Raw genomic sequence first — 72,089 nt, 5'->3', positions numbered from 1 at the left:
AGATGCAAACCATTCATCAATTCCAAAAATAGACAGGCCAGAGTTAAATTTGCTGAAAAACACCTCATGAAGCCAGCTCAGTTCTGGAAAAGTATTCTATGGACAGATGAGACAAAGATCAACCTGTACCAGAATGATGGGAAGAAAAAAGTTTGGAGAAGAAAGGGAATGGCACATGATCCAAGGCACACCACATCCTCTGTAAAACATGGTGGAGGCAACGTGATGGCATGGGCATGCATGGCTTTCAATGGCACTGGGTCACTTGTGTTTATTGATGACATAACAGCAGACAAGAGTAGCCGTATGAATTCTGAAGTGTACCGGGATATACTTTCAGCCCAGATTCAGCCAAATGCCGCAAAGTTGATTGGACGGCGCTTCATAGTACAGATGGACAATGACCCCAAGCATACAGCCAAAGCAACCCAGGAGTTCATGAGTGCAAAAAAGTGGAACATTCTGCAATGGCCAAGTCAATCACCAGATCTTAACCCAATTGAGCATGCATTTCACTTGCTCAAATCCAGACTTAAGACGGAAAGACCCACAAACAAGCAAGACCTGAAGGCTGCGGCTGTATAGGCCTGGCAAAGCATTAAGAAGGAGGAAACCCAGCGTTTGGTGATGTCCATGGGTTCCAGACTTAAGGCAGTGATTGCCTTCAAAGGATTCGCAACAAAATATTGAAAATAAAAATATTTTGTTTGGGTTTGGTTTATTTGTCCAATTACTTTTGACCTCCTAAACTGTGGAGTGTTTGTAAAGAAATGTGTACAATTCCTACAATTTCTATCAGATATTTTTGTTCAAACCTTCAAATTAAACGTTACAATCTGCACTTGAATTCTGTTGTAGAGGTTTCATTTCAAATCCAATGTGGTGGCATGCAGAGCCCAACTCGCGAAAATCGTGTCACAGTCCAAATATTTCTGGACCTAACTGTATGTCGTCAGGGTCAGGGTTTTCGTGACGCACATCCGGCATCGTTTACGTCGTCCCATGTGACACCTACGAGTGACGCAGAACGTTCGCAAATCGTGTATTGTTGACACGTCGCTCATTTTTAAAAAGTCGTTTATTTTTCTTTGCGCCGGTTGTTTATCGTACCCGGGGCAGCACACATCGATCCATGTGACACCGCGGGAATGATGAACACAGCTTACCTGCGTCCCATGGCTCCCGCCGGCTATGCGGAAGGAAGGAGGTGGGCGGGATGTTTATGTCCCACTCATCTCCGCCCCTCTGCTTCGATTGGACGGCTACTGTGTGACGTCGCTGTGAAGCCGAACGTCCCACCCCCTTCAGGAAGTGGATGTTCGCCGCCCACAGCGACGTCACTCAGCAGGTAAGTACGTGTGACGGCGGTTTAATGACTGTGCGCCACGGACAACTAATTGCCTGTGACGCACAAACAACGGCGGCAGGTGCGATCGCACAATAGATCGTATCGTGTGACGCCTACATAAAGGCTGCTTTACATGCATCGAAATCGCTAGCGGTCGCTAGCGATAGCACCCGCCCCGTCGTTTGTGCGTCACGGGCAAATTGCTGCCCGTGGCGAACAATATCGCCGATACGCGTCACACATACTTACCTTCCTAACGATGTCGCTGTGGCCGCCGAACAACCTCTTTTTTAAGGGGGCGGTTCGTTCGGCGTCACATCTACGTCACTCAGCGGGCCACCAATAGAAGCAGAGGAACGGAGATCAGCCGCATGAACGACACTCCCACCTCGTTGCCGGAGGATGCAGGAACGCTGTTGTTCGTCACACGTAGCGATGTGTGCTGCCTCAGGAACAACGAACAACCTGTGTCCTGAACGAGCAACGATATTTTGAAAATGAACGACATGTCAAAAATCAATGATTTGGTGAGTATTTCTGAACGCTAACAGTCGCTCGTAGGTGTCACACGCAACGACGTCGCTAATGAGGCCGGATGTGCATCATGAATTTCGTGACCCCAGCGATATCTCGTTAGCGATGTCGCTGCGTGTAACGGGGCATTAAAGGTGCGAGAAAAAAAAATGGACAGCACATGGCCTATCCATATGTCATCGGATTTTGATTCACAGTTTACAGCCACAACCCTCCTAGCAACCAATAAGAAAGTATTATATCTATCTATCTATCTATCTATCTATCTATATATATATATATATATATATATATATCTATATCAATAGGTGATCGAAAGAGAGGAAGATAACCAGCAAAGACAAAGCAGACAACTGTGGGCTGATATTATCAGGGTGGGAATAAAAATACCATATCAGCCTATCCATTTTGATCATGACGTAGATCAAAGGCAATGATGTTTCACAACGAGGCGCCATAGGCTTTGAGCAGCAACCACTGCAGCAACTGTGACGAGCATGGATAACATTAGTAACAATAAGGATATCACTTCTGTCACCGGGTTACACAAAGGGTAGTGCACGACCCGGCGACTGTGAGGCATGATGATTTTACTGAGTCATTGATCTTCCAACTCATCACCAGACATTCCGGGTCTCGTGCTGCACTCTGTGTGACCCGGTGACAGCAGTGATGTCAGGGACATTACTGATGCCATCACCACTCATCACAGTTAACGGGTCTCCTTACTAGGAGTGGCTGCTGCTCAAAGCCTATGGAACGTCGTTGTGAGGCTCTATAGCTTTTGATCTATATAATCAAGGAATGTCATCGGAACCACTGGACTATGTACAACCTGGGAATTATGCGCTTTAATAAATTGGTGAACAAGGTACAGACTCTTGTTTTCATTTCACTCTTTTTATGTCGTTCAGGTTTCCATTTCTGAGATGTGTAGGAATCCCTGGACTATGTTGAATAGCATGGACTACGTTGGACCTGCATGGCTTTTTTTATAAATTGATGAACAAGGGAAAGTTATGGAGTGTTTTTTACTATAATTTTTTTTGTGTCTGTGTTTTTGTCTTTTTATTTACTCGGTTAGTAATGGGGGTATCTGATAGATCCATTACTAACAACAGAGCTTGATGGAAGCTGATACAACACAGCTGATATCAACCCCAAAATCCATTACTCTGGTTGCCACTGCACCAGGGCAATTAAGAAAAGGCAAGGCAAAGCGCAAGAATTGGCACTTATGTGATGCACCACTTCTGAGGTGGCTGATAGCTTGTATTTTTAGGCTGGGAAGGACCCAATAACCATGGATCTTCCCAGACTGATAATATCTGACTGCTTTACCTTTGCTGGTGATCAAAAATAGGGGGGACCATACCGCGTTTCGACACACAGCCTTCAGCAGGGAGTGGAGTCTATACAGTGTGTTAAAAAGAGCGTCTTGTCTAATCATGTCAGCAGACAACCTGATGTGATGCATGCGTCACTCTAGCAACCCAGAAATCCATCAGCTTCCACGTTACGTCAGAGCCACGTAGGTGGTCATGTAGTCCGATCTCACCGGCCTATATATTGATGCAGAGAGCAGACAGGGAACCAGGGACATGGAGTACACATGTGTGCAAGTCAGCTGAACCATTAAAACAAAAATTATCATGGAAGCTGCAGAATGCATGCGCACGTGATGAAAACAATGACTGTCATCCATATTGTGCAACAAGCAGAAATCAATAGTTAGTTTACATACATAAAGGACCATCAATAAAAAAAAGATATACAGTCACATAATAATGAGTTTGCCATACAATAGAAAAGTGCAAATGATATATTGTAAAGTGTATAAATAAAGTGATTATGTGCTAAACAAACTTTATATGCATTTAGATGCACATACAAATACATACATTTCATTACAAAAATAATGAAAAAAAGGAAAAAGAAAAGTGTTGTGCCATGAAAACTGGTACATATTTCTAAAAAATGTCCTCATTAACAATGTGAATAAACACCATAGACCATATATAGATGAACAAAATGCGACAACAGTATACCATGACATATCATAATATAATCATCCTAGAGTCATATAAAAATGTAGTATACACAGAAAATAATCTATACATAGGATGTGCCAAGGCACATATCAATATCCCCTGTAAAGGTGTGTAAATTATTACTTTTGCGTCATATAATAATCAACAATGGTAGAACATGCAGTATATGTGTGGTATATTTAATAAAATAAATATACAGTATATATATAAATATGTATAAAAAAATATATAAATACAGCAATACTTAGATGTAATAATAGCATAGTACACATGTACAGATATATAACTGCATACAGCAGTTCATACATTGGATATCAAACATCAGGGTACCAAAACGGTGATCAGAATTACTTGTAGTAAGATGGTGCATACATGCCATTTTGCAGACATATATGCAATAATTGCAAAGGTCAGGACTCAGGAACACTACAAAAGAATAAATATTAAACACAAACAATATAGAGTTATGCACTTAAGGCAAACAATGATCACAGAAAGGGGACAAAACTAGACTTCTAGTTGTCTCATAGGATGAACCGTGTCAAGGGTCCACATCCATTTAGTCTCTAATTGAGCTATGCGTTCGCTAATATTACCATTATTGTAATATATTTACATTAAGTTGGTCAATACCTCTGACCAAAAGCATTCCACTGTTACACTTATGGTACTGTTTAAAATGATTTGATATAGTTTTTAATGTACAGTAAATTTGTCTGCGTGATTATCATCCACTACGATCATGTTGACATGCTCATGCATGCGCACCTTCAGCTGTCTAAAGGTTAGCCCATTGTAAATCTTTGGACATGTAGCATAATAAATTACTGCTTTCCATGTTCAGGATATCTGCTGTTTGTCTTAGGGGTACTTTGCACACTACGACATCGCAGCTGCGATGTCGGTGGGGTCAAATTAAAAGTGACGCACTTCCGGCATCGCATGCGACATCGTAGTGTGTAAAGGCTCGATGATACGATTAACGAGCGCAAAAGCGTCGTAATCGTATCATCGGTGCAGCGTCGGCGTAATCCATAATTACGCTGACGCGACAGTCCGATGTTGTTCCTCGCTCCTGCGGCAGCACAAACTGTGTGTGAAGCCGCAGGAGCGAGGAACATCTCCTACCGGCGTCACTGCGGCTTCCGTAGAATATGCGGAAGGAAGGAGATGGGCGGGATGTTTACATCCCACTCATCTCCGCCCCTCCGCTCCAATTGGCCGCCTGGCGTGTGACGTCGCTATGACGCCGCACGACCCGTCCCCTTAAGAAGGAGGCGGGTCGCCGGCCAGAGCGACGGTCGCAGGACAGGTGAGTCCATGTGAAGCTGCCGTAGCGATAATGTTCGCTACGGCAGCTATCACAAGGATATCGCTGCTGCGACGGGGGCGGGTACTATCGCGCTCGGCATCGCAGCATCGGCCTGCGATGTCGCAGCGTGCAAAGTACCCCTTAGAACGACTAGAGTTGCTGAAGGTGTCACAACGCAGTACATTGTGGCACGCAACACAGTGATCACATGGACCACATAAATGGCAAGGAATAAAACTATCCAGAAAATTAGACAGAGGAGTACTAATAAACTGACTCCTGACCAATTGGTCACATAAACTTCTCGACCTTAGTATGGTAATATTAGGGCATTCAAAAACAAATGTTACATAAGAATCTGCTTTAAAAATAGGCCACACTCTAAGCATTTTCCTTATGCACTTTACAATATCTCGTTTGCACTTTTCTACTGTATGTTAAATTCATTATTATGTGATCTTATGTCTTTTCACAGCTGACATCAACCCCAAAAATATTACGCTGATTGCCACTGGACCAAGGCAAATCAGGAAGAGCTGGGCAAAGTGCCAGAATTAGCACATCTTATGGATGTGCCACTTCTGGAGTGACGGCGGTCTGCTATTTTTAGGCTGGGAAAGATCAAATAATGGGCCTTGACAGCCTGATAATACCAACCCCAGAGGTGTCTGCTTTATCTTGGCTGGTTATCAAAAATAGGGCATTTTTTATAACCAGCCAAGGTAAAGAAGACAGTTGAGGGTTGCAGCCCACAGTTCTCTGCTTTACCTGCTCTGGTTATCAAAAATAAGGGGGGACCCCACATAATTTTATTCTTTTTTACTTCTTCCCTATCAGCATTTGCTTGCATGACAATTGTCCTGCTCTTACCCCCATATTGCTTCCTTTTCAGCCCCCTAGCCCGTACTAAGACCATTTTACAGCCATTTTACAGCACAAAAGTTCAGGTCTCCATTCACTTATATGTGGATCGGGGTCTGGTGTCAAGTTTGGGTCAAGTCTAGGTCCTGAACTGAACTTTTAAGTAAAGTCTGGCTGAACCTGGCGAACCCGAACTTCCACTCATCTCTGCTTACAATGATTATTATTTGCAAATTTCTGAGTGATCATATACCTGTTCAAGGGTGAATAAGTCTGCACTCGATGCAAGCATGTTGCATATTTGGAAGCCCAGGTAACTGATCTAAATATGCAGCTTGCAACACTCAGGAACATTGCAAACCTGGAGAGGAGTTTAGAGATCACTGAGCTTTTTCTGGCTGAGGCCAGTGCTATGGAGGAGGGTGGAGGTGGGAAAGGTCAGGACCCAGAGGTAGGTAGCTGGGTAAAAGTTAGAAGAGGTAGGGGGAAAAGTGTCAGAGAGCCTAGTCCTGATCTTGCACAACCTAGTAAATATGCCTGTTTGGCTATTAGGAATGAAGGGCCAGGACTAGGATCACTACAGCAGGACGTTGCTCCTAGCAACCAGGAAAATGAATAATGTAGGAAGGAGGGAAATAGGAGTGCAGCAAAGGCCAGACAGATGTTGGTGGTAGTGGACTCTATAATTAGGTGGACAGACAGGGTCATCTATCACCGAGACCGTGAATGCTGAACAGTATGTTGTCTGCCGGGTGCTCGGGTTCGGCATATTGCGGATCGGATAGACAGATTGCTGGGTGGGGCTGGGCAAAACCCAGTGGTCATGGTGCACATTGGTACTAATGACAAAGTTAGAGGCAGGTGGAAGGTCCTTAAAAATGATTGCAGGGAACTAGGAGAGAAGCTCAAGTCCAGGACCTCCAAGGTGGTGTTTTCATACATACTACCGGTGCTACGTGCTACGAACATCACTAGAAAGACAGAGGGAGCTTAGGGAGTTAAATACGTGGCTTACAAATTGGTGCAGGAAGGAAGGGTTCAGGTTCATGGAGAACTTTGCCGACTTGTCAGTCGGCTACAGGCTCTACAGGGGGAGGCTGGGATATGCAAGGAACATAGGGAGGGTAGGAGTAATAAATGTGTTAATAGTATTAAATGTCTGCTGGCAAATGCAAGAAGTCTTGCAAACAACATGAATGAATTAGAGACTCTTATGTCAACCATGGATTATGAGCAGGGGCGGATTAAGGTTAACCAGGGCCCCGGGCTGTTCTGGATCTATGGTCCCCCTGCCCCATCCCTACACATGGGTCATGTGACAGGTCATGTGACGGGTCCATCATCTTACACCTGAAACAGATCATTTCTGAAAAATAGTTGTCGAAACTATAACCTAAAAAGCTAATAAATATTCCCTTCAATTTAAAAAAAACAAAAACACTAAGGCCTGGTACTGAACAGTCCAACTTTAATCTGTAAACAAGACTACTGCAAAAAAAAAAAATTAAAAATGAAAAAATGAAAAACTGAGCAAAAACACCCTGTGTACATGTGAACATAGTTTAACAAATACTGAAGTAAAATACTCATCAAATTCTCAGCGTGTGCATGAGGCCTTACGAATACTGAGGTAAAAAAAAAAAAACCTCACCAATATTGAACATGGCCCATGACCCTAGGCTATGTTCACACAAGGTGTTTTTTTCTGTAGCAAAATCTGAGTAAAAGCTGCAACTTGTTCTTAGCATGTATTTACATTAATCCAATGAAAAAAAAATGAAAAAAACTGCAAAACCGCCCTATGTGAACATAGCTTAACAAATACTAAGGTAACAAAAACTAAGGGGTACTTTGCACGCTGCGACATCGCTAGCCGATTCTAGCGATGCCAAGCGCGATAGTTCCCGTCCCCGTCGCAGATGTGATCTCTTGTGATAGCTGTCGTAGCGAACATTATCGCTACGGCAGCTTCACACATACTTACCTGCCCTGCGACGTCGCTCTGGCCAGCGACCCGCCTCCTTCCCAAGGGGGCGGGTCGTGCGGCATCACACGGCAGGCGGCCAATAGAAGCGGAGGGGCGGAGATGAGCGGGACATAAACACCTCTTTCCTTCCTCATTGCAGGCGGGACGCAGGTAAGGAGATGTTCCTCGCTCCTGCGGCTTCATACACAGCGATGTATGCTGCCGCAGAAACGTGGAACAACATCATACCTGTCGCTGCAGCAAAATTATGGAAATGACCGACACTACACAGATCACCGATTTGCGACGCTTTTGCGATCGTTTATCGGTTCTTCTAGGATTTACATGTTGTGACGTCGTTACCGGCGCCAGATGAGCATCACTTTCGATTTGACCCAGACGATATCGCAGTAGCGATGTCGCAAAGTGCAAAGTACCCCTAATATTAAACGTGTGCACGAGGCCTTGGGCCATGTGCACATTGAGTATTTGGTGACTTTTTTACCTCCGTATTTGTAAAAAATACTGAGGTAAAAACACTGAAATACTCAATGTGTGCACACGGCCTTATTGTAGTAGGGAAAATATATATGGGGTGTGGTATTGGTGTGGACAGATGTCCCCGGCCTGTACACTGTGTGTGCCCCTCCATTCTGCTTGTATCATGTGTTTATATCCACTATATACTTCATGATACATGATGGAGGGGCACACACAGTATGTGGAGGCAGACATTGGAAATATACAAGATGGAGGGAGGGCCAGTGGTGCACAGTGTGCTGGAGTGTGTCACCCATGCAGTTTCAATCCTCCATTCCCAATCTATACATACACAGTGTATGGATTGGGAATGGAGGATTGAAACTACATAGATCAGATGCCCCAGAACACTTTGATACAAGACACCCTCATCACCCCCACCTTACAGAAAGTTTTATTCCCGCCCTTCACATAGTGTGCCGCCATTGCCCCCCCCTTTCACATAGTGTGCCGCTGTTGCTTGCTGCTAGTGAACAGGTCGGCAGGCACCTCCACAGAACAGGTCACCACTCAACGGTCCGTCTTCACAGGGGCGGACACTGACCGTTTGGGGCTCCTGTGCAAGAAATTGTGCCTGCCCCCTCCCCTCCGTTTATGGAGACAAAGCTACAAATACAGATATAGATACAATATATTGCATAGTTCCCTCTCTTGTTATGTACATTAGCATACCTTACATATAATGAATTGTGGGTTAGGGAGGACACTGAAGACCACATAATGAATTGTGGGGTGGGGAGTACAGTACCAGGGCCATATTATGAATTGTTGTGGGATGGGGAGGACACTGAGGACTATTTAATGAATTGTGGGGTAGGGAGGACTACATCACATACGTAATATCACCCCCTTCTCTACACATGTAACATCACCCCCTTCTCCACATATAAAACATTACCCACTTCCCCACATAAGTAACCATGTCCTTCCCCATTCAGCCCCACCAGCACGGAGCCCCCCACGTATAATATAATCCCCTTCCCTATACAGCCCCATGCATATAACATTACTCCCTTCATCACACAGCCCCCTAGCAAGCAGCCTCACCCTGTTCTCCATGCAGCCCCCTAGATTGCAGCCCCAAGCAAGTAAATCTAACCCTAACCCTTCCCCACTCAGTCCGTTAGCAGGTAGTACCCCAGCATGAAGCCCCAAAGTACGCAGCCCCCTAACAACTGTAACATCACCCCCTGCTTTCCCAAGAGTGTAACATCACCCCCTTTCCTGCACAGCATCCCAGTACGTAGCCCCACACATACAAGATCACCCCTTTTCCCATCCAGCCCCATTTTATATATATATATTATAGCGGGGTGGGGGGTCCCCCAGGACAACAAAGAGGCAGTGACCCAAATAGTCCGATCCAAACAGCTTTATTGTCCTCGTTGTACAGGTAAAGTCATCCGGAACACAGCCAGGTTATGCACAGTCCATACGCGTCCCCGTCACACAGGTACCCCTTGCCGTAGGAGACGGTCTTACGATACCTCGTTCGGCTGTTCCAGGAGGGTCCACAGACTTATAATCGGTCCACGCAGACCTGGAGCTTTCCCAGGCTTCCTGCTCTGCAGCTTACAGAACAGACTCTGCCCCACCCAGGCCTTTACAAAGAGCTTTTAAACGAGAACTGTGGCCATGAGCCACCTGCATAACTCGGCCTGGAGGTTACTGGACTGACCACTATGTAGGGCTCTAATATGGTTCTGTACGCCTTCTGGGAGATACGTACCATCCGTCACATATCAATGGCCCCGCTATCTCACAAATTATATATATATACAGACCAAACAGACCAAACGTTTGGACACCTTCTCAAAGAGTTTTCTTTATTTTCAGAACTCTAAAAATTGTAGATTCACATTGAAGACATCAAAACTATGAATGAAAAGATGTGGAATGAAATACTTAAAAAAGTGTGGAACAACTGAAAATATGTCTTATATTCTAGGTTCTTCAAAGTAGCCACCTTTTGCTTTGATTACTGCTTTGCACACTCTTGGCATGCTCTTGATGAGCTTCAAGAGGTAGTCACCGGAAATTGTTTTCCAACAGTCTTGAAGGAGTTCCCAGAAATGATTAGCACTTGTTGGCCCTTTTGCCTTCACTCTGCAGTCCAGCTCACCCCAAACCATCTCGATTGGGTTCAGGTCTGGTGACTGTGGAGGCCAAGTCATCTGACGTAACACCCCATCACTCTCCTGCTTAGGGGTACTTTGCACATTGCGACATCGCTAGCATCGGCTAGCGATGCAGAGCGCGATAGTACCCGCCCCCGTCGCACATGCGATATCTTGTGATAGCTGCCGTAGTGAACATTATCACTACGGCAGCTTCACACACACTTACCTGCCCTGCGACATCGCTCAGGCCGGTGACCCACCTCCTTCCTAAGGGGGCGGGTTGTGCGGCATCACAGCGATGTCACACGGAAGGCGGCCAATAGAAGCGGAGGTGCGGAATTGAGCGAGACGTAAACATCCTGCCCACCTCCTTCCTTCTGCATAGCTGGTAGAGGCAGGTAAGGAGATGTTCCTCGCTCCTGCGGCTTCACACACAGCGATGTGTGCTGCCGCAGGAACGAGGAACATCATCGTATCTCCTATTGGTGCGACATTATGAAAATGACCGACGCTACACAGATCGCTTATCGGCGCATCTAGGCTTTACACGTTGCGACGTCGTTACCGGCGCCGGATGTGCGTCACTTTCGATTTGACCCCGACGATATTGCAGTAGCGATGTCGCAGCATGCAAAGTACCCCTTAGTCAAATAGCCCTTACACAGCCTGGAGATGTGTTTGGGGTCATTGTCCTGTTGAGAAATAAATTATGGTCTAACTAAATGCAAACCAGATGGACTAGCGTGCCGCTGCAAGATGCTGTAGTAGCCATGCTGGTTTAGTATGCCTTCAATTTTGAATAAATCCCCAACAGTGTCCTCAGCAAAGCACCCCCACACCATCACACCTCCTCCTCCATGCTTTACAATGGGAACCAGGCATGTAGAGTCCATCCGTTCACCTTTTCTATAAAGACACGGTGGTTGAATCCAAAGATCTCAAATTTGGACTCATCAGACCAAAGCACAGATTTCCACTGGTCTAATGTCCATTCCTTATGTTCTTTAGCCTAAAAAAGTCTCTTCTGCTTGTTGCCTGTCCTTAGCAGTGGTTTCCTAGCAGCTATTTTACCATGAAGGCCTGCTGCACAAAGTCTCCTCTTAATAGTTGTTCTAGAGATGAGAAGGTGTGTCCAAACTTTTGGTCTGTACTGTGTGTATATTATATATATATATATATCACCCTTTCCAATATACAGCACTTTCACTGTACAATCCCCCGTTACACAGATCCATACTGTACAATCCCCCAATATGAATGCCCATACTGTTCTATCCTTAATATGTAGGCTCATACTGTACAATCCTTAATATGTAGGCTCATACTGTACAATCCTTCAATAAGCAGGCCCATACTGTGCAATCCCTCAATATGCAGGCTCATATTGTACAATTCCCAATATGCAGGCCCATACTGTGTAATCCTCCATGATGCAGGCTCATACTGTACAATCCTTAATATGCAGGCTCATACTGTACAATCCCCCATTATACAGGCCCATACTGTACAATCCTTAAAGGGATCATGTCAGGTCAAAAAAGCATTAGAACAGACAAGCAGGAGCCTGTGTGAGCTATTAACCCCTTCCTACCCATTTCTTTCTTGTAATATTGTATAATCTGAAAGTAATAAAATATGTTTTATTACTTACATATTCCCTATGTACAGTAAATAGCATAGGGCTCTAGCCCCATGGGCGTTGCATCGCCCTGTGGGTGTCTACATGCTTTCCATGATATCTGTCACGGCCAGGTGGACGGGCAGACCCAGGAGGTGGATCCACTGGGCCGAACTCCTAGATGGTAGTAAAGAGTCCGGTAGCTGGAACACTATAAACAGCAGAACAGTCCGTGCACACGAGTATAGCGAGAAGTCCCTGGGACCACGGAGTCAAGGGTGGTAGTCCGGGTGACGCAGCTCAGGTTCGGAAGCCGAGATGATGTCAGGCGGGGTCCGGAACCTTTGGAGCGAGATGACGGGTCACCGCAGGGATCCGAGATGGTGCGGACTGTCAGGATGGCAGATGGACAGCATTCGGGGTTCAGGATACGGCAGGACTGGATGGCGAGGCAGGCACGGCTCTACAAGAGAGATAGGTGAGTATATGCACAGAGACACCAGGAGACCTGACTCCTAGCTTAGGAAACACGAAGATCAGGCCCCGCCCCCTTGGACAATAAACCCCTTTATACCCTGTACCTGTTTAGCCTCATTTCCTGTTAATGGACGCTGGCCCTTTAAGAAAGGGTCAGTGACCGCGCGCGCGCCCTAATGCGCATGCGCGCGGCCCGGGTGCCAGAAGCCAGGGAAGGAAGCTGAGAGGAGGACGCAGGGGAGCCGGCCAGGGCCTGGGAAGCCGTCGGGCGCCGGGATCGGAGACCAGGGGGCCTGGGAAGGACGGGCACCGGAGGCTGGAGAGCGGGGAGCGTGGCAGGTGAGCCGGGGAGCGGGGCTGAGGACCCGGGGAGCGGAACAGAGAACCCGGGAAGGGGAGCCGAGGACCCGGGGAGCGTGACAATATCACGCTCCTGTGGGCATGATACCATGGATTTACATGAGCGACGTCACATCTGCTCCTTCAGAATCTCGCGTGTGTGCTTACCATTCTCGCCGCCGCCTCATCCTAGTGTTTGCTGGTCGGTTTCTGACGCGCACTGCGCATGACAGGAACCACAGGAGTCTTCTGAGCTTGTGCAGTGCGCGTTAGAAGCTGACACGCAAACACCAGGATAAGTCGGCAAGAATAGTAAGTGGGCACGCGAGATTCTAAAGGAGCTGACAGTGACGTCGCTGATGTAATTCCATGGTATCACGCCCACAGGAGCGTGATATCATGGTAAGCATGCAAACGCCCACAGGACGATGAGACGCCCATGGGGCCACAGACCCTGCTCATTTACATAGGGAGTATGTTAGTATTAAAAAGTTATTTTATTACTTTCATATTACACAATATAACACAGGGATGGGTAGGAAGGGGTTAATATTTCACACAGGCTGCTGCTTGTAGGTCAGAATGCTTTTTTGCCCTGACAGGTTCCCTTTAATATGCAGGTCCATGTTGGAAAATCCAGTTATACTGCGACCCCCCAAAAAACAAACATCTCTTCACATTACGCACCCTTACTCCGGTGTGTGAAGCCCTTCGCTCCACGGTGCAGCCCCTTAGTCCTCTCAGTTCTTCCAGAAACCTTAGCCTCTTCAGCAGCCACAATAGACGCCGATCAGTGATCATAGCTCCCAGGCTGGAGGAGGAAGCCCCGCCCCTTCCGGTGACATCATCACCTCACAGAAGCAAATACATTCTAGCCACAGGGGGATTCCTGCGGCTCCGCTGCTTATACTCTGCAACAGGATCGCTCCCTGCACGGCGCACCGCTGATAATAGATAAGGGCAATCTGGGCATAGATGTAACGCCTGCCTAGATCCACAGACTCAGACGGGCTGTAATGGACAGGATCGAGGGAAGCCACTCACCAAGCAGGACCCCCAGAACCCTGAAACCCTTTAACTTCTATACAGGGATTTGGAATTAAACAGGGCCCTGGATTTCACTACCTGTGGAAGTAGCAGTCCAAGAGAGTAGTTGACAGGCAGGGTCAAACCAGGAATTGCAGAACAGGGACAGAATCGGTAGGCAAGGACGTAATTAGAAACAAGCAGAGGTCAAAACCAGATCGGGCAGCGAGGTACAAAAACAGCAGGCAGGAGAGGTAGTCAGCACACAAGCAAAAGTCAGAATACCAGAATCACAAAACAGACCAGGAGCCAGAATATCAGAACTATCTCTGGTAGAGGTCAGCAGACAGGAGGGGGATTAAGAAGGGTGTAATGTCTTCCCATTGGCTGTAGCTGAATGATGGCAACTTCCGCTGGAAGACACACGCCACCTATAGTCAGCCAGTGGTACTGCAGATCCCAAGATAACCCAGCCCAGGGAATGATCGGAGCCTGCGCCCACCGGTGCCGCTGGCATCGACTCCTCTCCCATCACCAGCACCATCCATGGCAGGAACACGGCGTCACCTGGCGATTGGAGTAGAAGTCGCTGGAGCGGACTCCGGTGGTGACGTAACAGTGGGCCCCCGGAGCCATAGGCCCTGAACAACTGGCCAAATTGCCCTCATTACTAACTGCCCTGAATTGTCCCCCTGGTGCCTCGGGCCCCAGGTGGTAGCCCAGATTGCCCGCATTATAATCCGCCTATGATTATGATGTGGTGGGTATTACGGAAACCTGGCTGGATGAAAGCCATGACTGGGTGACAAACATGGAGGGTTATACTATATTCAGGAAGGACAGGAAAGACTAAAAAGGTGGTGGGGTGTGTATATTTATCAAATCTAACCTAAAACCTGTGTTGAGTGATTACATTGGGGGGAACTGCAACAATGTAGAGTCAGTATGGGTAAATGTACATAGGGTGGGGAATAATGGAAAAATGCGAACTGGAGTTTGCTATAGGCCTCCTAACATATAAAAAAAAAGAACGATCCAAAGTACTATAGCAGGGCATATCATATTGTAAAACAAATAGGTAAATAACCCACCACAGGCATAATTCAACAAAAAACGGAGAATTGTGCTTTAAGGGATAACAATAAATATTTTATTAGCTGGCAAATACCATATTGTAACACTCATAAATTGCATATGGAGAGCAGGGGTCAAAAAGGGTATCCAGGTATTCAGTATATAGTTAATTAAGTTACATTATTGCTACAAGGAAGAACATGTCCACAAAGGATGGCCACTCTTACCTCGCCTGGTTGATAAAGCTACCCGTGAAACGCGCGTCCTCAGGCTTGGTGTGAATCCCCTCTACCTCTGGGTACTGGTATACATATAACTGTTATTTGATTTGTTATATATGTGCTGCTAAAACTCTTGTCTGATCCACTAGGATATGCATAGCACTTTATATGGGACAGTGTGCAATGTTTTTGTAATCCCCCTGCTTCTGTGGTAATAGTAATTGTACTGCACATGACACTTTATTCCCTTTATCCTTTGTGGACATGTACTTCCTTGTAGCAATAATGTGACTTAACTATATACTGAATACCTGGATACCCTTTTTGACCCCTGCTCTCCATATGCAATTTATGAGTGTTATAATATGGTATTTGCCAGCTAATAAAATATTTATTGTTATCCCTTAAACCACAGGCCTCCTAACATACCTGAACAAGTAGAGGGTAAAATTCTGGAAGAAATTGAAAAGGCAGCAAATAATAATAATAATAATAATCAGGTTCTTATTATGGGGGATTTCAACTATCCAGACATACAGTGGGACATAGAATCTTCTGGTTGTGCTAAAAGCTGTAAGTTCTTATCTACTATTCAAGACCATTTCCTCTCTCAGATGGTAGATGAACCGACGAGGGGACATAATTTGCTAGATCTGGTCCTGTCAAATAGACCAGATACAATTTCAGATCTACAGGTCCTAGAGCACTTGGGCAACAGCGATCATAATATGGTAAGCTTCAGCGTAATATTCAACAGAACATTTAAAAGGGGAAATACTAAAACCTGGAATTTTAGGAAAGCTGATTTCAACAAATTAAAGAAAGAGATTAAATATGTAGATTGGGACAATGTTATGGTAACTGGGAATACTGAACATAAATGGGGTAAGTGTAAGGATATACTCCTAGAGTCCTGTAAAAAACTTATACCCTCTGGTAATAAAATGTCCAGGAATAAAAAGAAACCACTATGGATAAATAAGACTGTACAAAGTATAATAAAACAAAAACAAAGGACGTTTAAAATCTTAAAAGCTGAAAAAACAGAAATAGCATTGCAGGAGTATAAAGATATCAATAGGAAATGTAAAAAAGAAATCAAGCAAGCAAAATTAGCTAATGAAACAAAAATCAGCAAGGACATAAAAATAAATCCCAAAATCTTTTATAAATACATTTATACAAAAAAGAAAACAAAGGATGCTATCGGCCCCTTAAAATATAATAACAAGTTACTGTAGCTATAGAGGACAAACAAAAGACTGAGATATTAAATAAGCACTTCTCATCAGTGTTCACCAAGAAACAAACTGTTCCAGGGATCATTCAACAAGTGAAAAATCAAAGTTTACCACCCGATATAATTAATTTAACACAAGAAGAAGTACGCCTACATCTGAGTAAATTAAACATTGACAAATCCCCCGGGACAGATGGCATTCATCCACAAATATTGAGGGAATTGAGCTCTGCAATCGACAGATCGCTGTATCTCATCTTTTTAGACTCGCTTGCAACAGGGTTGGTGCCTCAGGATTGGAGGATTGCCGATGTGGTACCGATATTCAAGAAAGGTAAGAGGGTAGATCCAGGCAACTACCGTGCAGTAAGCCTGACATCAGTAGTATGCAAAGTTTTTGAGGGCATTTTAAGGGATGAGATGCAAAAATATATTGCAGAAAATAATATAACTGACAGACTGCATGGATTCATGAAAGATAAGTCATGTCTAACCAACCTGTTGGGGTTCTATGAGGGGGTAAGTGCAAATCTGGTATTGGTAATGCAGCTGATGTGATTTATTTGGACTTTGTGAAGGCATTTGATACTGTACCACATAATAGCCTTATACTAAAGCTCCAGAAGGAAGGACTAGGGGAAAATATATGCAACTGGGTAACGAATTGGCTAAAAGATAGGAAACAAAGAGTAGTTATAAATGGTACATTCTCTAAATGGACTATAGTCAGCAGTGGGGTGCCGCAGGGATCTGTGCTAGGACCAATTCTTTTTAATCTCTTTATTAATGACCTTGTGGATGGGATTGATAGTATAGTGTCAGTCTTTGCTGATGACACCAAACTATGTAGGATATTAAAAACTGACCTTGATAGTGCAATACTACAAAAAGATCTGGATAACATGTCAGAATGGGCAGATACTTGGCAAATGAGATTTAATGTTGATAAATGTAAAGTAATGCACGTAGGGCGGAGTAATCCTATAGCTGCGTATACATTAAATGGAAGTAAACTCGGGACTACATAACAGGAGAAGGACTTGGGTATTCTCATTACAAATAAGCTGAACAGCAGTACGCAATGTCAAGCAGCAGCTGCAAAAGTAAACAAGATTTTAGGGTGTATAAAAAGAGATTAAATCTCGTGATCCCAACGTATTGTTACCTCTCTATAAATCATTTGTAAGGCCACATCTGGAATATGGGATCCAGTTTTGGGCTCCACATTTTAAAAAGGACATACAGAAGTTAGAATCAGTGCAAAGGCGGCTAACTAGACTACTACAAGGAATGGAAGGCCTCCCATATGATGACAGGTTGAAAAAGTTAGATATGTTTAGCTTAGAAAAAAGACGTCTCAGAGGAGATGTATTTATACATGTGTGGTCAATATAAAGGACTGGCACATGACTTATTTCTTCCAAAGACAGTACTAAGGACCAGGGGGCATACACTGCGAATGGAAGAAAAGCGATTCCGGCAGCTAAATAGGAAAGGGTTCTTTACAGTTAGAGCAGTCAGACTGTGGAATGCCCTACCACAAGAGGTAGTAATGGCAGATATTATAACAGCTTTTAAAAAAGGGCTGGGTGATTTCCTCAGTACACACAACATTATTTGTTATAAGTGACTAAAGCGGGCTTTACACGCAACGACATCGCTAACGAGATGTCGTTGGGGTCAAGGAATTTGTGACGCACATCTGGCCTCGTTAGTGATGTCGTTGCGTGTGAAACTCACGAACGACCGTTAACAATCAAAATTACTCACCTAATCGTTGATCGTTGACACGTCGTTCTAATCCCAGTTATCGTTGCTGTTGAGGACACAGGTTGTTCGTCGTTCTTACGGCAGCACACATCGCTATGTGTGACATCGCAGGAACAAGGAACATCACCGTACCTGCGGCCGCCGCCAATGAGGAAGGAAGAAGGAGGCCGGGATGTTCCGGCCGCTCATCTCCACCCCTCCGCTTCTATTGGGTGGCCGCTTAGTGATGCCGCTGTGACGACGCATGAACCGCCCCCTTAGAAAGAGGCGGTTCGCCGGCCAGAGCGACGTCGCTTGGCAGGTAAGTATGTGTGACGCGTGTTAGCGATGTTGTGCGCCACGGACAGCGATTTGCCCGTAACGCACAACCGACTAGCGATGTCATTGTGTTTAAAGTGGCCTTTAGTGACAAAATGTAGAATTGATGGAGAAAGGTTGAACTAGAAGGACCTAGGTCTTTTTTCAACCTAAGTAACTACGTAACTATAATGATAATCAGAGTGGACATTTCTTTATATTAATATACAGGGGGATGGCTGGTTGTTTATATCAGTTTTCTTGAGTTGCTTTTTATTAAAACTCAAATTAATTGTTTAAACTAGCTACATTTCTACAACTAGCATGTTATAGGAAGATCATGAAAACAATACATTTATTTCAGAAAGAGAATGGGTTATTCCTTTTTTGTTATAGTCCTAAAAAGAGTATATGCCTAGCATTTTACTACACATATTCTTAGATTCATGGGCTTTAATTTTAAGCGATTATTACTTTTGCAGTTAATGACCCAAACATACCTCATATTCATTTTTCACCTGCTTGGAGATATGCTACAAATATTAATTCAATACTGTATCACATCTAAATTGTGAAAATCAACATTTTATCCAGTAAATTATAGCTATTTAGATGTATATTTATGATAATTTCACTATTAGCTAGTTGTTTATTTTGCTACAGTGCTGCATACAAGAACAGCTATCCTGCACTTCTAACTACCTGGTCACTTATTAAAATTCAGTTTATTTAATCACTTGAGGGCACCATTTTATGAGCTTTCCTTTCTGCAGCATGGGAGGAAGATAATGAACTAGCTATTAGTCTGGAAATATATGAGAAAATATCTCAGCAATGCACCTTTTTAATGGCCTAGCTGAAGTTTCTCCTAGCAAGATATTCAAAAAAATCATCTAGTTGAATTAGGTCCAGAATAAATACATTATGAAATAAATATTTTTAGAATGAAATCTGAGATGGTCAACAAATACTATTTACTGTGCATTAATGATGCAATTTGTCTTATATAATAAATGTATTAAATAATATTTTTACCATCTCCAGGGATTGCTGTGGTCAGACAGAACAGATAAAGCTGGGTTCATACGTATTTTTAAAATAGAAAATAAAATATCCATGATTGATCTGTCAGATTATGCTCATATCTATGAGATTCTTGAGTATTTTATAATATTTTTCCCATATTATTTCTATATCATCTGAAAAGAAATGATTGAAAAATAATTATGGAAACTGACAAACTTTTACCACATTGCCTTTCATTTTTAATCAGATGTAGAACAAGAAAACATATTACAAAAGTGTGAACTCAAAACCAATACCACAACCACAGCAAAAAGTGGTAAACCCATAGGCAATTCATGTGGTTTTGCCATGTTCTTAAAGAAAGTTTCTCTGAAACTGTATTCAAAAGCAAGTGACACTGTCTGTTTGCACTCTGGTAGGCACTTTGTATGGGCGTACTCTCAGAGTGACACCGATTATGGCAGAATGGTGTATTGATGCACATACTGTATTTCATTCTCTATAAGAGAATTCTCTAGATGGCACAGTCTATTGCCGGATTCTCCTACTGCCACTGCATATCAGAGTAACTAACAGTCACTGTTAAAGGAAGCCACTAGCAAAGACAGATTAAAGGGGCAGCTGGTAGGAGAAATGGACAGTAATCATATACCTGCTTCAAGTCAGAGAGTCCCACTAGGTTATGCATTAATTTGGATACACGAGGGTCAGTGGGTGCTTTCATCCGCTGGCCTGGCTGTCTTCAGAAAGATCGCATGGACCAGGGCTCATCCCATTGCACGTCCATGCTCCTTCCCTATGGGCATAACAGTACTCAGATAACATAAGGTGAGGGGACCACACATTGGTAAAATGTTATGGTTCACTAACAGGCAGAAACATATTATTACCAGCAAGAACACAAGATAGTACAAGCGACAGAATTTCACCCTTCCGCTGGCTCGCCAGGGAGTAGAATCTTCGTGACCTCGAGGCTTCCAGGGCCAACTATCCCAGCCAGCCGCACCTCAATTTTTGCGGGCACTCACTGAGAGGAAAAAGCAGCAACCTTAGGAAGCTGACCAAGCACAGTAAGATATGTAGCCAGGCAACCAAATTGTCTCAACCTTGGTTCTCTAAGCAAATTTGTAGGCTTGGCATTGATCAGTAAAGTAGTTCTGTGATCCTCCAGCTGGAACCATAGATCCTAGGTTGAAGTCCTGTAGAATTAATGAATCTGGTGTCTGGTGACAGGTGTAAGGCACTTTTTATAACCCTCAGTTCTCATTTTAGAGCACTGTGCCTTACAGGATTGGTGGGAGATGGCTGTTTTTTCATTGGTTGCTACTTCAATCCGACTGCATAATTTTCCTCTGAATTATGTAGTCAAAAAAGCTGAGTCAACCCACATTTTAGCAAACAATCCACATTTAACAGACAATAGGGTGCCAGTCAGTCTGACTTGAAACAATTGCTAACTTCTCTTGATTTACCAAACAAAGCAACAATACATCTGGCCTAATTAACTATAGTTCACAACCAAGCAAGTGGCCGGACATTGAGTCATCACAACCAGTACCTACCATTTACTGATGCTTAGGATGGCATTCTGTGCCTTATGTCAGAAAAAAATAAAAGTATATAGGCAAAGCTAATCCTGAAAGTAGTGATCACCATGTACGGGAAAAGGGAGGAAAATTGGTGGTACACTGAATCATGAAAAAACATGTAGCATATAGAAGATATGAGATGTAGAGATAACATTCACCATCTAAAAACTTGTTCCTTTGTTCCCGTACAATAGAAAAACTCAAAAATCGGCATAGCAGGGGAGGGATCTGGTCGCTACAGGGAACATTCCTTTCACTTCATATAAGCTTCCACTCACCTCGGTGATACGTATCTCCTTAGTTGCGCTATTTAATTAGGTCTACTTAAATATTGTATTGAAAAGACCTGCCAAGCAGGAATCGGTACATGGTGTCAGTAAGCTGCTCCGTTTCCCTGTTTAAAAACACAATGGTAGTTTTGCAGGAAAGTAGCATATAACAGATATATACATGACATGTAGCGGAATATTAATCATAAAAAGATGCTCAAATCATATCAGTCATCAAGACCCAATGCTACTAGAGCATTTGTTCTCAAGATGTATCTAGCTTCTCATTTTAATACTACTTAATTTATATCTTTACCTCTAGGGGGTGTATCTACAATTTCAATCCCAGGGAACCTGAGAATTTCAGGATTAGCCATATTCGCTTTCATTGTAGGTATTAAGAACCTAGGTGATCCTAAATAGATCTAAAGTTCTCTCTAAAACGTATCTTCTTATAGTCTTACCTGTGCAGAAGAAGCCCCAAGGCAAGTTATGATATAGAATACATACATTGCGCAACAAGATATAAAGCATTTTAATGTGTAGTTTACAGAGCCTTTCTGGAAGTTCTTATGATTCAGACTGTATCTACAATCCATGCATAACCAAAATTTAAAGAGAATCTGTAATCAGGATCAACCCTCCTCAGCAGTCTATATGGACATGTAGGTCATATGAAGCAGAATAAAATGCAATCTGATGTCTTATCCCAGAGAAAAGCACACTATTCTTGCTGTAGTTATTTCATTTGTAAGCTCTGTTTATATGGAAAAATTCTTCATAAATAAACAGTAAAAAAAAAAAAAGATCCACAGACAGGACACAGACATCCCTGAGAATCTGCCCTCAGAGCTTAATTTTAAATGAAAGAGGTGTTACCAGTATGAGACATGTAGATGAGGTGAGCTGAATGTCAGACTTTACATGTCTCACACTGGTAATGGCCTCTTTCATTTAAAATAAGCTCTAGAGGCAGATTCTCAAGGAGATCTACGTCCGGGCCATAGATCTGAAAACTTCATTTACATATTAAGAAAAAAATAGGTTTCTCTGGAATAAAACATGAGATCAATTTTATTGAGCTTCCCATGACAAAGTCCAAGAGAAAAACACAAAATGAGCATATACAATTTAGTTGGTAAAATGGTAAAGTACATGTAAATAACATAGGGCACTTGGTTAACACTGTTTGATTAAAAAGCATAAATGCCATCCCACCGCAACTTGGTTTACCCAGTCGGGAGAGTCCTATCCTGTCTTAAATATTAAAACCCTACCTTGTGTCAGTGACCTCAATTTCAATAAGGGCAGAAAAGGACAGGCCCCAACTTCAGTCCATGGGAAGCTAAATAGAGGAAATTGCTAGATCAGAGAGAGGGACCACACCCGTATTTGTACCAAGCAAAAAAAATGCATAAAAAATGAGCAGGAGCAAAAGTTGGTAAACGTGCAATAGTAAGGGCAAGTCCACACTATGGGCCATTCAACAAACCTAAATCTATGGGTGTTTTTTAACTTTTAAGAGCTATGGTCCTGACAGATCTCCCCAAAAATATGCCTTCAGAGATTATTTAAAATAAAATGGGGTGTTACAAGTGTGAGACATGTAATGACGGATAGTCCGCTCTCCTGACCTAAAAGATCTCACATTAGTAACGCCCCCTTTTATTTCAAATATGCTCTGGAGGCAAATTCTTAGGGAGATCTGTGTCTTGCCCATAGATCTTAACGACTCATTTAAAAATTAAGAAAAATGTGGATTTCCCTGGAATAAGACATCATGCTCATATGGACAGCTTATGAGTAGAGATAAGCGATATTGATAAAATAAAAATTTGGAAAATTTGAAAATCGTACGATTCTTGGCAGGATTACGTCGGGAACGGAAAATCGAACATTTGACTAAAAAGTCGGAAATGTTCGCTTTGGATTGCTACATGTTCAAGTTGCAGAAACCATCCTCTCCCGGCCCAATCACAGCCATGTCAAGTATTGGCAAAGCTGTGAGTGATTGGCCAGGGAAATCACTGTAAAAAAGAGGAAGCAAAATGGTTAAAGCAGGACACACTTACTGAGTCTCTCCGGTATTGCAACTTCCGGGGTCGCTCATATCCCTCATACATAATTACTGCTTTCCCCACTCACTGGCATCTCTGATTGGCTGCAGCACTACCACACTCTCTGATACGGTCTGTGATTAGTTAGAATCACACATGCTGTCTGGTGTAAAATAAATTTAAAAAAAGGCGTGTGGTCCCCAATTTATTGATACCAGCACAGATAAATCCCACAGCTACAGGCTCCAGCCCTCAGCTGTACACTTATCTTGGCTGTGTATTAAAACAAGAGGAACTACATGAGTCATTTTTATATTATATATTATATTATATTAATATATATATATATATATAATATTTTTTAAATAAATTATGTAAAAAAAAAAAAAGTGTTGACGTTCATCCCCCCCCTCCAATTATTATACTCAGCAAAAATAAAGCCCAACAGCTGGGGGCTGGTATTCTCAGGCAGGGAAGAGCAATGCTTATTGGCCCCTCAGCCTAAAAATAGCAGTGTAATGCTGCCACCAGGGGGAGCCAGAGCTCTGCAGCAGACGACACTACACAGAGCAATGAGAACCAGGAAGGAAATGCACAGCGTTCTCATGCACTGCCTAATCAGCACAGCTGAGAAGCAGAGCTGCAGAGCATGCAAGGAATAGTCAGACAGGCTGGGTCAAACACCGTACGGGCAGAAGCAGGACCAGAGGAGCGAGCAGAAGCAAAGTCAAAGTCAGGCTAAGGTCAGTACCGGAGGAAGCAACCGAGTGGGGAAATAGGAGGGGGGGGACACAGGACAGGAGGGACGACCAGGGGACAGAACACAGACAAGGGCACGGGGGCACAGGAACAGACAGATCAGGATATCACTCACAGGACCAGCAATCACAGGCAAAGCAGAGCTAAGCTTATAGCCGGCGCTGGTTCACTGGAAGTGTCAGCTTTTAAAGGCATCCAGGGGCCGGAAGTGAGGCCCGATAGAAGGCTCCGCCCCCTAGCCATGTGGATAGGGAGGCGAATCATGACAAGCAGCCTGCAGCTGCCCAGGATTGTCGCATCCGTTAGATGCGACAATCCCAGCACATAATCAGGCTCTTCCCAATTGCCCTGGAGCGGTGGCAATCAGGGTAATAAGGGGTTAATGACAGCTCAAAGCTGCCAATAAACTTTAGATTAGCAATGGGGAGGGGTCTATGGCTGTGTATCAAAATTGAGGGGGACCGCACTCCGTTTTTTAAATGTATTTAGTTATTTAATATGTAATAAAAAAGCTCTATGCGGTTCATCTTTTTTCGATAAAGAGCCAAGATATGTGCACGGCTGGGGGCTGCAGCCTGTGGGCTTTTTCTGTGCTGGGATCAATATATAGGGGGACTGCATACCATTTTTTGAATGTATTTATTTATTTTACACCAGTATAAGGATGCAGACAGTGTGTGTGATTCCAACCAATCACAGACGCTGTCAGAGAGGGTGATCAGCGATCTGATTGGTGAACCCTTGCAGGTTTGGCTATCCCTACCCGATACGATTATCAGCAGGATCGCTCGTCTCTGCTTATGAGGCTGGATCCAACTCACATATTCTCTTTAAAATTATCTTTTGAGATGTATTTCTCAATATAATTTTTTGGGGGATGTATATTCTCCATGTGTGAGAAAATCTTTACATTTTTTTGTGCATCTCAATGTGATAGGTCTTTTTCTGGAAAGTTCACTTTGAATCTAATCTTTTTCTATAATGTGCAAATTTTAACTAAACGAAAACACGAGCTGTTACCTTTTTCAGTGCTCTTTTTCTTTATTTCAAGCCTATATCTGTCTTTACTTTTGGCTTTACCAATACTTAATTTACTCACTTTCCATGGAGCTAGAATTTGCCTCTATGGACAGAGGAGGGACCTCTTCACTCAAACTATATTTTGGAACTGGTATTAAAGAGCTGAAAAGTCTCCGTTGGCACTTTGTCAAAAGTAGGAAAGGCACAATTCTGAGGCATATTAGCAGGAAGTGGTGACTTCAGTATTGTTGGTTACAAATATTCATTTGTACAAAACTAAATAACGCATAAATAAATTAAATGTATATATTTGGGGCACAGATCCACCCCTGACCTTAAAGGTAATGTGTCATCAAAAGGAAAAAAAAATAATAATCTTTATTAACATATTCCACATAGCTTTACATCATACATCAGCAACACTGTACCCATTGAGGTTCAAAATTTAAACTGCCCATCAATATGTCTTTGGAGTGTAGCAGAAAACCAGAGACTCAGGAAACATACACAAACATGGAGAGAACATACAAACTCCTTGCAGATGTTGTCCTTGTTGATATTTGAACCAGGGATCCCAGCACGGCAAGACAGCAGCACCAACAACTGTGCTAATATGCCTCCTAAATAAACTATAACCTACTGAGAAAATGTAAAATATTACTTTTCTATATCTATCTATATATATCTATATATCTATATATCTATATATCTATATATATATATATACATATACTGTACTCATCTCATTGACTCTCCGCTGGTTCAACTTAATTTAGAGTGAACAGTCTCTGCCTGGGTTCCTGTCTCCACATACAGCCTCAAAACGGATCCCTGACAAATCGCTCTAATACAGATTATTCAATTACATCTTGGTTAGAGGTCTGCAGTCCTCTTTTGCAATTTTTTGATAGATATGCATATCTCTCATTTTGCCTTATTCATAAAGATAATTTCTCCCTGATGAAGGCCAAATTTTTGATAGGCCAAAACGTTGGACTGAATGGACAGTATATGTTTTGTTATTAATGTTTTCACATTAAAGCATCACTAAAGAAAGCAAGTTTCCCATACTCTTTATTCTGGACATCTCATATTCATATCCAGAGTGCCAGAGTTATATTTTTATTGCTACAAGCTCTCTGTCTGCCTGTGGCCTGCTTATCCAGAAATATGCATGCGCTGCACCGGTCTTCCAGGACCTTCGTTAGGCGACGCCCACGGCATACTGCTGTGATTTAAAGTGCCAGTACTCCTTAACCTGGAAGTGCTTCTCAGCCTATTGCAGAGAGGCACTGGATATATAAGACATCCTCCCCTTCTTGGAGGTTGCTGAGCAACAACTTCCTATCCCTTAGGGTGGCATTGCTTCCGTCTGGTCCCTGCTCCCTGCCTTTGTTGTCTTTTTGTGTTCCTGTGCCTAATCTCTGTTCCTTATATCCGCTCAGAGCTGGCCATGCCTGGCTGCTGCTCAGTCCTTGCCTGGGATTCCAGCATTCCACAGAGACTAGACCAGATCAGTTGTGACTACTCCGCTTAAGCTCACCAGTCCAGATCAATCACCACATGTGGAGGCCCGTACCAACAGTGTCGGAATGGCTACCGGAGAAACTAACAGTAATACCAGGCCTGGTGCGGTTACCTGCATTGAACTCCGGAGCTCTCACCTGAGCTCTGGAGTGCAACCTGGACTGAATTCAGGGTTTGCAGGACTAAACCGCGAGCGCAGCCTGATTCCCCGGCGATTGCAGTTCAGTTCATGACAGCTGCGGACAGGCTGGGGGCTGAACTCTGAAGAGCTCTCACCTAAGCTCTGTTATATAATATATATATATATATATATATATATATATATATATATATATATATATATATACACACACATATACACATACATATGTATACATATATACATACATATACATACATATATACATACATATACATACATATATACATACATATACATATACATACAGTATATATACATACACATACACATACACATACACATACACATACACATAGCGCCCAAAAGTTTTGAACACTTATTTAAAGTGTGATCACTTCTGTCTGGTTGTTGACATGCCATTTTCCTGGTGATGAATTGAAATTGCATGAAGTTGTCATCATGCCTGACCTTAATTTTAACCAAAATGCTCTTTTGAATATAGGTATGGTCATTTAATTAATGAAAACTGAGTGCCAAAAGATTTGCATATACGAGGGTGATAAGTCTTTGGCATTACCCAGAAAGAAACGAGATAGGTTGATGAAACTTTACATTTATTCAACATACTCTCCACTGATGTCAAAACACTTCTTACATCAGTATTCCAAGTTCTCTAAGCCTAGCAAATGGAATTATTTCGGTTGTGCCTCAAACCAGGCATCCGTAGCAGCCATGACATCAGAAATTGTGTCAAATTTGGTACCCTTGAGGTGCATCAGCGCCTTTTAGCCTTCTAAGCTGCCTTCAATTGGTCCAAAAGTTCAATGTAATACCTAGCATTGATGGTGGAAGCCTTTTGAAGGTAGACAAGTAGTTGCATACCCTCCTTATCCCAGAACACAGACTTCATCACAATAAATAACTGATTTTTGCACCCTGAACTACTTTGGATGAGGAGAACCACTGTGCCTCCACTCTTTTGACTGCTCCTCGTTTTCAGGGTCATACAAATAAATCCAGGTCTCATCTATAGTGACCAGTCAATCCAGAAAGTTCTTATCAGTCCGGAAACGCTGACAAATGGATCGGGAAGTTTTCACTCTCATGCTTCTCTGATCTGTTATCAAACATTTGGGGACCCACTTTTCAGATAGCTTCCTCATGTCCAAATGTTCATGGATAACTACACAAACACATTCACGTAAATCCCCATGTTGTCTGCTATTGTTTTAGCTGAAATTCATCGATTCTACAGTATGAGGTTGTGCACAGCATCGACGATCTCCGGAACAACAAACACTCTCGGTCATCCAGGACGTTCCTAATCACTGGTGCTGAATTGGCCTGTTTTAAATTTGGCAACCCAGTTCTTCGCTGTGGAATATGAAGGGCATTGATCCCCCAAATGTCTGCGACATATCACCAAGAATATCCTTCGCGGACTTTCCTTGCAGAAACAAGAATTGTATCATTCCTCTGCTCTCAGTTGCTGTGAATATCGCATTAGACTCTGCCATTTTGTTTTCCCATGTGCGTAGAACACTGTTGCCATAACCAACAAACACAAAATTTTGAAAACATATATTAGACACATAAGGCTTTCATGTTATGTAATATTCGTTACCATAGAAACAAAAAAAATCACAAAGCCAAAGACTTAGCAGCAGCCCCTCATACTATGTATTAAATCACAACATAGAGAGTAATTAATTGTTTACAATGCCATAACTTTGTATTTTGTAGAATAACCTCTTGCTTTAATTACTGTACCTCACCTACGGGGCATTGAAGCCACTATGGTATTCAAGACATCTTGGGGGATCTTGCCCCATTCCATTTTAAAATCTGCAAACAATTCTTCTTTATCGCTCTGGGTACGGGGCCCAACTCATTGCCCTAACTCATTCCAAAGGTGCTCTGTAGGGTGTAAATCAGGTGTTTGGTTTGCCCCTTGCAAAGGGTGAACATTTCTCTTCCCTAACCAATTTTTCACTAAATTGTATGTGTGCTTAGGTTAATTGTCTTGCTGGAATTTCCAGCTTCTGCCTACTTTAGTTTTACCATGTGCCAGCATTACATTCTCCAGTATATCCTTGTACATGGCAGCATTCATATTTACATCAATACTATGCATAAGGACAATGGTAGATGCAGAAAGGCAGCCACAAACCATGACATTGACACTCCATGTTTCACTGTAGGTTTTTGTTGCCTTTCATCATTTCCAATTGGGTGATTATATATATATATATATATATATATATATATATATATATATATATTAGTGCTTGTCATCACTACCAAACAGGTTGAACTTGGATTCATCCAACCACAACACCTAAAGCCCGCATTACACGCTGAAATGTATCTTACAATGTGTCGGCGGGGTCACGTCGTAAGTGACGCACATCCGGCATCGTAAGTTACATTGTAGTGTGTGACAGGTACGTGCGATTGCGATTGAACGTTAAAACGTTCATCGCATACACATCGTACCTTTCTCTAGAATTGCACGTCAGATTGTTAATCGTACCCGGGGTAGCACACATTGCAGTCTGTGACACCCCGGGAACGATGAACAGATCTTACCTACGTCCTGTGGCTCCCGGCCCACAATGCGGAAGGAAGGAGGTGGGCGGGATGTTTACATCCCGCTCAGCTCCGCCCCTCCGCTTCTATTGGCCAGCTGCCGCATGACGTCGATGTGACACCGAACGTCCCTCCAACTCCAGGAAGTGGACGTTCGCCGCCCACATCGAGGTCGTATGAACGGGTAAGTACGTGTGACGGGGGTTAATCGTTTGTGCGGCCGGCACATTCAACAAATTGAACGTGCCACACATACGATGGGGGCGTTGCAAATCGCATACGATATCGTATGCGAAATTGCAACGTGTAAAGCAGGCTTTAGACCAATCTGTCTTTCCATTAACTGTGTTCTTTGGCAAACTCAAGTTGGACCTTCCGGTTCTTTGCAGAGATGAAAGGCTTTTTGACTGGAACTCATGCATTCAAGCCTACTGCTCTTAGCCATCACACCACAGTTTGGCGACTCACTTTGACCCCATATTCTTCATTCATTTCATGGAAAATCTGAACAGCACTTTTATAGACATCAGATACAGACTTTTTCTTATTAATGTGATCAACGTTGAAGGAAGTTTTCTGTGGTTGTCCACTTCTAGGTTTGTCAGTTGTTCCATAACCTTCTTTTTTTTTTATTTATTATACATGAGACTTGACTCTGAAAACAGTTGAATTCCATATCTACCTCTTTTTGGCTTTTGCCTGGCTTCACTCTAAGAGTAATAAGCTTCCTGAAATCTGGTGATAAATTTAGCTTTGTCTTTGCCATATTTTATCCTAAAATCACACAAACAAAAAAAAAACAAAACATAGCCAAAATTAGACTACCCATGACAAAATAGGCAAAACATTTTGCCCAGTATACAGTGCTGGCCAAAAGTATTGGCACCCCTGCAATTCTGTCAGATAATACTCAGATTCTTCTTGAAAATGATTGCAATCACAAATTCTTTGGTATTATTATCTTCATTTAATTTGTCTTCAATGAAAAAAAAAAAAAATTGTCATAAAGTCAAATTAGATATAATTCCACACCAAACATAAAAAAGGGGGTGGACAAAAGTATTGGCACTGTTTGAAAAATCATGTGATGCTTCTGTAATTTGAGTAATTAACAGCACCTGTAACTTACCTGTGGCACCTAACAGGTGTTGGCAATAACTAAATCACACTTGCAGCCAGTTGATATGGATTAAAGTTGACTCAACCTCTGTCCTGTGTCCTTGTGTATACCACATTGAGCATGGAGAAAAGAAAGACGACCAAAGAACTGTCTGAGGACTTGAAAATCCAAATTGTGAGGAAGCATGAGCAATCTCAAGGCTACAAGTCCATCTCCAAAGACCTGAAAGTTCCTGTGTCTACGATGCGCAGTGTCATCAAGAAGTTTAAAGCCTATGGCACTGGCACTGTGGCTAACCTCCCTAGATGTGGAAGGAAAAGAAAAATTGACAAGAGATTTCAAAGCAAGATTGTGCGGATGGTGGATAAAGAACCTCGACTAACATCCAAACAAGTTCAAACTGCCCTGCAGTCCGAGGGTACAACAGTGTCAACCCGTACTATCCGTCCGCGTCTGAATGAAAAGGGACTGTATGGTAGGATACCCAGGAAGACCCCACTTCTTACCCTGAGACATAAAAAAGCCAGGCTGGAGTTTGCCAAAACTTACCTGAGAAAGCCTAAAACGTTTTGGAAGAATGTTCTCTGGTCAGATGAGACAAAAGTAGAGCTTTTTGGGAAAAGCCATCAACATAGAGTGTACAGGAAAAAAAAAGAGGCATTCAAAGAAAAGAACACGGTCCCTACAGTTAAACATGGCGGAGGTTCCCTGATGTTTTGGGGTTGCTTTGCTGCCTCTGGCACTGGACTGCTTGACCGTGTGCATGGCATTACGAAGTCTGAAGACTACCAACAAATTTTGCAGCATAATGTAGGGCCCAGTGTGAGAAAGCTGGGTCTCCCTCAGAGGTCATGGGGTCTTCCAGCAGGACAATGACCCAAAACAGACTTCAAAAAGCACTAGAAAATGGTTTGATAGAAAGCACTGGAGACTACTAAAGTGGCCAGCAATGAGTCCAGACCTGAATCCCATAGAACACCTGTGGAGAGATCTCAAAATGGCAGTTTGGAGAAGGCACCCTTCAAATCTCAGGGACCTGGAGCAGTTTGCCAAAGAAGAATGGTCTAAAATTCCAGCAGAGCATTGTAAGAAACTGGTTGTTCGTAGTTATTTTGGCTAAAGGTTGTGCAACCAAGTATTAGGCTAAGGGTGCTAATACTTTTGTCTGGCCCATTTTTGGAGTTGTGTGAAATGATCAATGATTTGATTTTTGTTTCATTCTCTTTTGTGTTTTTTCATTGCAAGCAAAATAAATGAAGATAATAATACCAAAGAATTTGTGATTGCAATCATTTTCAAGAAGAAACTGAGTATTATCTGACAGAATTGCAGGGGTGCCAATACTTTTGGCCAGCACTGTATGTGGAAAACTAACACATAAAGAGATAAAACCATGTCAAACACAATTTTCATCCTGAGAGCTGACAATGATTTGCTTCCGATAAACTAAAACTCACCAGGAAAATGGCATCACAACAACTAGGCAGAAGTAATCATACTTAAAAAAAATCCAAATATAAATAACATAGCTGTACTAAAGAGAAGTGGGTGAAGTGTCTATAGTGCCTTGTCATGGTGCTGATTAAATTATTCAGCCTACTTAGGCCGTTTTCACACATCCACATGTGTGAGGCATAGGTAAGGAGAGTCGACAGCTGGGCTGGGTATTCCAATCCAAATATGGTCCAACGTGTTTCATAGACATGTTACACCGCAACCGTAACAGTTGTGATGCAATTGAATGTTGTACTATTTGTATTTGTTTTGTATCGTATGTATATGACTCTATAAAAGCACAAAAAAAAAAAAGGAAAAAAGTGCAATGTCATATAAGTAATTTCATTTTAATCTTCACCAATCCATGACAAATAATACAATGAAATGTTTAGATTAAACATCATCAAGGCCTTCCCTGGCAGTTGTTGCCCTCACATTGATATGCAAGAGTGATAGTATCTGCTTTTGTTATTTTTAATAAGTCTGTTCATTATCCTAGTGACCTGAATATTACTTAAATAAACAACCTTTAAAAAAAAGTATGTCACAATAATTGTTATAATTTGGAAACTCCCTTGGTTAATTTGTTAATAGCTTCAGTGAGTTGTGTATTTGCTTTTCTTAGGAAATAGTCATTGTAGCTTACACGCGCGGCATTTTGAACCGATCACCTTATTATCTGAACACACTTTGTGGAGCCACTGCCTGTAGCAATTTAGAAAAAAAAGCATAATTGTATAGGAATGTTCTCCAGCAAACAGTATGCATAAGCTGTTTAGTGGAAGTAATTGGTTTCCTCACATTCTTCCACTATGCCTTTTTATTCTTCTATTAATAATTATTATAAGACTAAAAGGCACAGATCACTTGCAGTACCATATTACATTCATATGTAAACAAAAACATTATTTTATTCTTTTTGCTTCTTTGTGTAATATGTGGAATCATTCATGTATTGCTTTGGAATGTGTAATATTTTTACTCTCATTTGATATTTTAACATAAAGAGTATTATTTTGTCACATGTCACATTATGTAAACAGATTTCATGCCTAATAAAAATATTTTCCTATATTTGTGTATATATTTAATATGAATTGTGGGGATTCACCCAAAGAAATAAACAAAGCTTCTATTATAAAGCTCATTGCAATTTTTTTCATTTGGTTATCCTTTTTGGTTATATATCATATGTATTGGTATCATACAGTGCTGGCCAAAAGGCACCCCTGCAATTCTGTCAGATAATACTCAGTTTCTTCTTGAAAATGATTGCAATCACAAATTCTTTGGTATTATTATCTTCGTTTATTTTGTTTGCAATGAAAAAAACACAAAAGAGAATGAAACAAAAATCAAATCATTAACCATTTCACACAAAACTCCAAAAATGGGCCAGAAAAAAATATTAGCACCCTTAGCCTAATACTTGGTTGCACAACCTTTAGCCAAAATAACTGAGAACAAGTGCTTCCGGTAACCATCAATGAGCTTCTTACAATGCTCTGCTGGAACTTTAGACCATTTTTCTTTGACAAACTGCTCCAGGTTCCTGAGATTTGAAGGGTGCCTTCTCCAAACTGCCATTTTGAGATCTCTCCACAGGTGTTCTATGGGATTCAGGTCTGGACTCATTGCTGGCCACTTTAGTAGTCTCCAGTGCTTTCTCGCAAACCATTTTCTAGTGCTTTTTGAAGTCTGTTTTGGGTCATTGTCCTGCTGGAAGACCCCATGACCTCTGAGGAAGACCCAGCTTTCTCACACTGAGCCCTACATTATGCTGCAAAGTTTATTGGTAGTCTTCAGACTTCATAATGCCATGCACACGGTCAAGCAGTCCAGTGCCAGAGGCAGCAAAGCAACCCCAAAACATCAGGGAACCTCCGCCATGTTTGACTGTAGGGACAGTGTTCTTTTCTTTGAATGCCTCTTTTTTTTTCCTGTAAGCTCTATGTTGATGGCTTTTCCCAAAAAGCTCTACTTTTGTCTCATCTGACCAGAGAACATTCTTCCAAAACGTTTTAGGCTCTCAGGTAAGTTTTGGCAAACTCCAGCCTGGCTTTTTTATGTCTCGGGGTATGAAGTGGGGTCTTCCTGGGTATCCTACCATACAGTCCCTTTTCATTCAGACGCCGACGGATAGTACGGGTTGACACTGTTGTACCCTCGAACTGCAGGGCAGGTTGAACTTGTTTGGATGTTAGTCGAGGTTCTTTATCCACCATCCGCACAATCTTGTGTTGAAATCTCTTGTCAATTTTTCTTTTCCTTCCACATCTAGGGAGGTTAGCCACAGTGCCATGGGCTTTAAACTTCTTGATGACACTGCGCATCGTAGACACAGGAACTTTCAGGTCTTTGGAGATGGACTTGTAGCCTTGAGATTGCTCATGCTTCCTCACAATTTGGATTCTCAAGTCATCAGTTCTTTGGTCTTCTTTCTTTTCTCCACGCTCAATGTGGTACACACAAGGACACAGGACAGAGGTTGAGTCAACTTTAATCCATATCAACTGGCTGCAAGTGTGAATTAGTTATTGCCAACACCTGTTAGGTGTGTTACGGGGGGCAGTCTGATAATAAAATCTAAAGGAATGTCAGATAGTCAGGGTCCACCGTGCAAAGACTCTGCTGCAGACTATGGCAGAGGATAAGGGGTATATAAGTGTGCCACTGTAAATAATGATAGCACAAGTGCAGAGTGCAATACCTCTGTTATACTCACAGAGGAATATAATTAGAAAATAAAGCAATTCCTCCCTTACATGGAGGGTGTGTGGAATGGTCTCTGTTAAAGATCACAGAGACAAAAGCAGTGAGTGTGAAATGGCACCTACCTAGGTCCGTTCCTCTAGTGGTGCCAGGAGATGGACAGCAGCGTAAGCCGCACAAAGCTCCTACCTGCGTTCGCTCCACTAGTGTGCGAGGACACGAACCACTAGATATGGCACCTGCCTAGGTCCGCTCTTCTAGTGGTGCAAAAGAGACGGACAGCAGCGTAAGCCGCACAAAGCTCCTACCTGCGTTCGCTCCACTAGTGTGCGAGGACACGAACCACTAGATATGGCACCTGCCTAGGTCCGCTCTTCTAGTGGTGCAAAAGAGACGGACAGCAGCATAAGCCGCACAAAGCTCCTACCTCTGTTCGCTCCCCTAGTGTGCGAGGATACGATCAACTGCCAGACGCAGTATAAGGAACGTTACCCTAGCGGCAACGTCCACCTACGAGTAGAATCACAAGGCCCAGCCGGACCATGTGCCTCAGGCACCTGCCTATGTCCGCTCCACTAAGAGGTAAGCATACGGACTGCAGCCGAAGCTGTAAGGTATAAGAACGCTACCCTGCCGGTAGCGCTCACCTAACATAGACAGAGAGATGCCTAGAGGGACGTGCACAGAGCGTCTACTCGCATGCATGAACCAAGAGGGCTGAGCGCCGGGCGGCGTGCGTCAGGGTCTTATATAGACTCTGTGCCTCATCCAAGATGGAGGACACCAGAGCCAATCCGCTGCCAGAATGACAGCAATGACGTCACGCTGGCCTATCACCGAGCAAAGCATCACAAGCACATGACCAGCAACCAATCGGCATAGAAGGTGTCAGAGACGTGACCACGTGTCACAAGCACATGACCAGTGGCCAATCAGCTTAGAAGGTGTCAGAGACATGTGACCTCGTGTCAGCGATGATGTCACCCGCACACGTGCAATGGCTCCAAGATAGGACTTAGTCTCCAGCGCTTGCACATGTGCAGTAGCAAGAAATCTGGACATAGTCTCCAGAGCCACAGCAACCGTAACAGGTGCCACAGGTAAGTTACAGGTGCTGTTAATTACACAAAATATAGAAGCATCACATGATACTTTTGTCCACCCCCTTTTTTATGTTTGGTGTGGAATTATATCCAATTTGGCTTCATGACTTTTTTTTTTTCATTGAAGACAAATTAAATGAAGATAATAATACCAAAGAATTTGTGATTGAAATCATTTTCAAGAAGAAACTGAGTATTATCTGACAGAATTGCAGGGGTGCCAATACTTTTGGCCAGCACTGTAGGTATTGTGGAATTTTTATTATTTTCTTTCAACTTGAGGTTGAGTTAAATAAAACAGTACTTTTGCCATGTTTTGTCTTTTTTTTTTCATGGGGTTCAATGTGCAATACAATACTTGTTAACTTTTCTTTCTTTCTTTTTTATTTCTTTCTCTCTGCTTTTGCATAATAACTGCTTTAGCATAATTAAAAATCTAGCTAATCAAAAAAGCCATCACTGCAACACATGAAAAGTATCAGGAAGTGAGCCGGGACAGATCACGTATCATCTACTGACTGACATATGGAAGTGTATCCTGCATTGGCCTATTCATTAATACTACTGTGTGGTGTGTTTGAACATGCTCCATGCCACTCTATTGAAGGGAAGGTGTTGTGATTTTTATTTTTGTATGAATAATTATTGATTATGTATTCAATTATTTTAATACAAAATGAAATGTGCTGTTTTTACTTTTAAAATTACTAGGTAATTTTTATCACAAACTGAACGTCATGTAAACAAAACAAATCTCAAAAAACAGTGGCAGAATTGTTTTTTTTCCCAATTCCAGCCCAATTGGAATTTCATTTCCCATTTTTCAGCACAGTATATGGTAAAATGAATGATGTCCTTGAAAACTACAACTCATCCTACAAAAAAAAACAAACAAAAAACCTTCATACAGCTATAGTCACGTAAAAATATAAAAGTTATGGCTCTTAAGTAAAGGAAAAAGAGAAAAGCGGAAAAAAAAAAAAAAAAATGAAAAATAGCTGTGTCTCCAAGGTATTCAAATTGTTCTTACTAGACAGAAATATATGTATACAACCTATTTTGCAAATGCACTTATATAAAGAAATCTAAAAAAAAATATGGAGGTTGCATAATAGTCTGTTTACACAGGCCAGCCTAGCCTAAAGCTGGTGTCACACATAACGACGACGACGACGACGTCGCTGCTACGTCACCATTTTCTGTGACGTTGCAGCGACGTCCCGTCGCTGTCGCTGTGTGTGACATCCAGCAACGACCTGGCCCCTGCTGTGAGGTCGCCGGTCGTTGCTGAATGTCCAGCTTCATTTTTTGGTCGTCACTCTCCCGCTGTGACACACACATCGCTGTGTGTGACAGCGAGAGAGCGACGAAATGAAGCGATCAGGAGCCGGCACTGGCAGCTGCGGTAAGCTGTAACCAGCGTAAACATCGGGTAACCAAGGGAAGACCTTTCCCTGGTTACCCGATGTTTATGCTGGTTACCAGCCTCCGCTCTTGCTGCCAGTGCCGGCTCCTGCACTGTGACATGTGGCTGCAGTACGCATCGGGTAATTAACCCGATGTATACTGTAGCAAGGAGAGCAAGGAGCCAGCGCTAAGCAGTGCGCGCGGCTCCCTGCTCTCTGCACTGTGACATGTAGCTGCAGCACACATCGGGTTAATTAACCCGATGTGTGCTGCAGGAGAGCAAGGAGCCAGCGCTAAGCGCGGCTCCCTGCTCTCTGAACTGTGACATGTAGCTGCAGCACACATCGGGTTAATTAACCCGATGTGTGCTGCAGGAGAGCAAGGAGCCAGCGCTAAGCGCGGCTCCCTGCTCTCTGAACATGTAGCACAGCGACCTTATGATCGCTGCTTCTGCTGTGTTTGACAGCTAAGCAGCGATCATAACAGCGACTTACAAGGTCGCTGTTACGTCACCGAAAATGGTGATGTAACAGCGACGTCGTTGTCGCTGTCGTTTAGTGTGACACCAGCTTAAGAAGTGCACCGAACGATCTATAAAAGATAGGTTGCCATTGTTTTCGGCATAGCAAGGATGATGTGCTGCTGAGAATGATAATCTTTTGTGCAGCCCAAAAGATCAGTTAACCCAACAAACAGGCATTTTGAACATTTGTTTGATTACTGGCAGGCTTTTTAAAGCTGCATGACTGTTGTGAAAAAAAAGAGTCATTTTTACATTTTTGGAAGGTGTTACTTAATATTCAAGGCTCTGTTTATGTCAGATTTTTAGCACCAAACATGAATAGAGTATTAGAATATTTTCTGAAGTGCCATCAATATCAAATGCTGGGTTATATGTTTGCAATGGGCAAGTGACTACTTTCATAAATAAGTAAAAGAGGTTGCAATTATTTTTTTACATTTATTTCTACACTTTTCAAGTTGTTCCAGATATTAAAAATGTATTATGTCAATAAACTACAAGCAATTAATAATTTATAGTGGCATTCCAGGCACTGAGGCCCAAAATAATATTTACATTGATGAGTAGTGATGGGCAAACCCGAACTGTAAAGTTTGAGGTCCGTACCAGACACCTAGTATCCGTGCACAGACTCCAAACGCCGACTTTTCACGGAAGTCTGTGTTATTGTTCAGGTTCGGCCACCTAGTTAAAAAAAAAAAAAATGTTTGAAAGAAAGCAAAATAAAGATTAGAGCATGAGAATTATAGTTACCAAGTCTCCCACATGGCTGTCACACTGCTTCCGAGTCCGATCATTAGCTCTCATGCATATTCACTGCTTCCCTTGCAACTATTTAACATATGATTAGTTATGCAGATTATTTTCCTGTCACTGCTTTGTTACTCTTTTGCTCCTAAAATTCTAAATATTGATTTTTATTGTTTTGTAAATTCACCTTTGGCTTTCAACACTGCTTGAATCCTTTTGGTCATGTTCTTGATCAGATTCAAGCATGTCTCGACTGAAATCTGATCCCTGGTCTCTTTTAGACGCTCCTAATGTTGGTGCATACTGGCTGACTCACTTGGGTATGTATACAGCTTTTTCTTCAACTCTAACCACAAGTGTTTGATTGGGTCTCATGAAGTCTGGGGACTGTCAATCCAGTACCTGTACTTCATTGTCATTGAACCATTTCTGATTCAATCTCAATGTATGGTTCTAGTCATTGTCCTGCTGTCATCCTTTCCATACCCATAATTCTCGAGTGCACGAAGTAACTCGTCTTGGACGATACTCATATAAAGCTCAGCATTGAAAACACCATTGATCCTGGTCAAGTATCCAATACCTTTGGGTGTGAAACAACCCCATATCATCAGGCTTCCTTCACCGAACCTAACAGTTCCTTCAATTTCTCGATCCTCTAGCCCCTCTTTCGATTGTTTCTTCTTGATCTATTTGCACCTATCAGAACTTAGGCTATTGACTGTTGTTTCATCACTTTAAAACACCCATTTCCAAGCTTCTACTGTCCTCTTTTCATATTTTTTTTTTTTTTTGCAAACTCGAGCCAAAGCTTTTTATGATGATCTTGAATTCGAGGCTTCTTCACCTTTTTTCGAACCACCATTCCAGACTTGGGTAACGTGTGTCTCATGTTGCTTGCATAGATGTCTGTGATGTCACTATTTCAAAGCATATAAGCCATATCTGTTGCTGTATTTCTCACACAAGAACTGATACATCTTGTGATGAGACAACTTCTTGACTCCGATATTTTACCTTGACATTCCCCTCTTGGATTTTGAATGGGTAGACGGACATCATTTTGTATTCTTCCAACTGTCATGGCACCCACATGTTGCAGTTTGTCAATATTCTTGGCTGAATGACTGCTATTGATGAGCTGGATGATGCAGTTTCTCTTTTAGTGGGAAATCTTTTTCATGGTGGCTCCTCGATTCGAACCAGTGACCTTTCGCTTGGGAATCAACATAATAAACACACTGAGCTATTAGGGACTGTGAGAACAAGTTTCAATTTGTAGCATACGGGAAGAAAAAGACTTCTTTCCATCGGTAGCTAAACAGTAACAATGCAGCGACATGACAAGAATCTGCATAACTAATCATAAATAATGCTAAACAGTTACAAGTCAAATTTATATATGAGATAGCCAAGATGAATGTCTATAAAATGAAGATAGTTTCATGTTCTAAGCTGGTGTGGATGGTGAGATAAAATGAAGATAGTTTCATGTTCTAAGCTGGTGTGGATGGTGAGATAAAATGAAGATAGTTTCATGTTCTAAGCTGGTGTGGATGGTGAGATACAGTGAAGAAAATAATTATTTGATCCCCTTCTGATTTTGTAAGTTTGCTCACTGATAAATATATGAACAGTCTATAATTTTAAGGGTAGGTGAATTTTAACAGTGAGAGATTGAATATGCAAAATAAAATTCCAAAAATCACATTGTATAAATTATATACATTTATTAGCATTTTGCAGAGATAAATAATTATTTGATCCCTCTGGCAAACAAGACTTAATACTTGGTGGCAAAACCATTGTTGGCAAGCAGATCAATCAGACATTTTTTGTAGTTGATGATTAGGTTTGCGCACGTTAGGAGGAATTTTGGTCCACTCCTCTTGGCAGATAATTTCTAAATCATTAAGATTTTGAGGCTGTTGCTTGGCAACGTGGAGCTTCAGCTCCCTCCATAAGTTTTCTATGGGATTAAGGTCTGGAGACTTGGTAGACCACTCCATGACCTTAATGCGCTTCTTTTTGAGCCACTCCTATGTTGCCTTGGCTGTATGTTTTGAATCACTGTCATGCTAGAAGACCCAGCCATTACCTATTTTTAAATTTTAATGTCCTGGCTGAAGAAAGGCGGTTTTCACTCAGGATTTTACAGTACATGGCTCCATCCATTGTCCCATTGATACGGTGAAGTAGTCTTGTGCCCTTAGCAGAGAAACACCCCCAAAACATTGTTTCCATCTCCATGCTTGACAGTAGGGATGGTGTTCTTTGGGTCATATGCAGCATTTCTCTTCCTCCAAACATGGCGAGTTGAGTTAAGGCCAAAAAGCTAAATTTTTGTCTCATATGACCACAGCGCCTTTCCCAATCACTCTCAGAATCAATCCAAACTTAAGATGGGCCTGCACATGTGCTTTCTTGAGCAGTGGGACTTTGCAGCCACTGCAGGATTTTAAGCCATTACAGCGTAATGTGTTACCAATGGTTTTCTTGGTGACAGTGGTCCCAGCTACCTTGAGATCATTGATAAGTTAGCCTGATCTCTCACCTTCTTCATGATCCTGGATACCCAACGAAGTGATATTTTGCATGGAGCCCCAGATCAATGTGGATTGACACTCATTTTGTATGTTTTCTATTTTCTTACTATTGCACCAACAGTTGTCTCCTTCTCACCCAGCGTCTTACTTATGGTTTTGAAGCCCATTCCAGCCTTGTAGAGGTCTATGACCTTCTCCCTGACATCCTTAAAAAGCTCTTTGGTCTTGCCCATGTTGTAGAGCAGGGGTGGGGAACCTTTTTTCTGTCGGGGGCCATTTGGAAATTTCTACCAACCTTCGGGGGCCGCACAAAATTATCAATGTTTAAATGACCCTGCTATATTGGGTGAAGCAATTAATTAACTGGGGGCATGGGGCTGGGGGCACAGACACCACACGCGGGGCTGGGGGCACAGACACCACACGCGGGGCTGGGGGCACAGACACCACACGCGGGGCTGGGGGCACAGACACCACACGCGGGGCTGGGGGCACAGACACCACACGCGGGGCTGGGGGCACAGACACCACACGCAGGGCTGGGGGCACAGACATCACACGCGGGGCTGGGGGCACAGACATCACTGTGGGGGAGGCACAGACATCACTGTGGGGGAGGCACAGACATCACTGTGGGGGAGGCACAGACATCACTGTGGGGGAGGCACAGACATCACTGTGGGGCTGGGGGCACAGACATCACTGTGGGGCTGGGGGCACAGACATCACTGTGGGGCTGGGGGCACAGACATCACTGTGGGGCTGGGGGCACAGACATCACTGTGGGGAAGGCACAGACATCACTGTGGGGAAGGCACAGACATCACTGTGGGGAAGGCACAGACATCACTGTGGGGAAGGCACAGACATCACTGTGGGGGAGGCACAGACATCACTGTGGGGGAGGCACAGACATCACTGTGGGGGAGGCACAGACATCACTGTGGGGGAGGCACAGACATCACTGTGGGGGAGGCACAGACATCACTGTGGGGGAGGCACAGACATCACTGTGGGGCTGGGGGCACAGACATCACTGTGGGGCTGGGGGCACAGACATCACTGTGGGGCTGGGGGCACAGACATCACTGTGGGGCTGGGGGCACAGACATCACTGTGGGGCTGGGGGCACAGACATCACTGTGGGGCTGGGGGCACAGACATCACTGTGGGGCTGGGGGCACAGACATCACTGTGGGGCTGGGGGCACAGACATCACTGTGGGGCTGGGGGCACAGACATCACTGTGGGGAAGGCACAGACATCACTGTGGGGGAGGCACAGACATCACTGTGGGGGAGGCACAGACATCACTGTGGGGGAGGCACAGACATCACTGTGGGGGAGGCACAGACATCACTGTGGGGGAGGCACAGACATCACTGTGGGGGAGGCACAGACATCACTGTGGGGGAGGCACAGACATCACTGTGGGGGAGGCACAGACATCACTGTGGGGGAGGCACAGACATCACTGTGGGGGAGGCACAGACATCACTGTGGGGGAGGCACAGACATCACTGTGGGGGGGCTGCACACACGACTGTGGGGGGGGCTGCACACACGACTGGGGGGGTGCACAAAGGACTGGGGGGGTGCACAAAGGACTGGGGGGTGCACACAGGACTGGGGGGTGCACACAGGACTGGGGGGGTGCACACAGGACTGCGGGGGTGCACACAGGACTGCGGGGGCTGCACACAGGACTGGGGGAGGGGTGCACACAGGACATTGGGGGCCACACTGCGCTGAGAGTTTCATGCAACTCTGGGGGAGAGGGTTTACAGAACTGGTGTGGGGAGGCACAAAGCATTGGGCAGGGCATATAGCAGCAGAGGGTCGGCGCTGGACACACAGCAGCATTGCACTCACATCACCGGAGTGCAGGAGCCGGACACACTGCATCAGAAGGAGAAGGCAGGCACTGATCTCCGGAGGGCAGGGGGCGGACACACAAGGCTAGAAGCTGAGGCTGCTGTGGACCCGCCCACAATTGGCACTGGCCGACGGGAGAACACATTGCAGCACAAACAGCAATGTGTGGATTTAAAGGGCCGGCGGCAGCAAACCGCGGTAACAGCACGAGCACTGCCTCCCCCGGGAATCTGCCCGGGGGCCACATAAAAGGTCATGGCGGGCCGCATGCGGCCCGCGGGCCGGAGGTTCCCCACCCCTGTTGTAGAGGCTAGAGTCTGACTGATTAATTGAGTCTGTGGACAGGAGTCTTTTATACAGGTGACAATTTAAGACAGCTATCCTTAATGCAGGTAACGAGTTGATTAGGAGCGTCTAAGTCAGAGGTCTCAAACACGCGGCCCGTGGGCCGCATGTGGCCCCTGAGGCTGCTTGTTGCGCCTCCTAGACCCCGTGACAATCGCGGCTCTATACCCAAGGCCAGCGCCGGCAAGACGTTACTACAATTAAATCATTTGTGGTGCCCCGCAGAGGAGCTGTCCGCAATATACTGATGGCCACTGCTGCCCACCAATCAGATGCAAGGAAGTGATGTCGCTGTATGACATCACCTCCTTGCATCTGATTGGCGGGCAGCAGCCATCTCCTCTGCGCGTGCCCACGATAAGGGTTCGGAGCTCTGCGGTCTCCTCGCTGTGTGTGTGTGTGTGTGTGTGTGTGTGTGTGTGTGTGTGGTGTTACTACAAGGATGGCACAAAACTACTGGGCACACTACTAGAAAGAGGGGACAAAACTATTGGGCACACTACTACAAGGATGGCACAAAACTACTGGGCACACTACTACAAGGATGGGCACAAAACTACTGGGCACAATACTAAGAGGATTGCACAAAACTACTGGGCACAATATTACAAGGATGAGCATAATACTACTGGGCACAATACTACAAGGATGGGCACAATACTACAAGGATGGGCACAAAACTACTGGGCACCCTACTAGATCGATGGCACAAAACTACTGGGCACATTACTACAAGGATGGCACAAAACTACTGGGCACAATACTACAAGGATGGGCACAAAGGTACTGGGCACAATACTACAAGGATGGGCACAAAGGTACTGGGCACAAAACTACAAGAATGGGCACAAAACTACTGGGCACAATACTACAGGGCACAATACTACAAGGATGGGCACAAAACTACTGGACACGATATAACAGGGCACAAGGATGAGCACAATATCACAAGGATAAGCACAATACTACAGGGCACAAGGATGGGCACAATATTACAGGGCACAAGGATGGGCACAATACTACTGGGCACACTATCACAAGGATGAGCACAATACTACAGGACACAAGGATGGGCACAATACTACTGGACACAAGGATGGGGACAATACTACAAGGATGAGCACAATACTACAGGACACAATATCACAAGGATGAGCACAATACTACTGGTCACAATACCACAAGGATGAGAACAATACTACTGGGCACAAGGATGGGCACAATACTACTGGGCACAATACCATAGGGATGAGCACAATACTACAGGGCACATGGATGGGGGACATTACTGCAGCATGGGGACATTACTACAAGATGTTGGCTGAGATTAATATATGATGCTGCTAATTGTAAAACATTATTACAAGAAGGTGATAAAATGTAAAAAAAAAATCAAAATAAAGCATGACTTTTTTGGCATTAAAAATGCTTTTTTATAATTAAACTTAACTAAACAAAAAAGTGCAGGTTTGTTATAATAAACAAGCAAAAAAAAAATAAAAAAAAAAGTGATCCAAAAGGTGTACAGGAAAAAAAACATGAAATCATTAAAAATGTCACTTTGTCCTGCAAAGAATTTGAACCCTCTCAATTTTTTTTTCTATATGCGGCCCTTACACCCAGCAACGTTTGAGACCCCTGGTCTACGTGGTCTGAACTCTTAATGATTGGTAGGGGATCAAATACTTATTTCTCACTGAAAAATGCAAAAAAAAATGTATAAAATTAATACAATGTGATTTTCTGGATTTTATTTTGGATATTCTCTCACTGCTAAAATTAACCTAAACTTAAAATTATAGACTGTTCATGTCTTTGTTAGTGGGCAAACTTACAAAATCAGCAAGGGATCAAATAATTATTTCCTTCTTAATTCCTTCACTGTATAGAGAATGAAAGTGAAAAGTTCAAAACATTGTTACCCTTTTGTTCGTTAGTGTAAGTCGCTACTCCAAGGTTTAAATTTATCAGATAATATTTTTTTTTAAGTATTCAGAATGAACCAAATGATTATAAGTTGTAAGCAACAAATCACCAACAAGAAAAAAGAAAAAAAGACTATAAGGTATTAACAAAACATATTTTAAACCAAATTAACTCCAGTAATGGAGAAGCCAGAAGTTTATTCTTTTTCAAAAGTCATAAAGCAGAATAGTTTTATAGATATAGATTATCTTGATCCAATGTACTAATGGAAAAAGTAGCCACTAAGCTCACCAACTGGCTGCAGCACTGCCGGTGTGATTTCAACTCTGCAGACAACAGCAGATACAGGAGCACTGGTGGAGATGTAGCGCTGGAGCTGGAGAGGGAGAGTAAGCGCAGTTTCTTTTTTAAACAATGTGAAGCCTGGTGACCCAGAATTTCCAAAACTGGAAGCCGATTTAATAGTCCCACTTAAGCCTTATTGATATGTTTGTTTTAGCTGGGTTTTTTTTTTTTATCTCTTTACGGAATTTAAAATTATTAAATTTATAGGGCTTTTCTCAGTGAACATTTTTTTAACCAATCATATTTAAAACAAATAAGGGTGTTCTGCAAAGTATGGTTAAAATATGGTGAATTTTTATTTCAGTAAGGCTGAGCAGGGGGTAAAACTACTAATAAATATTCATGTGTTTTGTGACAGATGCTCATTAAAGCAACAGCAGTGTCATCTGTTCATTTTATCCTTTCCACAGGATCCCCCCAAGTAATCACGTTTTCCTGACTTCTACTCACACTTGCAAAGTGGATTTGGACATTGCATTGTTCCTTTCCTGCGTTTGCATACATATCTGATATTATCTATTATAATTCATGCTATTATAACCTATAGTAATGATATATTTATGAGTGTCTTAGGCTATGTGTCCACGTTGCTTTTTACCTGCTTTTTACTTGCTTTTTTGCTGCTTTTTCAACTGCAGCGTTTAATGCCAAAATGGATGTGTTCTGCTTTTCAAGCAAAGTCTATGGGATTTTGGTTTCTTGTCCCCACTATGCAGTTCAAACTGCAGCCTTTTTGTGGCAGAAATTTGGGCAAAAACTCAGCTTTGCAGTTCAAAACTCAAATGGCAAAAACAATTGACATGTCTAAAAAAGTTTACAAATGTTTTAAAGAAAAAATAAAGTCAAAATGGATAATTAAAAAACATTATGTAATTTTTGTATTGCAGGAGCCAACAACAAGTCAACAATCATCATCTGAACACCTAATTGAAACACCTGGTAGCCAAATAAGTAATGTGGATTTGATTGAGGCTGGCCCATCCAATGTTTTATACGCACTAAGTTGTCTAAGGAAAAAAAAAACAATTCCAGCAAACACAACAACAGCTGTAACAAAACTGATGGGAGTGGCGCAAAACATTCTAGACCAGCACAACCGACCACCCCTTTCTGGTCTTGCTATTTTTGTTGATGATGAAATGCGTGAAATTAGCCCAGAACAGAAATACATTGCCCAATGCCTAATCCAGGATGTTTTACGTTTGGCAAGAGCTAAAAAACTCAGAGTCATCATATGTTGCCATTGGAGAGGTTTGTGACCCTGTTGATGTTGTTGAGGTTCCTGAAAATACTCAAACTGCAGCTGAGCCATCCATAGTCCCACTTCCAAAGGGTGCTGTGCGTGGCCGTAGGTCACGCATAAATCTGCTTTCTAAACTTAAAAAGAAGCAGCAGCTGCTAAAGCAAACAAGATTTTAGGGTGTATAAAAAGAGAGATTAGATCCCGTGATCCCAACGTATTGTTACCCCTCTATAAATCACTTGTAAGGCCACATCTGGAATACGGGATCCAGTTTTGGGCTCCACATTTTAAAAAGGACATTCAGAAGTTAGAGTCAGTTCAAAGGCGGGCAACTAGACTATTACAAGGAATGGAAGGCCTCCCATATGATAACAGGTTGAAAAAGTTAGATATGTTTAGCTTAGAAAAAAGACGTCTCAGGGGAGATCTCATTTATATGTATAAATACATGTGTGGTCAATATAAAAGGACTGGCACATGACTTATTTCTTCCAAAGACAGTACTAAGGACCAGGGGTCACTCACTGCGAGTGGAAGAAAAGCGATTCCGACACCTAAATAGGAAAGGGTTCTTTACAGTTAGAGCAGTCAGACTGTGGAATACACTACCACAAGAGGTAATAATGGCAGATACTATAACAGCTTTTAAAAAAGGGCTGGATGATTTCCTCAGTACACAAAACATTGTTGGTTATAAATGACTTAGTGACTAAATGTAGAACTGGTGGAGGAAGGTTGAACTAGATGGACCTAGGTCTTTTTTCAACCTAAGTAACTATGTAACTATGTATTGTTTACAAATTTGTGTATATTCTTGTTGAAATGGTTTTTTTTAAACCCTTTTGTTGCATGATATTTTTTGTGTATTTGTGACAATAAACATATTTATGTTAATCTTGAAATTTACCTTGTGAATAAACATGGATTTTGAAATATTTGGTTGTATGAATAATTTACGCAACAATTAAGGTATATTTTATGAAATGTAAAAACTTTAATTTTTTGGGTTTTTTTGGAAATTTTATAACAACTTTTTTAAATAGCATTTTTTGCTAATTATTATTTTAAAAACTTTTGCAAATACAGGTAAAATATCTAAACTTCACAATAAAACATGATTTATTTTGTACGTTGATTAATATATTGCATGATTAGGGCATCATGGGCCGCAGAGGCTTCTTTCAGTCTTTTCGCAGACAGATAAATATCATATAGGGTTATGATTTCTGTAAAAAAAAATAGAGACAATTTTATTTAGTTTTTTTTTTTATTTTTTTAAAAAAAAAAAGTTAAAAAAAAAATAAAATTAGTCAAATTTTCTTTTATCGATCATTTAATTTATGAATGGAACATAATGTTTTAAAAAATGTAAAATTACCATTACTGCCAACTTCTTCTTCAACTTAATCTCCGGATGATGCGCTCATGTCCCAACCTGATCCTTTGCCTCCTAATTTTAGGATATGTTTATCTTGTTATTGTTTAATATATTTAGAAAATGATTTAAAACTTTAAAAAATAGTAAAAAACACAGCATTACCATTGTCCTCAATATTCTCTTCTAAATTTAAATCTTCATCAGCATGTCCTGATGATGGTGAAATAACATCATAATCAAGGCTGTCAGCTTCATCATTTAAAATATCTTGGCTATTTTCAAGGTTGTGATCCATGCTTGGAGACAGCTGCTGGTCAACATTATCTTCATTATTGTTTGAGGCCTGCCTTGACTCATTAGGCAATTGATTAACATCTGTTTTTATAAAAAAAATAAAATTAAATAAAAAAAAATAATCATAATAATGATGTTATTATGTATTATTAAAAATAACACCAGATCTTTTATTATTTTAAACACAACACCTCTAATGTTTTGATTTTAGAATTTAAAAAAAAAAAAAAACTTATGTAAGTCTGAAACAAGATCTTACCAGCTATCACAACCAGGTTACTGCGAATTTCTTCAATTCTCTCCTTATCACGGTACTTTAAATCAGCCCATTTTTTCAGTACTTGCGTTGGTGTGCGGCTGATTGCAAATTTACGGTACAGGCCCCTGCATATTTTTTTTAACAACACTTCTTTTATGTGCCATAGGACGTGGATATGTCTTTGCACATATATAATCTAGCGCATCCATCCTTTTAACCAAGTATTTCACCTCCCCTTGGCCCCAGACTTTTGCACGTTTGTTTGGTGACATTTTTGCTTTCAGTTTCTCTTTAGATCTGCAGGTATACAGTGTGGCGTGTCACATGGTGCATTTGACGTTTGGACGTCATGACAATTCTTTAGTTAAAAAAAAAAACGCATGTGTATTTCGCCATTGTGTACAGTTATAATACTTATGTGCGCATTTTTCTATGAGCAAATGCGTTGTTTTTTGTTTTGTTTTTTTATTTTTTTAAGAATTTTGTGTAATATTTTTGTAACAAACATAATGGTTTATGAAATTAATAAATCACATCTTTAAACCTTACATTTTTACAAATAGAGAAATGATTGAGAGAATGCTTGTAATGCTTAATTATATTTTGTTTTGTTTTTTTTACATTTTATTTTGGGAAAATGTTTATCAGAAGAATGATTTAGTTTACTATCATACATAAATTAGAAAAAAAAAAAAAATTCGGACAGTTGTCACATTTTTAGATTATCTTAATACATTTTTTGTTACATTTATCCAAAAAAAAACATTTTTACTTTATAAAGCATGTTATTTCTTAACTTAAAAAAAAAAAAAAAATAATATTAAAAAAAAAAAACAAACATGGAACATAATTTATTTTCACAAAAACATGCAATATCATGTTTAATGATAACACAAACACAATAATTAATTATAAACATGCTGCCATGAAACAGCCCCTGGGCCATTAAAATAATTACAATAATTTGTTCTATTTGCCATTGCATCCGTCATACTACTTGAAAGGGGTGGCTGTGGAAAAAGATCATCAAGTGGGTTAACTTGCTGACGCCATGCCCCAAGCTCAACAACACCATTACTATGATTTTCAATATCCACAAAGCCAGGTGGAACATATTCAAGTCCATCTCTTTTTCTGAGAAAATTATGTAAATAACAGCATGCAAGCACAACTTTGTCAATTGAATCAATTTTTAAGTTGATTGGCATGGAAAAGATACGAAATCTACTACTTAAGATGCCAAAAGCGTTCTCAACAACTCTTCTTGCTCTGCATAGACGGTAATTAAAAATGTGTCTTTCAACATTCAAGCCTGTAAGTGGATATGGCCTTAACAAATTACGTTGTAATGAAAAGGCCTCGTCCGCCAAAAAAACAAAATTTAAATTTCCAATGTTATTTTGGTTTGTGGGTAATTGTAGTTGATTTTGTTTGAGGCGATATGCAAAATCCGTATGTTCAAATACACCACCATCCGAAACTCAGCCATTCATCCCTATATCAATGTAAAGAAAATCATAAGTGGCGTTGACAACAGCCATAAGGATAATGCTGTGGTAGCCCTTGTAGTTGTAATAATATGAGCCTGAATTATGTGGCTGCATTATCCTTATGTGCTTCCCGTCAATTGCGCCCCCACAATTAGGGAATTGCCATAATAGGTTGAATGTTTGTGAAATTTTTTCCCAATCACTTGAAGAATTTGGCAAATGCATGTAGTCTTGTAAAGCATGTGCTATTGCCAAACATGTCTCCGGAATTAAGGAGCTAAGTAGAGAGCGTGACACTGCAGATGAATACTGTAGGTCAGTCAAACTGCGTCCTGTAGCCAAAAATCGAAGAGTCACCCCCAAACGCTCGTCTACAGGTACTGCCTGGCGCATTACTGTATTATTGCGCATTATATAAGGGCGGACTTTCTCTAAAAGTTAAGTAAATGAGCTTTCAGACATGCGTAGGTAGTTTCTAAAGTCATGTGGGTTATGCTATTGTAGTTCTCTAACAAGGTGCATGTGTGTATAGCGTTGTCTCTCTAGTAGCCATTTGCGTGCCCAAATCCGTCGGTTTCTTGTTCTACATCGCATGTTATGATCCTCGGCAAGGGCTCCTCCGGCTACAAGCATGGCAGCTATGACGGCATTTTCATGCTCACTCCGCATATTTAGTCTGTATAACATAAAATTATTATTCTATTTTTTTTGTTTATGTATTTTGAAATTTTTTAAAATACAATATTTTGGTTTTTAACAGAAAAAAAATATTTTTGAAAAATAAGAATCTTATTATTGTTCACACTAATGTTTGTCTACTTTAAACAAAAAAAGTTTGGGTGGCTATAATCTTGCAAAAGATACAATAATGGTTACTATTATATACATATATATATATATATATATATATATATATAACAGTCATGAAAACAACAAACACGAATTAATTTATGATATAGGCTATTTTTTACAAATTAGGAAAAAAAAATACTCACATGCGAAGTTTATCTAACGCACAAATGAAGCCAAACAATCCGCCGGACACGGAGCCAGCAGGACACGTCCAAAACCTAGGAAATGAACCGACGAAATGAGACAACGCAAAAAGGATGTTTGCGTCTTAAAAATATTAATGTCCAATCATGGAGCAGATGCGTTAACAAATAGGAAACAAGTAGGCGTATTGAACATTTAAACTACCATACACGCCCGTATCGATGATGACGCAAGAGGCAACAATTTTTAAAGTCGCTTTAGTAGTGTCACACTTAACGAAAAGTATCTAAAAAGGAACGAGCAACGATATTTCCAAAGAAAAAACAACGATTTTTGAGAATAAGGACCCGTGTCGACGATTAGCGATAAATCACGCTTTTGCGACGATTTCACATCGCTGAACGCTGTTACACAAAGCAATCTCGCTAACGATTACGGAAGTGCGTCACCAAAACAGTGACCCCAACGACAACGCTCGGGCGATATCGCAGCGTGTAAAGCCCCCTTTAGACTCTCTAACATAATTTATCAACTGTGTTTTCCCTGCTGAGTAGCTACAACAGCTTATGTTAGTATATGAAAATGGGGCCTTCATGCTATTATGCCAAGAGTCATTGCAAACTTTGCCAGAACGTATGATGTACATGGCATGCACCAAATTTATAATACATTTTTTATTCTTTTATCTATAGATTTCAAAGAATAATTATGTCATGCATCACATAGGTACAAATGTAGACATTGGATAATTCCAGTCAGTCGTTGACTAAACTGATTATGTAGTGTAGAACCAGTTGGATTTCGGATTTTCCTGCCACAGAAGGACAAAAACATGGTCATTCATTATACTAGCCTTTAATTACCCCATCATTAAAGCAGCCAATGGAAGGTATTGCTTCAAAGTAAGTATAGCACTGAAGGCTTGTGCGGCATAAAAACCCACCAAGCTGGTATCTGCCAGTGGCACTAGCAGCATGCACCTCTGGGCTCGTGACACTGAGTGCCTGCTGCTTAGATGTAAGGGGATGGTGCTGGAGTGCAGAGTGAGTATAGACCACTCATTTTCATGAACTGTAAGGATCCCAGCGGTGCAATTAAACACCTATAAATAACTGGTTGTGATCACGTGAAAACCCATTCAATAAATTGCATTACAAAAGTCTTCAAATAAGACAAGCCTTATTACCATACTTTCTGGTTTGTAAGACACATTTTTATCCCCAAAACTGGGGGAAAAATAGGGGTGCATCTTACAAACCGCATATGGCTTACCGGGGTGGGAGTAGTGGCAGAGGGTCGGCGATACGGAGGGCTTGGAGGGGGTGTCACTGCAGAGGAGCAGCTCAGGAGGGTCAGTGTGCAGCAGTGGAGGGTCGGCGATACTGTGGGTTCATGGGGTGTAACGGCGGTGGGCACCATTGATCTGCCGGTGGGCTCAGAAGGGGGAGTGTCACTGCTCAAGAGGGTCAGAGTGCATCAGTGGAGGGTTAGCAATACTGCAAGCTTGTGGGGTGTCATGGTGGCGGTCACCATTGATCTGCGGGCTGCTTTGAATCGCCGGCAGTTGACGCAATTGACTTCAAGAAAATGGCTGCGGGGGCCAATCTGCGCACGCGCAGCCTCCGTGGCCGCGCATCAACGATTCAATGGAGCCCGCAGTCCACCAACAAGTTAATGGCGCTCGCCACTGCGACACACCCGAGCCTGCAGTATTGCCGACACTCTGCTGTCGCACACTGACCCTCTTCAGCCACAGCACCCCCTCCTCCGATCCCACAGCATCACCTACGCTCCCTGGTGAGCTAATTTAAGAGACACTAGGATTATAAAATGGACCTTTATTTTTACAGTAAAAATTATTTTTTTTCTATTGTCCTCCTTCAAATTTGGGGTGCGCCTTATAATCCAGTGAGTCTTATAAAACGAAAAATACGGTATTTTCTGGAAGAATAACAGTAGAATGAATACAGTAAATTGTAGGTAAAGATGCGTCAGAATTCTTACTTTGTAATTAATACTAGTTTTTTACTGGAACAAACATGTCAAGAGAAACGACAGATCCTCTATAAAACCATTGACTTACAGGTGATGCCTTCACTGATTATAGACATTTTCAATAAATCAACACAAATAAATTCAGACCCCAGCATTAATTTAGCCTTCAGACCAGACACATAAAAAAATTCAGATCCTACACTAAACCCCTTAATTAATCAGACTTTAACAAGTCATCCAAATGATTCAGACTTTAGATCAGTCCACAAAATTAAGCACTATTCTATATATCTACCTGTTATTTATCAATTTCTATTATCCCAGAAAAACTTCAAATGTATTACAAAAATGGATGAGGAGTATGAAATGACATTCCGTAATACAATATCACAGACTTTGGCAGGCTCGTGATCTCCAGCTGTTGTTGAACTTGAACTCCCACCATGAAGTCTCTGCTAGACAACTCTTGGCAGTTGACTGTAGGATTTATAGTCCCATAACAAGCAGCATGCTTGTTTTAAAGTATAGCTGTTATTTCATTATTTCGATGATATTTTGTTATATTCCATGTTGATCCTACTTTAAACTACATTAGCAAAAGAAAAACATCAGAAGACAAAATGCCACTGGTAGCAACAGGTAGAGACTTGGGGAAATTATGGGAAGATAAAGCCACCACTAATTTGCAATATATTTTTGCATACAATTGTATAAGTTTGAAGAGTAAACTTTGATTTTTACAGTTTCAGCATCATTTTGTACTAGGAGATTTTTTACATGTATTTTTTGCAGATGATGTTTGTTGAAAATGAATCTATCTATAGTTTATATTGACTCTCATTGAACTCAAACTGATGCCAAAGTATATCAGTTATTTTTACCACTGAGGTTAAGTGGTGATAAATTAAATCCGAGTTTTCATTTTCCATACAAAATTTTGTATATGTGTGTTTACATTACATGCAGCACAGAAACAGGATGTTTAGGCTAGAGATCTGGAATCATGCGAATGGACAGAGAGCCATAGGCCTTTGGGCGACAGTAAATCAGCCAAAATGTGGCGAGTGCAATCTTTGTATAACAAATTGAGCTCGATGCACAAGCTTTAAGCATTAAATAAACAGCGCAATATGAAGAAAAATAAAAAATGCCCAATTACTTCCTGTGATGTTACAACTTCTATAGTCAAGACAAAAATAAACAAATCCCTTTGGATAAGGCTACATTCACACGACAGTTCCGTTTTTGCGGTCCGCAAAAAAAATGGTCCTGTTTTTCCACAGATGCATCCATGTGATGTCCATGTGACAACAGTTCTGTTCTGTATATGGTCCGTGTGTCATTTGTGTGACTTCCGTCTTTTTTTGCAGACCACAAAAAAAAAATGGAAGAAGCGTTACATACTGTCCACGGTATCTGGCCAGATGCTCGTCCCCATATAAAGTCTATGGGGAACAGAATCCGGCGCAAAGGGGTAGGAGCAAGCACTACATACTCCCCGATTACCGGGAAGGCTCACACTGCTCCCACGGCAGCTCTTTGTTCTTCCGGAGCTGGCCACTCATTAGGCTCATACATATTCACTGCTTCCCTCACTCCCTGGCATCTGTGATTGGTTGCAGTCAGACACACCCCATAGCTGAGTGACAGCTGTCTGACTGCAACCAATCACAGCCACCGGTGGGCGGGTCTATATCGTACAGTACAATAAATAAATAAGTCATTTTAAAAACGGTGTGGAACAGTTGTCACAAGAATGCATCTGTGGAAAAACCGGACCGTTTTTTGCGGTAGCAAAAACGGAACTGTCGTGTGAATATAGCCTTAATGCCCAAAAAGATGTGTAAAATGAATACATTAAATCAGAAGACAGGTGTAGTTTCACGCATCTGTTTCCACATCCTTCCAAAATTAGAAATACAAGGAAGAAGGGTAACACCAACAAAGCGACAAGCAAGAGGGATATCACTAACCTCGGCTTTTTCTTTGCCAACACACAAAAATAGTGCCTTTATTCAAACCCCTTAAAGAGGTTGTCCCACAAAGTGCATTTTGATCAATAGGTCTTGGAGTAAAAATAAGTTACACAAATGGATGTGTTAAAATAAATGTTCCTGTGCTGAGACAATCTTATATATGTGCCCTGCTATGTACTGTATAATGGCCATGTCTGACCGTACAGGGTCATGGCCTGATCATACCACATCTCCTGGGCTCGGGAAGATGCAAAAGAGTATTCAGACATTACAGCTTTGGATTGCAGCTAATTCTTTCTGTGAGGTAATAAATTTCCCTTCTTATTTTTAAACAGGTTTTACCTCACAGACAAAAATTAGCTGCAATCCCATGCTATAATGTTTATACAATCTCTTCTGTTCCCCCTGGCCCAGAACTGTGGTATGATCAGACGACGTTCCTATATGGTCAGACAAAGCCATTACACAGTTGTAACACGTGTACGAGTGTCCCCACACTGTCTTGCTCCTCCCCCAGAGGGGATGCTAGCACTTTCACCTTCCCAGCCGCCCTGCGGTGTCTGCTCCATCCCTAGTCCCTGCTGGTGTCTCCTAGGGCATGCGCACGCTGCACAGGCATCTCAAGAGTGCACTTATGGTACATTCCCACGATCAGGACCCACTGCGTCATGGATGTGGTGAGTTCTAACCTGTGGGGCTTAAGTCTCCTCCGTAGGAGAACGCAGGAGACTGCAGCTGCTCATGCCCAGGATATGCGCTGTGGTCTCTCTCTTCTGTTCTCCCTGTGGAGGATGCTTGAGATTCTGCAGCAAACAATTGACATGATGCGGCTCGGAAAGTCGCACCGCAGGTAAGTGTTTGCTGCGGGAAAACTCAAGTACAGTGGGCACGAGATTTATAGAAATCCCATCCACTATGCTTGTACTGTACAGCTCAACATTTTGGACGCAGCTGAAGCATGTTGTGTCAAAAATGCTATGAACCCTGATCGTGGGCACGGATCCTTGGGGTGTGCACATGGACATGTCCCTTTGCTTAAAGGGCCAGTATGCCCAGACCATAACATATGACCATAACTATGCGTGTGACTGGTACCTGATTAAACACGGACGTCTGAAACCAGCCTTAAGGCCCTGTCACACACACAGATAAATTTGCAGCAGATCTGTGGTTGCACTGAAATTGTGGACAATCAGTGCCAGGTTTGTGGCTGTGTACAAATGGAACAATATGACCATGATTTCACTTCAACCACAGATCTGCCAAAGATTTATCTCTGTGTGTGACACGGCCTTAAGACTAATTTTTCAGGCACTTAGGATTTCAGCGATACTACATCATTTTTTATATGTGTTGCCGATCTTACACAATATAAACAATTTTAGGGCTCCAACACACATCCGTTAAAATCACGCACGTGTGATACGGGCCATTTTTCGGGTCCGTTGCCCGTTTTTTAGGTCTGTTTTTATGGTATGTGTGGCCAGCGTGTGTATCCCGTATGCTAACCGTATGTGTGTGTGGAATGTCCGTGTGTGCGTGAGTGAAATAACTGACATGTGTGTGTGTTGTCCATGTAAAATGTTCCGTGTGTGTGTGTGTGATGCACAATGTCATTGATACATGTCGGCAGACAGCAGACAGAGTTGCGCGATGAGAATGAACTCAGGTGAACTTCACCCGACTTCATTGTCATGCCGCGGCTCTGTCTGTGTGCCGCGTACTGATTAGCGGTCACCCGTGAAGGACTCACCGGTGACCGCTAATCCCCTGACTGAATTGAGCAGCCGTCTCTCATACTTACCGTTCCCTGATCCCCGGCGCGGCGCTGCACGGCTGTTATAAAAACTTCGGCGGCTTTTACTATTTTGAAAAAGCCGGCCGCCCATTAATCAATCTCGTATTCCCTGCTTTACCCGCCCACCGGCGCCTGTGATTGGTTGCAGCCTGTGATTGGCTGCAGGTACACACGCCCACCACGCTGAGTGACAGCTGTCTCACTGCACCCAATCACAGCAGCGGGTGGGCGTGTCTATACTGTGCAGTAAAATAAATAAATAATTAAAAAAACCGGCGTGCGGTCTCCCCCCATTTTAATACCAGCCAGATAAAGCCATACGGCTGAAGGCTGGTATTCTCAGGATGGGGAGCCCCACGTTATGGGGAGCCCCCCAGCCTAACAATATCAGTCAGCAGCCGCCCAGAATTGCCGCATACATTATATGCGACAGTTCTGGGACTGTACCCGGCTCTTCCCGATTTGCCCTGGTGCGTTGGCAAATCGAGGTAATATGGAGTTATTGGCAACCCATAGCTGCCAGTAAGTCCTAGATTAATCATGTCAGGCGTCTCCCCGAGATACCTTCCATGATTAATCTGTAAGTGACATTTAAAAAACACACACACACCCGAAAAAATAATTTATTAGAAATAAAAAACACCAACAAAGTCCCTCATCACTAATTTATTAACCCCGACAAAGCCCTCCATGTCCGGCGTAATCCACGGACCTCCAGCGTCTCTTCCAGCTCTGCTACATGCAGGTGACCGGAGCTGCAGAATACACCGCCGCTCCTGTCAGCTCCACGTAACAAATGAGGTGAGTAGCGCGATCAGCTACTGTCAGTCAGGTAACTCGCGGCCACCGCTGGATCCAGCGGTGGCCGCGGGTAACCTCAGTGTCAGCTCAGCTGATCGCGCTACTCACCTCAGTTGCTGCGTGGAGGGGACAGGAGCGGCGGTGTATTCTGCAGCTCCTGTCACCTGCATGTATCAGAGCTGGAAGAGACGCTGGAGGTCCATGGATTACGCCGGACATGGAGGGCTTTGTCGGGGTTAATAAATTGGTGATGAGGGACTTTGTTAGTGTTTTTTATTTCTAATAAACTATTTTTTCGGGTGTGTGTGTGTTTTTTAAATGTCACTTACAGATTAATCGTGGAAGGTTTCTCGGGGAGACGCCTGACATGATTAATCTAGGATTTAGTGGCAGCTATGGGCTGCCAATAACTCCTTATTACCCCGATTTGCCAACCAGGGCAAATTGGGAAGAGCCGGGTACTGTCCCAGAACTGTCGCATATAATGTATGCGGCAATTCTGGGCGGCTGCTGACTGATATTGTTAGGCTGGGGGGCTCCCCATAACGTGGGGCTCCCCATCCTGAGAATACCAGCCTTCAGCCGTATGGCTTTATCTGGCTGGTATTAAAATGGGGGGGGACCTCACGCCGTTTTTTTTAATTATTTATTTATTTATTTATTTTACTGCACAGTATAGACACGCCCACCGGCTGCTGTGATTGGGCGCAGTGAGACAGCTGTCACTCAGTGTGGTGGGCGTGTGTGACTGCAACCAATCACAGGCGCCGGTGGGCGGGTAAAGCAGGGAATACGAGATTGATTAATGGGCGGCCGGCTTTTTCAAAATAGTAAAAGCCGCCGAAGTTTTTATAATAGCCGTGCAGCGCCGCGCCGGAGATCGGGGAACGGTAAGTATGAGAGAGGGGGGGAAACTGACCGACAGACAGCTAGAGGGACAGATAAGACAGAGAGACCGACCGACAGACATAGAGACCGACCGACGGACTGAGGGAGAGAACGAAACAGAAAAAGAAAAAAGACCGACATCACATGAAAAAAGCACAAAACGTACAGGGAGCAAACAGAGATGCGTCCGTGTCACTTGGACGTGCGCACAGACCCATTGACTTTCATTGGGTCCGTGCTGCGTGTTGCGTGCAGAAAACGGACATGCTGCCGTGCAAAACGCACACAGGTACGGACCACGGACACGGACAAACGGACATGCATCAAAAACGCACGTGGACCTTTTATCATACAATAACATTGGTGCACGTTTGGCCGTGTCTCCAGTATACACGGAAACGGACCAAACACGCACGTGTTTCACGGATGTGTGTTTCAGGCCTTATAGAAGAAAGAATTGCTTTTGCAATGCTATATTCAGACTGCCATAAGCTTATTATTTTTCCATTAACGAGCTGAGTAGGGTCCTATTTTTTGCAGAACAAAACGATGTTTGCAGCGAGACCATTTTTATTTACATTAGACTTTTAGATCACATTTTAATCTACTTATTTCAGCGGTATGATGAAAAAGAATTGTTTTTTTACCACATTTTTTTGGGGGTTTTTTTAGTAAATGTGACAGTAAATGTGTCAGTTTTATAAATTAGGTCACCTTAGATACTGCAACACCAAGTACTATATGTGTACTTTTTTGTTGATTTTTGTTTTTCATAAATCTACATATTTATTGAAATACTTTTTTTTACAACTTTTTACCAACTTTTTTTAGTCTGGTCAGTGGTCTAACGTACACTGACAATACACCTTTTACACCATGCTCTTGGTATGGTCTAACAGGCCACCATAGATATAAGACCAGGAGGTCATTATTTGATCTCCTATTGTTATAGCAATCTTCAGGGCCTTTGAGATCACGTCATGGGGGTGCCAATCGGGTGGCAGCATGAGCCACCTCCCTCTGTCAATTTGTGATGGCCATTGATTGCGGTATTTACAGGGTTAACACCCATAGTTGATTTGGGCACTGTCAGTGGCTGTGACAGTCGGAGCTTGGCTATCAATTAAGCCAAACTCACAGTTACAATTGTGTGGGCACCGCTCCTATGGCCCATAATCACCAGGACATACCGGTATTTCATTTGCAGTAACATGCTGCCTAATAGGATGTACCTGTACATCCACTGTGGGGAAGGGGTTAATAGTATTGGCGTCCTGAGGCTCTCGATATTCTTAATCGTGACACTATGGATGCGGCCCACTGCCAGATTTGCCGAATGGCCAGTCTGACCCTGCTCCTAAACTTCTAATAAATATTATTAGGGTACTTAGATTGTGAATTCCAACGAGGACAGTGATTTGATGTCAGTAAAATGCTGTGGAAGTAATTGCACTATGTAAGAGAGTAAATAATATATTATATATGCATAGTCAAGTACTGGAGGTGAAATCTGCATTAGAGGTGGCTAAAAACTGTCTGGTAGCAAATTTAGAAATTTTTCTTATTGATTAAAAAAGCACAATATGACACAAAACAAAGATTTCGGCCATCTGCCCATTAATTAACCCCTTAACGACAGCTATTTTAACCTTGAAGACAAAGCAATGTTTTTTATCTCTATATTAGGTTAGTGCTACACAACAGATAAGTCACTCATCCAAAAATATTTGTTCAAATAGTCTGTGACTTGCTATTGCACGACGATTTGTGTGCTGCAATTTTATTGAAAAATAAAACAATAACAAACAGTCAAATTGTAGACAAGTCACATGTGACTTGCACTGAATTCTCTACCAACTCTGACAGATTCAAAGTAGCTCGCAATGCAGTACCATGGGAAACCATTCAATGCAATGTCACTCTGCAATACCTTGATCTCAATATTGTGTGACACATGCCACCATTTAGCCCTAGGCTTTCAAAAGCCACAGACCTTTAAGACTTAAGTGAGGGCTTATTTTCTAAAGGACAAGGATTTTTTATTAACCACATTTTGGGGTACAAATCATGTGTTGAAAATATTTATGGGGTAAGAGGATTTTTTTTTTACAGCCTTTACGAGGATGAATACGTATCTTTTATGGGTTTTTTTATTCAATTTTATGTAAGCAGATGATAAAAAACAGTATTTTTTTTTTTATTGTTTTCAGTGTTCAGGAAGAAAACAAGGATGCATTAATTTTGAAATCTCTTATTTCTCTCATCTCTTTGCTCAGTCGAGTATGACTCTCATTCATACAATGGATCATCGCCCGCAGGAAATCTCTAAGAGCCATCTTTTATTTTTGAACAGAACATAGAACACATATCAGAAGATGAAAGTTAGACCTTTTATCCATTTCATTTGAAAATATTAATTTATTTAGAAATTATGCTGTGGTCTGTTTCCCTCTTCACTGAGCCAAAGTCAGGTTCGATTTCTGTCCTGGTTCTGAACACTTTGTGTGTTCATTGCCTTTCTGCCAACAAGTGTTTCCAATGCAGTTTTTCAGTCTACCCTAAGCCCCCGGTGGGTGTAACTATTTAAAGTTTCCTCGGGCTTCCATTTCCCGCTGGTGATATTTGCAAAGTGGACCCTACTTGTAACTGCAGACTGTCTTACTAGCGTTTTTCCTGGCAAATTATTACTTTTAGTTTACTTTATTTTTACTCTGCACTCTGCACCTTCCCCAGGATTCTTTAGGAGATATGTGGAACCCTCGATGGCCATTTAGGAAGTAAAGGTCTGAGTGGACCTCTCAGTCATCAAGTTTGGATTGTTTCATTCTGCGCAAGAGTCTTTAGGGACTATGCAGCTGAAACCTCAAGTCTGTACAAGAATCGCATCTGGTATAGTAGCTTTGAGCTAGATCATATATGTTATATTCCACATGTGCACGTAAGTGCACATAACAGCCGGTGTCTGGATACATCAGACCCTGGATATGCCGATCTGTGTGTACACCAGACCCTGGATTCACTGGACGCAGGTCACGCCGGACTCAGGTAGGAGTCTGGACTCGGGCAGCACACAAGACTCAGGCAGGACACACTCTAGTGCCAGAACGTAGGAGAGGGTACAGGATACAGATTGGTTCCGATTCAGAGTAACGGACTTTAGGTATGGATACAGGAACACAGGCTGGATGGGTCCAGGAACACGAACAGGTCAGGTACAGGAACACAGGCTGGACGGGTTAGGGAACATGGACAGGTCAGGTACAGGAACACAAGCTGGATGGGTCCAGGTACACAGACAGGTCAAGTACAGGTACACAGTGTAATGCCAGATAGGAGCCACAGACTCAGACTGGCTGTAAGGGGAATCTAGTGAAAAGCCGCTAACAAAGCAGGAACCCAAGAACTCTGCAACCCTTTAACCCCTGTACAGGGATTTGGAATTACACAGAGCCTCAGAGATCACTACCTGTGGTAGACTGTAGTCCGTGGTCGTCAGGCAGGGTCAAAATCCAGGAAATGCAAAACAGGAACAGAATCGGCAGGCAAGGGCGTAGTAAGGAGACAAAGCAGGGGTCAAATCCGAAACTGGCAGCAAGGTACAAAAATGACAGGCAGGAGGGTAGTCAAACACAAGCAAGGTCAGCGCACAGGAATCACAATACAAACAGCACATGAGCCAGGAGAACAGAACTATCACTGGCAGTGATCATGTGACAGGAGAGGGAATAAGAAGGGTGTGGTGTCTTCCCATAGGCTGCAGGTGAATGTTGGCCACTTCAGCCGGGAGACACAGGCCACCTACAGTCAGCCAGTGGTACTGCAGGTTCCAGGGAAACCCAGCCTAGTGGATGAGCGGAGCCTGTGCTCCGCAGAGCCACGGGCATCGACTCCTCTCCCATCCCCACCACTATGCATGGTGGGAACATGGCGTCGTCTGGCGATCGGAGCAGAAGTCGCAGGAGCGGACTCCGGTGGGGACGTGACACTGTGCTCCGCAGAACCACGGGCACCGACTCCTCTCCCATCACCAGCACTATCCATGGTGGGAACATGGCGTCGTCTGGCGATCGGAGCAGAAGTCGCAGGAGTGGACTCCGATGGGGACGTGACACACAGGTTAGACAAGTCAAGGAACACAGACAGGTCAGAGACAGGAACACAGGCTGGACAGGTCCAGGAACACATACTGGTACAGTAACTCAGGCTGAACCGGTTCAGGAACTCAGACAGCTCAAGTACTGGAATACAAGGTTGTAAAAACCAGGAACACAGATAGGGCCTACACTGGGACACAAGCTGAACGGGTTCAGGAACACAGCAGACACAGAACTGATTAAAGGCAGGACTGGTGTTGGATACAGGCAGACCGTAGCAACATTCTGGACCAACACAACAGGACTAGGCTAAGAACCTAATTAGATGCTCAGGCCACTCTCAACAGAGAAGGGAGCCTTAAATACCTGGCGCTTCCCAGCGATAGGCTGTGGACAGAGATTGTGAGCGCACCCTAGGCTAGTGACCAGGTAAACTCGCGCAGGCCCTAGGGCCTAGGGACCTCGGTGAGAGTTGGGGACTGAAACACATGTGGGCAGCTGTGGAGTAGAGCAGGGAAGCGAGTTGCACGTGGATGGCCATGCAGGAGAGCAGGGGACCACGTAGCACAAACATGTCTGCAAGCACAAACGGGCAGTTAAGGAGGTAACGGCGTCTGCCAGGCAAGGGGAGAGAAGAACACAGGAGCAAAGGCACAGGTAAGCACAGAAAAGCTGGCGTATATAGGAACATGGACACTGGCGTTCCAGTCAAATTAATGAAAATTTTTAATTATTCATGCAAACCATGTAAACCGTGTTTTACAGCCTCAAGAGGAGAGGGATCATCTACCTTGTTATCAGTGGACAGTTCAAAAGCATGCGACTCTGATGGTATGAAGTTGCATTAGTGCCTATGGTATAGACAGGCTAAACATTTTGAAAAGTACTATTAATGCTAAGCTTTAGATAGTCATTTTAGAATGTACAGTATGCTCCCATCCACATAATGTCGATTTCAGGAAAAGCCTTGTATGTTTCATCAAAACAGTGCTAAATGCCAGGGCCGGATTAAGGTTGGTGGGGGCCCCTGGGCAGAAAATCTGGTGGGGGCCCCATAAACGTTAACATTTTTAGCCATAACAGTAGAGCACGAACTGTAGCATTTAGATATAAATCCAATAAACATGTATCTTAAGGCCCCGTCACACTAAGCAACATCGCTAGCAACATCGCTGCTAACGAACAACTTTTGTGACGTTGCTAGCGATGTTGCTGTGTGGGACATCCAGCAACAACCTGGCCCCTGCTGTGAGGTCGTTGGTTGTTGCTGAATGTCCTGGGCCATTTTTTAGTTGTTGCTGTCCCGCTGTGAAGCACAGATCGCTGTGTGTGACAGCGAGACAGCAACAACTAAATGTGCAGGCAGCAGGAGCCGGCTTCTGCGGAGGCTGGTAACCAATGTAAACATCGGGTAACCAAGAAGCCCTGTCCTTGGTTACCCGATATTTACCTTTGATACCAGCCTCCGCTGCTCTCACTATCAGTGCCGGCTCCTGCTCTGTACACATGTAGCTGCAGCACACATCGGGTTAATTAACCCGATGTGTGCTGTAACTAGGAGAGCAAGGAGCCAGCGCTAAGCATTGTGCGCTGCTCCCTGCTCTGTGCACATGTAGCTGCAGCACACATCGGGTTAATTAACCCGATGTGTGCTGTAACTAGGAGAGCAAGGAGCCAGCGCTAAGCATTGTGCGCTGCTCCCTGCTCTGTGCACATTTAGCTGCAGCACACATCGGGTAATTAACCCGATGTGTGCTGTAACTAGGAGAGCAGGGAGCCAGCGCTCAGTGTGCGCTGCTTCCTGCTCTCTGCACGTGTAGCTGCGTGCGCTGGTAACCAAGGTAAATATCGGGTTGGTTACCCGATATTTACCTTAGTTACCAAGCGCAGCATCTTCCACGCGGCGCTGGGGGCTTGTCACTGGTTGCTGGTGAGCTCACCAGCAACTTGTGTAGCGACGCTCCAGCGATCCCTGCCAGGTCAGGTTGCTGGTGGGATCGCTGGAGCGTCGCAGTGTGACATCTCACCAGCAACCTCCTAGCAACTTACCAGCGATCCCCATCGTTGTTGGGATCGCTGGTAAGTTGCTTAGTGTGACTGGACCTTTACCCTGATCTGCCATATTCAGATTTACAGGACTACAATACAGATACAGTCCAGGATAACTCACAGCCGTCACTTATACACACAGTACAATACAGATACAGTCCAGGATAACTCACAGCCGTCACTTATACACACAGTACAATACAGATACAGTCCAGGATCACTCACAGCCGTCACTTATACAAAGAAAGTAGAGTAAAGGGGGCTTTACACGCTGCGACATCGCTAATGCGGAGTCGTTGGGGTCACGGAATTCGTGACGCACATTCGGCCGCATTAGCGATGCCGTTTCGTGTGACACCGATAAGCGATTTTGCATCGTTGCAATAACGTGCAAAATCGCTAATCGGTGACATGGGGGTCCATTCTCTAATATCGTTGCTGCAGTAGTAACGAAGTTGTTCCTCGTTCCTGTGGCAGCACACATCGCTCCGTGTGACACCGCAGGAACGAGGAAGCTCCCCTTACCTGCCTCCCGGCCGCTATGCAGAAGGAAGGAGGTGGGCGGGATGTTACATCCCGCTCATCTCCACCCCTCCGCTGCTATTGGGCGGCGGTTAAGTGACGCTTCAGTGGCGTCGCTGTGACGCCGCATGGACCGCCCCCTTAGAAAGGAGGCGGTTCGCCGGTCACAGCGACGTCGCCGGACAGGTAAGTATGTGTGACGGCTCTGGGCGATGTTGTGCGGCACGGGCAGCGATTTGCCCGTGTCGCGCAACAGATGGGGGCGGGTACGCACGCTAGCGATATCGGGACCGATATCGCAGCGTGTAAAGCGGCCTTTACTCACATATTTTTAATTGATCCCAATGTTAAGGCAGCCAGGGACGGCTCCAGGTTTTTGTGGTCCCCGGTTGAGTCTCAGTGGGCCCCATCCACACACAGACACACACATACACATACAGGCATACGTACATATACATATTTGAAGACAAATTCACAAAAATACATTTAAACAGACAAATATATGCACAGTCATATACACTGACATACATGCAGACACAGACGCATTACAGGTGTTAATATGGAGAAGTCACAAGCAGCCTCACTCACCTCTCCCGCTTGTATCCAGCTCCTCCAGGACATATGGCTGTGTTGCATGATGGCCATCAATAACAGACATGACTGCACACCATGCACACTGACACAGCACTGATGTATATACATCACAGGAGGGGCTGGGGCCTACAATAAATACATTACAGGAGGGGCAGGGGGCATAGACATTACTGGGGGGGGCATAGACGTTACTGGAGTGGCAAACCGCTCTGGTGGCGTACACATTACTGGGATGGGTGGCTTAGCGCTCTGGGGGACCCATATAGTTCTGGGGTGCCGCATAGACTGCTCTGATTCATATATACACACACACAGCTCTGCTTCAAACACACAGCTCTGCTTCACACACACAGCTCTGCTTCACACCACACATCTTTCTTCAGCTCTGCTTCACACACACACAGCTCTGCTTCACACACACACACAGCTCTGCTTCACACCACAAATCTTTCTTCAGCTCTGCTTCACACACAGCTCTGCTTCACACCACACATCTTTCTTCAGCTCTGCTTCACACACACACACAGCTCTGCTTCACACACACACACAGCTCTGCTTCACACCACAAATCTTTCTTCAGCTCTGCTTCACACATAGCTCTGCTTCACACCACACATCTTTCTTCAGCTCTGCTTCACACACAGCTCTGCTTCACACCACACATCTTTCTTCAGCTCTGCTTCTCTCACACACACACAGCTCTGCTTCACACCACACATCTTTCTTCAGCTCTGCTTCTCTCACACACACACAGCTCTGCTTCACACCACACATCTTTCTTCAGCTCTGCTTCTCTCACACACACACAGCTCTGCTTCACACCACACATCTTTCTTCAGCTCTGCTTCTCTCTCACACACACAGCTCTGCTTCACACACAGACACACACACAGCTCTGCTTCACACACAGACACACACACAGCTCTGCTTCACACCACACATTTCTTCAGCTCTGCTTCACACACACACAGCTCTCTTTCACACACACTCACACACAGCTCTGCTTCACACACAGACACACACACACAGCTCTGCTTCACACCACACATATTTCTTCAGCTCTGCTTCACACACAGCTCTGCTTCACACACACAGCTCTCTTTCACACACACACACACAGCTCTGCTTCACACACAGACACACACACAGCTCTGCTTCACACCACACATTTCTTCAGCTCTGCTTCACACACAGCTCTGCTTCACACACACACAGCTCTCTTTCACACACACACAGCTCTGCTTCACACACAGACACACACACAGCTCTGCTTCACACCACACATTTCTTCAGCTCTGCTTCACACACAGCTCTGCTTCACACACACACAGCTCTCTTTCACACTCACACACACAGCTCTGCTTCACACACAGACACACACACACACAGCTCTGCTTCACACCTCACATATTTCTTCAGCTCTGCTTCACACACAGCTCTGCTTCACACACACACAGCTCTCTTTCACACACACACTCACACACACAGCTCTGCTTCACACACACAGCTCTGCATCACACACACAGCTCTGCTTCACACACACAGCTCTGCATCACACACACAGCTCTGCATCACACCACACAGCTCTGCATCACACCACACATCTTTCTTCAGCTCTGTCCCTACCTGCTCTGATGCCATCCTCCTGCTGCTCCGGTATAGGCCGCCATCGTCCTGCTGCTGTTCCGGTGCCGCGGCCATTCTCCTGCTCCGGTTAGTCTCCTCTCCTGGCCGCGGCGTGGGTCTTCTCCGCGGCCGGCCGCGCGCATGGGTCCTCTCCTCCGCGGCCGGCTGCGCGCGTGGGTCCTCTCCTCCGCGGCCGGCCGCCCGCGTGGGTCCTCTCCTCCGCAGCCGGCCGCCCGCGTGGGTCCTCTCCTCCGCAGCCGGCCGCCCGCGTGGGTCCTCTCCTCCGCAGCCGGCCGCCCGCGTGGGTCCTCTCCTCCGCGGCCGGCCAGCCGGCCGCGCGCGTGGGTCTTCTCCGCGGCGGCGTCCTGCTGTGACGTCCGCGGCGGCGTCCTGCTGTGACGTCCGCAGCATTGGACGCCGCAGCAGAGCAGGGAGCAGGCACACCTCTGACCCCGGAAGTACAAACGATGGTACTTCCGAGGTCAATCAGCGTCCTGTGCCCGCAGCTTGTTTTTGCGTCTTAGAGACGCAGATACAAATAAATGTAGGTGGTGGTGGGGGCCCCCTTGGAAGCTCTTTTGGTGGGGGCCCCGGGGCTGAAGCCCCGCCTGCCCCGCCTATAATCCGGCCCTGGCTAAATCTCATACTATCTATCACAACAGCATGTCTTCACAAATGAGTTTAGGTGATGAAATAGTTAGCCTACATTCCAGACCGTTCCCCAATGGAAAACATTTGATGCATTAAGCATGTTATTTTGTGAATAACATATAATGATAAGACATTTCCAAATCATTGCATTTTTATTTACTTTACATTTTACACAGTGTCCAAACTTTTTTAGAATTAGATTGCACTTATAGTTTACTTGCACCACATTAAATAGTATCTATGGGGTTGGACTGCAGGGATCTGTATTATCACCGATCCCTGTAGGTCCAACTGCGATTCTGCTGCTGATCACACAAGTACAGAAGCAGTACCCACATGATTAGTATAACATAGATATTTCCAATGGAGCTACTCATGATGGATATATACTTCATGGCACATCAAAAGGTTATTCCCCCCAAAATGTATTCTATATCCAGTGGTTGTCCCAAAAATAGAGCTCTGACGCACCAAGAACTCTGCAACTATGTTTTGAAAGGAGTAAGGCTATGTTCGCACTTAGCGTTCTGCCCTGCAGAAGTTTCTGCAGCGATTTGAACAGCACATGTGCGCTTCAAATCGCTGCAGAAAGAGTCCGTAATGAAGAAAGAAAAAAGCCGATTCCATGCGCTCTGAGTGCAGCCCCTCCCATAGACAGAGCAGGAGCTGCATGCAGAGTGCAGGAAAGAAGTGACATGTCAGTTCTTATAAGGCGCGCTTCGGGCAGCAGCCAAAGCGCTGCGCTCTAAGACGCCACGTGCGCACGTCTCCTGCATAATCTTCATAGATTATGCTGGGGATGCAGGACGCATGCAGTTACGCTGCGGTGCAGACCGCAGCATAACTGCATGCAAATACGCAACGTGCGCACATAGCCTAAAGGTGTAAATGCTTGGTCTCTGCTTCAGTCATTGTCTATGGGACTGCCGGATAAAGTACAGTGTTCTGTTCTTGGCTTCCAGCAATCCCACAGACAAGGAATGGAGCAGAGGTTGAGCATGTGTGACGCCCCAGGGACATCGATCCAGCTTCAGGGACGCCATAGAGTCTTCTTTTAATACGGCAAACAGGTATGTCAGATTTTGTATGTGTTGTGACGCCACTCACGGCTTGCGGTCAGGGATATGGATGACCGCCACTGCTGCAGATTTTATGAGCATCTGGGGCTGATGGGGTCTGCAGTAAGATCGTGTGGCCTCCCGTGAGTGAAGCAGGCCCCAGGGGCTCAGGTGTGTAGAATATTGGAATATCAGGTCCCAAAATAACTCAGGCAGAGTCCAAAAGTCATTTAACTGATTTTTACTCACACAGATGTTATGGTGAGCTGACCCGGGCCTTGCTGTGATGAACCAGGTAGGACCAGGAGCTCCTTCAGGCCAGTCTGAGGGTAACCTGTACCCCGTACGTGCCTAGTCACCAGGAGCACCTCTTCTTCTCACTCTTCAGTGACCGTTCTCCCCCGCCAACTGTCACTACACCGCGCAGGGTCTGACTAGTGTGAGCGCGCGTATCCCTTAGCAACCGCCGCTCACCACTACCAGACTGGCTCGCTCCACTCCTTTCCTGACAACCTCTGCACTTTAGCCCCCAGCCCCTCTACTCCACCTCTTGATGATATTTGAAAGCTAGCCCCCCTCTGGAAACTACCCAAGGGTCCCCTCTAAAGGTGTGGGAGACCTGGTTGCTATGTGTCTGTGCGTACACACCTCATTCTGGCCTTTAGGATTACCTGGAAGTACTGTCCCAGCATGCGTGCAGTACACAGTGGCGCCTGACCAGGTCAGGGGCGCCACATTTGCACACACCATCATGCACTCCATTCAAGTAAAGCCTGTTTTTTAGAAGGGACGGCTTGAGGTTAGACTTCCAAAGATTAGCAGGTTTTCCCCTTTTATTTTGCTGAATAACCCGGAATGTTGGGCTTACACAGCAATATTGGCCATGAAACAGGTCTTGTTGCCAAATATCACTTTGTGCCATTGCTACATTACAACATAATGCAAGTGACATATTGTACTCCACAAGATTCCACAACAAGCTAATCACAAGCTTGTGACTTGCTTGATACAGTCACAGCACCTTGTGGTTTGCAATAGCAATCCCATTCACTTGTACTACATTATGGTATAGCAGCTGCACATAAAGATCTGTGTGACCTGTGTTGTGGCCAAACTCATCATGTAGCCCCTGGTAAATCATTAGACAGGTTTTTCTCACCTACTCACTAGTAAAAAGAATATATGAATCAATGGGTCAGGCATCCTAAGAAAATCAACATGATTTATGCCTCCAATTTAAACAATCTGTGTTAGGGTTGTAATCTGTGGTGCGGCAGTTGATTGAGAAAACAGAAGCATTGAGAAAGCTGCCACATTACCAAAAACAGTCAATATAAAAACATTCGTTTGTAATGGTAGGTGCCTATTTGGTTGCAGAGCGGCAACATTAAAAATTGGAGAAAAAGGAATTGACAGCATAACCACTGAAAATATAAAAGCTTTGTTTCTTTATTATAAATCTATTAAAGTGGCATAAAAAACTGTAAAAACCATTGGTTACAGACTTACGTATTTCCGGAATACACAGCACCCTTAGTCATGGGAAACTATTTAAAACCAACACTATCCAATGTTAATAAAGCATATATTAACCCTTTAATTTAAAAAAAGAACAAAAGAATACATAGAAAATAGATACAAAATTTGTTAGACAAATATGGATACATTTCCAAAAAAGTAAACAAAAGAAAGCATAGACGGGCAATATGAAATTCAATAAATAAAGGGTAAGTCATGTTTGTATTTCATGCCATTCGGCAATCTAGAATTTAAATGTAACATCCATCACGCCTCCCTAATTAGCAGGTGTCTCCACCAATCATCATCTTCCACCTTCTCAATTCCAAAAAATTTAAAATTCGTTATATATCCATCGTGCATATGTAAATAATGTTTAGTAACCCCGGAATAATCGGTATCTTTTTTGGTAATGTAAGAGAAATGTTCCACAATTCTTTTTGTCAGTTTCCTGATGCATCCTAAATAACTTGACATTGCAGGAAAAGCAAGTTGCACAATAAAATACATGGTATGTATTGCAGTTAATAAACCGCGAATCACACTATGTGCCATCTGCACTTCCAATGTTTTAATAGCATGTCCGCAACATTGCATCTACTGCCCACACAATGCAATCAGCCATGATTTTTCCGTTATTCTATCTACAAAAAGGCTGGGAGATAAAATAGCTCACAAAGATTTCCCCTTCTTGGAACCATTTGACAACCATTAGTATTTGGTTTCAAGTAACATCCTGCTAGCGGACAGGCAACTATCAGAAAACAATGTTTTTTTATTTTATTAAACTACAACGCTAGCGTTTTTTTAATTTCAGCTCTTGAGTGGCGCGTTAAATGCAAGTCCCCTGACTCTTGTCATATACTAATCTGCCACCAACTTCATCTATTTCCAGTGTTGCTCAGGTGGGTCTCCGGTGATTTGTGACCAGATTTTCA

Source organism: Anomaloglossus baeobatrachus, chromosome 3, assembly GCF_048569485.1.
Source record: "Anomaloglossus baeobatrachus isolate aAnoBae1 chromosome 3, aAnoBae1.hap1, whole genome shotgun sequence".
In the NCBI taxonomy this organism is placed as follows: domain Eukaryota; kingdom Metazoa; phylum Chordata; class Amphibia; order Anura; family Aromobatidae; genus Anomaloglossus; species Anomaloglossus baeobatrachus.
The sequence above is the reverse complement of the archived record's forward strand: the minus strand, read 5'-3'. Positions refer to the sequence as shown.